Here is a 70,530-nt window from a genome sequence, read left to right as displayed (position 1 = left end):
TCAAAGAATGTCCTACATTATCATCTTTTAAACGTAGATATAGAATGTTTTTAATCCAAAGTGCAGCTGAATAATTATTGGGATATTTGCCTTCTTGCTTTGTTTTGTTTTGTCTTTTGTGTGTATTTTGTCCTTTTTGCAATTTTGTGTATAATTTCTAATGGTATAGATTCATTCTAAAAATGTATATCTTTGATTGCAATTTGTAGCCTCATTTGTTAGGGAATCGGCCTTGATAAGTCCTATATGGTCTTTTCTGATTCCCACGCATGCTGATTATAGCTGTTTGCATCATTCCTTTTGTTTTTTATTGTAAACCTAATATGCAATATATGTTATGTCCATGTACATGTACTTGTGTTTTTTGTATACTTTTTAGCATGTGGAATAAAATTGAATTGAATTGAATTGAATTGAATTTCAAAGATGATGTTATATGCATAATTTCTATATAATCAGTTGGCTTTAATAAAAGTGAATGATTACACGAAGTATAAAGATATCGACGAAAATTGGTTCCATGGCTATCAACTTTCTTAGCTTGATTGGGACCAATTTTTACAAAATACTCATTAAAAGCATAACTATATTTTGTGGAGATTTAACACAATGATCATTAACATTGAATATTTTGGGAGTAATTTTCTGCTTATTATTTCCTAATATTTCTTTCACAATTTTCCATGTTAAAGACATTTTTCCTTGTGCATTCTCAAATTGATTTTTGTAATACAATCTACGCGACGTTCGTATTATTGTTGTCAGTTTATTTCTGTACCGTTTATATTCATATACATTTCCATCAGAGTGATCATAGTAATTGCAACTTATATAATTCATTTCTCTTTAATATCGATTGAAAAATACCTCTTGTAATCAATGGATTTCTTATTTTTTTACTTCCTGTTTGTTTGTTTCGCAATGGGATATTCTTATCAAAAATGATAATAAGACTTATTCCAAAATAATTCATATGCTTTATCCACATCATCACAAGCAAGTACGTCGTCACAGTTTTCTGATGATAAAGCATCATTCAGGCGGTTGATATTTTCCGTTGTAAACCTACGTAATTTTCCCTTATTTGTTTTCTTGGAATATCTTTGTACATCAAATAAGATACAAAAAATGAGGAGATGATCCGAGATCTCACTAGGATTGACTTTGCGCTACATTTGTATTTATGAATATATTATCAATTAAAGATAATGATTGCGCACTAATCCTTAATTGTCGGTTTATCGATAGCACAGTGAAAAAAAACCAGACTGAAGTATTGTGCAAAATCTTTGTGCGTTGTTATTTTCAGATAATAAATCAATATCAAAATCACCCATTACACATGCTTTCTTATTATAAATAGCTGGTACTGATTTTAGATAATATAATCTTAAAATCATCAAAAAATGTGTCCACACTTGCATCTGGCGGTCGGTAAATAACTACAACAATTATATTCTTTCCATTTGGAATTTCAATTTCAACAGATAAAATCTCAGCATTTGAGTTTACAAAGAATAAATTATATCGTACAGTAAATGAGTATTTATTTGCAACGTACAGTGCTACGCCGCCTCCACGACGGTTTGCTCTGTCACAGCGAATCAAAGAGTAGTCGTCAATATCAAATATCGGTGGAGATTTGTTATTCAACCAGGTTTCACTTACACCAATAGATGAGAAATTAAAGTTGAGAGATAATAACAAGTTGGTTACATTATCATGATTTTTGGGCAAGCTGCGAGCGTTGATATGTAGAAAACTTAAAACGGAGTTAGATTGGGCATGTAGGCACTGTGAAGCAGTGTACATACGGGTGTTTAATTCTTCGGACAAGAAATATTTACAGTCTATTACATGTGATAATAATTATATCAGTTTCTTCTTCAAAATTCATTCAAAGTCATTGGTATACATGTAATATCCAAACATGACGCAGTGTGAGATACACAAGGCTGAGCGACTGGCATGATTGGCGAGGCAAGTGACATGGAAGCAGAGGAAAGAGAGGGGACGAGCATCATGAGGAAACTTACGAACTACGATTACTACAAATACAAAAACAGTGAACATAAACAGAGAGTTCGATAAACCGATCCTCTCCGATCAGCATTTCATTAGTTCATATTTACAGGGAGAGACAGATAGAGAGAGAGGGGGAGAAAAAGAGAGAATAATAGTGAGATGGGGAGAAGGAAGAACATGTGAGAGAAGAATGGCACAATTCAGAGTATGTCAATCTGTCACTTACGAATACTGTGCACTTGCAACTCTCCATTATCATTGTTGAGAGAACGTGTTATGTAACGGACAGCTCCCTCCATGGATGCACAAGCAAAAGAAAAAGAACGTGGTCGATATAGACGTTGTAGACTGCACTGACGAATGAAGCAAAATGACGTTCTTAAAGGTACAATAAGCAAATCAGAACACATGCGGAAGACCACCAAAATTACGCCATTTTCCTGCGAAGAAACGGAGTTTTGTCCCCTGGGCGTAGAGATGCTGGACTTGTTTCGACCACCTGCTTTTCTCATCTAGGTCAGCCCAGGTGAGGTCGTCCGTGATGTAGAAGTTCTCCTTGTCAAGCTTTTTTTTTTCGCGCATTTTTCATGATGTCCACCTTCTCTCTGTAGGACAATACTTTCACTAAAATGTGCCTTGGCTTCTCTCCTCTCTTTCCGTCTCGATGGGCTCGCTCTACCTTGACATCCATCTTGAAGTGCTGCTTGATGACATTCTCGACAATGTCGACGCAGTCTTCGCGCTCATCTTTTGCAGCCTCCTCTATCCCGACGATTCTGAAGTTGTTACGACGTGAAAATCGCTCGACCTTGTTTGCTTCAGCGCTGTGGCGTGCAATTTCTCCTCTCATTTTTTCCATGTCACACTCCATTTTTTCCAATTTCTTTTCCAGAGCAACGTTTTTCTTTTCCAGGTCGTCCACACGCTGGCCTTCAAATTCGATGGCTCGCTCTACCCTCTTGATGCTTTCGAGAAGCGAGTCCACTGCCTTTTGGATCATATGTTCAAATTTGCGTGATGCCTCTTTAAAGTACGCAGCAAGCGTTGCCGTGGTGAGCGTCAGGGGCAGTGGGTTCCGTCCCGGCAGCTGGGGGTGTAGAGGTGGCGCCAATGGGTAGGCCGAAGTTGGTGTCTTCCATGTCGCTGTCAGTGTCGTCTTTTTTACTCCTTTTACCAAGTTGTCTCTTGGGTCTGCAGCTCATATTCCTCGTAGGTTGTATGCTGCAAGTTCAGATGTAGAAATTGTCTAGGAGCTCGTCAAGGATAGAGTCTCATTGCTTGATTTCTGAACTCTATCACAAGAACGTCAGCACTTTGAAGAGTTCATTGTATTGCACTGCATGTATGCAATAATGAATACATTTCTGTAAAAAGAAAGAAGTACAAGTTGATGAAAAAAAAGTAATGAATTTTGTACATGTACCTTTTGGAAAGGAACTCTTCAAATACGGATTCCACACGTTGTAACCACTTACTCCTTAACTCTTGCTTTTGATTGTGCAGTAATTAAACGACAATAAACGTGGTGTTATAATTCTCATTGTTCACATAGCTTTGGCAACACCTGGTTCATATTCAGATGGCTCATATACGATTTGATGGATTCTATCAACACTCAAGCGGAATTCGACCTGGTAAGGGAGTGTCGTTCCTTAAATCAGAAACGCGAACTTGTTTTGTTTTGCTCATACATTGATGTTATACTGTCTATGTACCAGCATATTTTTCTGTATGGAAACATTATCTCCAGATAAAGATGTCATTATGAGGCCTCCTATACCCCTTCCATCTACACTTTCTTAATTTCTCTCTTTTTTCCTCTCTCTTATATAGACATGTATATATATACATATGTATTATATATATATATATATATATATATATATATATATACATAATTATAATGTAATATCGCAAACTGCATCGGTCAAACAACATAGCGTCTTATATCCAAGTTAAACGTGACATAAATTTGGTTTACCCCTCAATGATATAGGGCAGGCTTTCAACCCACAATTCACAGTATTTGGCCCATCCTTAAATTTGTGCGTCAGCTTAGATTTTCATATATCACGAAGAATTTTTGAGAAAAGTGAGTTCAGGTATGCATGTTACAAGAATATTGCGTTATGAAAAAAAGAAGTATTACGCGGATCAGATATCCTTTTTTAAGCATGACGTGAGTAAAACTTGGAAAATAATAAACAGTGCTATAAATAAAGAAAATGATAAGTTTTGTATTACAAGAGTTGTTTCTGGTGACAAGGAAATAACAGACCCTGTGATGATTGCAGATACATTTAACCTTTACTTTTCGCAGATTGGACATGATCTTGCCAATAAAATTCCTTCTTGTCAAAAGATATTCTATGAATTTCTTAAATTACCCAACTCAAATTCATTCTTCTTTGATCCGATTATTAGTTATGAAGTAAAAGATATCATTATGAGTTTGGAAAGTAAAAGAAGCTCGGGACCTGATTGTATTGATAACGTTATTTTGAAAAATATAGCTGAGAATATTGTTGAACCTTTAACTTACATTTTTAATTTGTCATTAAGCAGTGGTGTTGTTCCGCTACGAATGAAAATTGCTAAAGTAATCCCAATTTATAAGAAAGGTAACAAGGAAGATATTAGTAATTATCGACCAATTTCATTGTTGTCATCGTTTTCAAAATTGTTAGAAAAAGTTGTTTATTCTAGACTCCTTAAATTTCTTGATTTTTATGATATCATTTCTGATTCACAATTCGGTTTCCGCAAAGGACATAGCACTTCTCAAGCAATTCTCTCCTTTATTGAAAAAGTAGCCAAAGCAGTAGATAGGGCTCATCACACAGTGGGTGTCTTCCTGGACCTCTCCAAGGCCTTCGATACCATTGATCATAGAATATTACTTCATAAATTATGTCACTATGGTATACGTGGCAAGGCCTTGGAGTGGTTCAGAAGTTACCTCTCTGATCGTGAATAGTACGTTTTTTTATCTGGTCAAAACTCCTGCAATCAATCTGTCACCTGTGGTGTTCCTCAGGATAGTTTACTGGGACCTCTTTTATTCATTTTGTATATAAATGATATAACAAATGCTTCTAATATTTTATCGTTTATACTTTTTGCTGATGACTCTAATGTTTTTCTTTCTCATTCAGATCCTCATATTTTGGTGGATTTGTTAAATTCTGAATTAAAGAAATTGTTATGTTGGATAAGGTCAAATAAATAGGGCGGTGAGTTGGCTCAGTCGGTAGCGCGTCTGCCTCACGATCACGCGGCCCGGGTTCGAACCCGAGTCTGGACTGAGCAATGTTGTGTGTAAACATACCGTCCCCTCTAGCAAGAGGCAAAACACTCTGTCCCTCGGATAGGACATAAAATGGAGGTCCCGTGTATGAGAGAGTCACAGCTCATGCACGTAAAAGATCCCGCTTCATTCATTCATCGCAAAGAGCAGGGTGTCTAACCCGGTGAAGTGGTCCCACCCCACATCCAACTGGACCCCATGGAAGACCAGCTTAGTGTAGCTGAATATGGGCTATCCAGCCATCTTCACAGATGGAAAATGGACAACAACAATAAGTTGTCTATAAATCTCCTTAAAAATAAATGTATATTATTTAGTAATACTTTAAATAATCTTCCTAATAATATCAAAATAGATGATAGAGTTACAGATGAAGTTGCATCAATGAAGTTTTTAGGTTTGGTTATTGACAATAAACTTTCATGGAAGTCACATATTGATAGTATTTGTCACACAATATCTCGAAATATTGGTGTTATTAATATAGAGTTAAATATTATTTTCCTAGGGCCTTTTAATGTTATATTCAGCTTTGATTTTACCTTATTTGAATTATGGCATCATAGCTTGGGGGAACACACATCCAACATATCTCGACAGACTGTCCCGTCTCCAGAAAAAAGCTCTTCGAATAATTTGTCATGTTTCTTGGAGAGCCCACACCGATGTTTTATTTTCTGAAAACAAAATTTTAAAGATAACTGATATTTATTATCATTGTCTTGGTCAATTTATGTATAAACTTTCTAATAATTTGTTGCCGCCTGTCTTCACAAGCATGTTTGCGAGAAACCGCTCGTTCCATAAATATCCGACTCGTCACTCAGATGAATTCCATCTGCCTTTAACTAGAACTATGTTTACACAATCTATATTTATATTTGCTGGACCTAAATATTGGAACAACCTTTCTAACAGTTTAAGGACATCTCCAGTTTAAGTTCTTTTAAGAGTAATCTGAAGAAAAATATATTGAATAGTTATAAGAATGGTTGATTCTTTATTGGTTGCGAAGAAGTGTAAAATCCAACCTTATATTCTGTTGAAATTACAGCTAAGCGGCTCCATCCATCCACTACCTCTCGTGTCCTCCTATTTTTTTTTTGTCTTTTATCTTCACTCCACGCATTAAGCTGCTTTCTCCCCCCCCCCTCTCTCTCTCTCTCATACACACACACACACACACACACACACACTCACACACACACACACACATACTACTTTGTTTCTCTCCTCTCTTTTCCGGCATGACAGCGACTTAGTGTAGGGATTTGTTCAGGGTTTTGTTTCGGATAAGTTAGGTTATAGGTCTTTTTGTCTTAGTTTCTTTGTTTCATCCATTTTCAATGTTTATCAGTCAATCGATCATATAATTTATTGTATTACGTGTGGGGGGGGGGGATGCAGCCTACAAGCTCAGCTTTTTAGCATTCCTCCCCATTTCCAACATTTTCCTATACCTACAAGTTTTCTGTAAATTTATCCTTTACTTTGTATGATGAAATTTATGCACTGTATTCAATTTTTGTAATATATTTATATGTTTTTGTTGGAAATGAAAATAAATGAATGAAAAAATGAATAAAATGAATGTTCATGTAATGTTTGCTTTTTTCCGTAAGGTACTGTCTATCAAAAGCCCCCACAAAGGTTCTTTTGCTTTTAGCTAACTTTGCAGTCATCTGCACGTGCAATGTAATAAATAATCTGTACCTCTAGATGACGTATGTTTTTATTGTTTGGAAACAGATCCAGCAGTTTGGCCAAGGAAGGGACTTTGGTTCAGCTGCAGGCGCCTTTCTCTCAGGACTCGAGAAAATACAGAGTAATATTCATTGGATGGATGCTAATGCAGCAGTCATTGAGCAGTGGCTCAATGACCACTTATCGTCAGTCTCAGCAGGGGGCAAGTGAATGGTCGAGTATTCAAGGATGGTGATGCAGAGACAGCTTTAACATAATGGCAAACATGAAACGGACTGTTTTGCCTGACTGTGTTTCCGGTGATAATGTTTTGAGGAGACAAAAGTTTGTAAATATGAAATATACATCGACAGTCATCAATTGCACTTGCCATTAATTTCATACTTAGAGTCATTATTACCTCCCAAATGAACGGTCTGTATAATTCACCTTTATTCGGAAGCTCAATTTTTTCATGTCTGCTTTAACGATAAATAAAAAAAATGTACAAAATATGTACCTTCTCATGTGAAATGTGACTTCAAATAGGGTACAATACATCAGTAATTCTATTTATCTATGCATTGTTCTGAACGTCGTATTCGAAATATTGCGAGTATTCAGATACAATATCGATTGTAAAGACATTTTCATGAGATTGTCTGCATTTTGTATACGCATTCCAAGTATTTCATGATTTAGGGATTGCGATGTAATCATGTAAAGTGTTCAAGTTGCTGCGGAGATATCGGTTCATTAACCAATGAGAGTACCCAACTCTCAAAACTCCCCTATGCAAAAATTCCTTCTGTGCTTGGAACATGGTCTGCAAATCACAAATGTATTAGAAAATACTCAATATATCTGTTCAGTAGCGCTAGTAATGCGAATCCTCGATTTTCAGATTATTCATCAATTTTCTAGTTTGATGATTTTCTTTTATTGCAACTGGCTGTACTTAAGGAAATTGACTTTTTTTCTTCATGACGTTTGACATTTACATAAGTTTCGGTCCGAGATCACAATGTAATGGTTCAATTACCTATAATTATGTTAATCATTATAGTATCCAGGATTGTGTGATGACACACCGATTTGATGTAGTCCGCCCTCTATTTTTGGTTACTGTGTACGTGAATCCTGATAATTTTACTTTTATAAAACAAAGGATTAGAATATAAGTAAAAGTCACTGTTGAATATGATAGAGGTCCTTTTTTTTGGCCGCATACAAGTTTTATATAAAGTCTTTTCAATGTTTTGATGTAATTCCTCGAGAAACAATGCAGAAAATCCAGTGAAAATAAATGTAGAGTGCACCATGAGCGTTGATTATCAAGGGACTCTATATAGATAATATATCCATAGAGGTATTATTTGATTTATAATATCATGTAGTTTGAAGCATGTTTTCCCCATCAATGATGAATTGTAAATAGTAATTCCATCAAGACCAAGGTCATCGAACGAAATTATATTAGGAAGTGTCGGTATCATGAATGATAATTATTTAGATATAATGTGTGTCTGCGTGTGGGGGGGGGGGGGGGGTGGGCATTTTTTTTTTTGGGGGGGGGGAGTTCACATTTAGAAATAAAGTATTAGCCTTTAACCAGGGAAAAACATAATTCATGACTGATTATCTGAAAGATGAAATGAAAGCACATTATATATTTATGGGATTTATGAGCATTACATTGTAAAAGAAAAATCGAGGAATATTATAATCATGAAACAATATAGCGAGTGTTGCATTATACTTTTCAAAAAGTCAAATCAGGAAAGTATCATAACTGTTCTTGTAATACCTCTTTCTAAGCACATGCTAAGGGTGTTGATATAAACGAATGGATAAATACGGGCCTGAAAGCGCTGATTTGCTGCGCATCCCTTTATATAGGTCACAAGCTTGGACATTTTCATGGTTGCTAGACACTAAAATGAGGTTGGAAATTGCCTGTACATTAACTCTCCATGCCCAATTTTGTGTGGACATTTCCTTCCATATCTCTTTAATCTGAAGTATATGAAAGAAAAGAATAAAAATTATTTGTGTCTTGCAACTTCAATCATTGCAAACATTCAATATTATACGAAAGTAAAAGCTATTCTTTTTCTCATCTTTCTTTGTATGGCAAACTCACCAGCAGGATTTTTGTTTTTAACCACACTACTCAACATTTTCTGTGATTAAAAGGTCCCTGCAAACTAAATAAAATGTGTGTTGACCTTTATATTGATGCCTCTTGGTCTGTACATAACCAAGTCAATAAGTACTTCATGAAAATATTCATCACATATCAGTTAACATTTTTCTCATTTTTTCTGCACCCTATTTAGCCCCAAATCTAAAAAAAAAAAAAAAAATGAAATAAAATAAAATCCTCCTGATCATTTCCATTTATATCAAAGCTGTGATATCATCCTCCCATAACAATAATGATCTCAACAATAGACACAGTTAATACCATTTTTGTATGTGCCTCTCCATTCATTGCTACATCAAAAATTTGTCAGAAACGTTTGCATAAAAAAGATAATGTTCTGAGCGAGTGCAGGTAATATAGTTAATAAATCAATTCAAAGCCATAATTATTTGCCAACACTTTATAGAAAATTATTTCTTGCACCACTTTGATAAACTTTGATCTGATCATGCTGCTGATATTACACAGTAATCATGAAACCATCTTGAATATCAAATCTTGAATTGTTGTGGTACATTAGGTTGAAGATTGTTTTCAGAATGAAATACATGTAACTTTTTAAAAGTATTTTTCTTTACTGTAACTATTTGTCCGCCTTACCCCCTCCCATTGTCGCTTCCCTCCTCAGCTCTCCTCTTTCTAGGGTCTTCTTTCAGTTTGCACATGGTGCTCCCGCATATACGTCTTCCTCATTAACACATGCTTTTCTGAAATTTCTAATACAACGAATTCTGGCAGGTTATTGAATACTGGCAAAAATTTGTAATCGTTCAACGCCGCGGCATTCTTGCTTATTGTGAGAAGTAGCCCGAGCATGCATGAGCACCATCATTTTGTCCCGTTCTGCAATTTAATTGCAGCCACAAACAAATCAGGCAGTTCGCCTCAACAGGATCAACGTGTAGGCGTTAGGCATGGTTAGTGTTTTCTGTGTTCTCACGATGCATAGTGCATGGAGCTGATAGAGTGTCGATCTCATGCCTGATTTGTTTGTGGCTGCAATTAAATTGCAGAACGGGACAAAATGATGGTGCTCATGCATGCTCGGGCTACTTCTCACAATATGCAAGAATGCCGCGGCGTTGAACGATTACAAATTTTGTAACAGTACCAAAGGATCTTCCTGTGGCATTTTGGGACACATACCACAGGAATATCACAGGATATAGTTCCTGTGGTACTGTCCTGTGGTAATGTCCCAAAATACCACAGGACAGATCCTATGGTAATGCCATGTGGTACTCTCCTGTGGTACTCTCCTGTGGTACGTCCCAAAATACCACAGGACAATTCGTGTGGTACTGTCCTGTGGTACTGTCCTGTGGTACTTTCCTATGTAATGTCCTGTGCTGTGGTACTTTCCTATGGTAATGTCCTAAGGCACTGCCCTGCGGTGCGTCCCAAAATACCACAGGACAATTCCTGTGGTACTGTCCTGTGGTACTGTCCTGTGGTACGTCCCAAAATACCACAGGACAATTCGTGTGGTACTGTCCTTTGGTACTTTCCTGTGGTAATGTCCTGTGGTATACTGCCCTGTGGTACGTCCCAAATTACTACAGGACAATTCCTGTGGTACTGTCCTGTGGTACATCCCAAATTACCACAGGAATTTCTGTGGTACTGTCCTGTGGTACGTCCCAAATTACCACAGGACAATTCGTGTGGTACTGTTCTGTGGTACTTTCCTGTGGTACTCTCCTGTGGTACTGTCCTGTGGTACTCTCCTGTGGTATACGTCCAAAATTACCGCAGGGATTCCTGTGGTACTGTCCTATGGTACGTCCCAAAATACCACATGACAATTTGTGTGGTACTGTCCTGTGGTAATGCCTTGTGGTACTGCCCTGTGATACGTCCCAAATTACCACAGGACAATTCCTGTGGTACTGTCCTGTGGTACGTCCCAAATTACCACAGGACAATTAATGTGGTACAACAGTTACTGTCCTGTGGTACTGTCCTGTGATACTTTCCTGTGGTACTCTCCTGTAGTACTGCCCAGTGGTAGGACCCACATCCCAAAATACCACAGGACAATTTCTGTGGTACTGTCCTGTGGTACGTCCCAAATTACCACAGGACAATTCGTGTGGTACTGTCCTGTGGTACTTTCCTGTGGTACTGTCCTAAGGTACTGCCCTGTGGTACGTCCCAAAACACCACAGGACAATTCATGTGGTACTGTCCTGTGGTACTGTCCTGAGGTATACGTCCCAATTTACCACAGGGATTCCTGTGGTACATCCCAAAATACCACAGGGCAATTCGTGTGGTAATGTCCTGTGGTACTGCCTTGTGGTACGTCCCGAAGTACCACAGGACATTAGATCTGTTGTACTGTCCTGTGGTACCGTTCTACGGTACTATCCTGTACCACACATCAGTGCCTGTGCTGACATATGCTTGTGTTGTATATGTGTGGTACTGACAAGTACAACAGAGAAGTACCACAGAGAGTACCACACGAGCCTGTGACACAATACCACACAGTTCCTGTGTTAACATATATTTGTGTGGTATATTGTGTGGTACCGACCAGTACCACAGGGAGTACCACATGAGCCTGTAATACAGTACCACGCAGTTCCTGTGGTAACATATATTTATGTGGTACATTGTGTGGAACTGACAAGTACTACTACAGGGAATACCCTACAAGCCTGTGGTACAGTACCACACATTTCCTGTGGTAACAAGTGTGTGGTACATTGTGTGGTACCGACAAGTACCACAGGGAGTTCCTTAGGACTTTTTTGTTAGGGATAGTTCAAACAACAAGCCTCCTTCAAGCATAAGCACTTTTTAATGCCCATCATATCCCAGAACCTATCCCCTGGTTTTGAAGCATGGTATGAGGCAGCTTATATGGGTGAGTTTTTAATATTTTTTTTTCCTTGAGGAAAAAAAAATACTATTTTCAGTCATTAACTTCGTATTATATTTTGCAGCTTCCATTCCTTCTTGCACGTATCTGCACTTATGAACACGGGTCGTTGTGCCATTTCCCTGTCTCCCCATGCTACACTGTCGACATAGCAGAAATGGACCGAGTAGGGTCTATTTCTGGCCTTAAGAGTTCAGTCTTTCTAAAGAAGACATGCAAAATAGGTCATGTGATGTAGATTTGTTACATAGTCATGTCTTCGTCGAGCGTGGCTGTATGAATTCTAATGAGTGTTAGACTGAGCCATTGTTTATACAACCGGCGGTCGAGGTGAAACTTTTGATTTTGACATGTCTCTATTGTGCTATCTATCAAGGATCGTGTTTTACTTGTTTTCAGCATTTATAATGAACCATTAAAAGCCACGTTCTCGAAATGAGGTACTTCTCTCTCTTTTCTTTTTTGTCATTTTGAAAAAAAAACGAATAACAAAAGAAAAGATCAAGTTTAACCTATGACAGGGGATATCTAGCGTAATTCCAGGAGAAAAATAATGTCTTGTTGAATATTATTATGCAGAAATACTTCTCGGAATGGAAACCGCGAAAATCACGTAGGCCCCTACAATAAACTATGGACGTACACATGGCATTGCAGTGCCGCAGAAATGACCTCTTATCACCTCTTGGGCCCCATTAAACATTTATTAACCGTAGAATCTCAACTAAAAAAAAAAGGGGGGGGGGAAGCTAACAGCAACAATTTATATCGTTTCCAATACGTGACGTTGTTTCTTCTTCTATAATGCAGGGCAACACTTACTTTGGAAACAATTTGCCGTCACGCACAGGTTCGTCTCCCACTGCCACACTCTATCAACGTGTAGGCCTACATGCAGACGTGGTTTCAGACGCAGTAGCTGAATTTTCCTGTTTTTGTTTGTTTATGCTTGTTTGGTTGTTTGTTTCCTTCTCTCTTCTCTCTCTCTCTCTCTCTCTCTCTCTCTTTTTTTTTTTTTGGGGGGGGGGGGGGGGGGGCTATGATAACCAAGAGTACATTTCGACCGTAAAGATATCAAACACGTCTACATGTGATTTTCGTGATTTGTGCTGCGTAAATGGTGCATAAAAAATGAATGAATAATGAATGAATGATAAATGGCGACATACCTGTAATTGGAAAATGATAAGATCTAATTAACTAGGTGAAATATTCGGGCGTGGATAGCACATGAATATCATTGCAACACACTTCAGGCCAACAGCAGAGGATACGGAATTAATGGGATTTGTATGTTCATCCCCTTTCATCATTTGCATATGACGAGAAATTAATGTCTGCCTGTAGAAGATCAGCATCGATGCACTTATAGTCCAGTCAAAATATTAAAAAAGGGAGTCAACCCAAAACAAATTGCAACAGAAACCATTCCACTTGCATTTAACCTGGAAGAGCTATCAAGCATATTAAAAGTTCCCTAAAATTCGAGTGGTGGATCAATGCCTAATTTGCATAAATTCAAAATGGCCGCCATTAAACCTATTTATGCTTATATCTTGGGATGTAGAACCCATAGAAAGTCAGTTCTTGTGTCTGAACCTATGTTTTTTAGGTCAAGGAGTACAATTATGACATCAGTAATAACTTAAAAGTATTTATTTGTACATAATTTGCATGAATTCTTTTTCTGCTTTAACCAGTGTATTCTATTATATTTGTATACTTGTCATTCTCTTGTTAATTGACACATTCAATGTATATTATATTGTAAGGAAGAAAGAAAGATGAATAAACTTGAAACTTGAATTTGAACGCTAGTATACACTTGCCCATTACATCTCAACATGCATATTCATTATCTAACATACATAAACATCGCACGTGGATTTCATCGCAATAAATTCACTGTTACAGTCCACACCTGACAAAGCACATCAGAGAAAATAAAAGACCTGACTATACGTCTTGAAAAGATACAGTATCACAGCCCTTTTACTGGAACATTAAGTAGGCCTATTTGGCACGGAAATAAAATTTGTTATACAGTACTGTACCTAGGTCTGAATCATGATATACTGACCATTGCAGGGGCGGATCCAGGAGTTCCGTAAAGGGGAGCCGCTCTTACAAAATTAAAGGGACTGTACAATACTGGTTGAGGTGAGGATTCAGGTTTATATCTTTTTGGTGAGATAATGAAAAACCTTTTTATGAAATATGAAAGAACATGTAATTTCAAGAAGGATTCAACGTTTATTTGATAGAAATTGACCTTGAAATGGCTGAGATAATAAAATTGACAGGCCACGACTTTTATTAGGATCTCTTTGTTTTTCCTTGTTTTTAGATATCTCAGTCATTTCAAAACCAATTTTCATCAAGCAAACTGTTGATTCCCCTTAGAATTGTATGCTTTTTAACATTCCATAGAGTGGTTTCTAAATATCTGGCAAAACGTTAACATGCTGAATCCTCACCTCAACCAGAACTGTACAGTCCCTTTAAAGGGGGCGGGCGCACCTCCCTCCATTTTTTCGTTTTATTTCTTTTGTTTTAACAAAAAATAAAAAGGGGGCGCACGCTTGGTGCTTAAACGAGAATAGAGATACTCATAATGGGTAAAGAGATCAATGGACTCACAGCTATTTAAACAGAAAAAAAGAAGAAAAAGGAGTACACAATCATTTTTGTATTAATGTGTACATGTATTATGTTACATATTATAGGCCTATATATATATATATATATATATATATATATATATATATATATGTGTGTGTGTGTGTGTGTGTGTGTGTGTGTGTGTGTGTGTGTATGTGTGTGATAGCTGATGTCATGCTCCCCCTTGAGGAAAAAAAATCACATGCAAATTAATTGGATAGCACTGCTTCTGATTTTGAAGAGCCACAGTGATTTAATTTTGGATACATGGGTATTGTGGCAGTACACTGAGAAGTCAATAGTCTGTGGTACACATGTTCACATGTATTGCTCTTTGTGATAACGTCATGTACTTTGAAGTAAATTATACATTCTGTATTGGTGAACATTGTCAGATATGATGCTGCAAAAAGAACAAATGAATCATAACTTAAAACATTGGTCGTGAAATCTATCATGATATCATGTATTTCCTTGAAGCTCAAAACACGATCAAAGAATTCCTCGTGACCAACAACCAATACGTGTGTAGCACCGAACTCTTCAAGGGTGGGGAGGATCTTTTACGAAAACAGACTAAAGCCCGCCGGACACTACACGATTTTGCCCCGATTCACCGGTCTTAAGACCTTAAGACTAGAAGTGTGATGTCACAGTCTTGCCAGTTTCCAGTCGTACAACTGGGTCTTAGCGCCAGTCGTAGAGATTTGACATGTTGAATCTCTACGACCAGTCGTGAGCTTTCAGCCATTCACAATGCAGCAAAATGCAAACGCACGCAGTGCGCACGTCTGCACGCGCTTTACAGTCGGGTCGTATAGTGTGCGGTGTCCGGTCGTACGACTGGTCTTAAGACCCAGCTTGGCTTAAGACTTTAAGACCAGTCGGATCGTGTAGTGTGCGGTGGCCTTAACACGCAGCGGAAGGATTTGTTGGTTAACTTGTTGCGCGTGTAAAATATGTTTAACATGCACCAACACTCAGATAAAGTATCCCCACCTTTCGGTCTACTAGAAGGAGGTTTCCTAAATTATCTACTAGTATATCACCCAAAAGCAGTTACACCTGCACACCAATACCTTCACACATACACACCAGACACAGTTACATTGTATACATTACATTGTAGACAAAGGTGATTTCAACATAATGAAACTATAGTCTATCAATTTGAAGGAAATAATAGTATCCTTTAATTGTTGATTATGTAACACATTACATGTATATACAATATATACAATTTAAGCTAATAGGCAAAGGGTAGATCTAATTTCCTGGTCACATACTTGTGTGTATAGCCATACACAATTACACAATAATTAAATCCTAATCTGTCATATTCTACATTGAGGGTTTCATCTGACTTGGTGTTTTAGTCATTAGGGTTTAAGAGGGCCATCCTCCTCATAGTTCAATGGACTGAAAGAGATGAAAATGTAGAAACTTTTCTAAATAGGTTGAAGAAGCATCCTCTTCCTTCACGAGAAAAAAGCAGAAAGAAGTTATTACCAATTAATGTAATAAAAATATACATGTAATTAATCGTATTTCTAAAAAGGTATAAATATCAGAACATTAATTCTCTTCATTGCAGCCAGTTGGTACTAGTAACCATTTTGTAACATGGAACGCATGCTAAAGTAAATATGGTAAATGCACGATCTGTTAAGCAGAGCTTTCAAGAAATACATTAAGAGCTTGATGTAGTATTGCTGCCACAGATAGCTAGCCAAATCTATCAGGCCAACCTGACGATTATCACTTGATTTGGCTTATCCAAAAAGCTGTGTGACTTTCATTTCAAAGTCATGCTATTCCAGCATAAATTATTGCATCACATTCAGCATAATCAAGCTGAACAGATGTACAAATGACCATGTCTGTGTCTTGAAGTGTTAGTATATGTACAGTGGACTCCCATTTTAACGAAGTCGTCGGGACCGGCAGATTTCTTCCGTTATATCGAAATTTTGTTATAACCGATCAAATACACAATAATGCTGCGGCCTGAATTTTTACTTCGTTGTAACCAGAATTTCGTTATAACCGTGTTCATTGTAACAGGAGTGCACTACATAACATACCAGAGACAGTATACATGTACTCATTGGCATTACATGTATGTCACTCAATGAATCCATATGCATGGATATGTGGCAATGAAGTTGTGATGGTTTACATCACCAAACTCCATCTAAATTTCTTATATCTTATGCAACATAATCTAATATGGCACATTAATAGCCATTGTTCATTCTGAAAAATCACAAAATACTGTTTTGGTATGATTCGCACACCTGAAATAGATGTAAGTGGAGAAACTTTTCTAAATGGGTTGGAGTAGCATCCTCTTCCTCCAAGAGATAAAAGCAGAAAGTGGAAGAGGAATGGCTTTGCTGAAGCAAGATGGGGATGGCTGTACCATCTTGCCAGATTGATAGGGGTAAATACTGTAACCGAGGCATTATTGGGTGTTCACGTAAAGCATATCAGTACCTTAAGTCAAACTCACATTTGGATATATAATTCTCCACCGACTACAAATCACGGCAGAACAAATTTCCTAAGAGGGTCTTCATCCGCTAAAAGCACTCATTAAAATTGTTCTTTAAAACTTTTACTAAAAATGAAATATTCCAACTTCAGAGTAAGAGAAAAGCTTTGTTCTCTCATCTTGTTCCCACGAAATTGACAAAAAAGTACTTGGGATGAAGAGAGAAAAGGGAAAGGGACAAAGAGAGAGAGAAAGGGGGAGAGAGAGGGGGAGTGGTGTGATGACTAACCATCCCATGGTCCAGTCCGGCATATATCAAGTGTGTGTTGCCATGGGAACCACATAGAGCATGGTCCACCGTAGACTGACCATAAAATGAGTGACTAAAATGGAATGTCCATTTACTGTACAGTAGCTGGCTTTCACTTTGAAGTTGGCACATAAGTACACAAGGCTTCGATACACTTAAAGTTACAAATAACTCTTTTATGTCGCACTTGACAGGTGCATTACAGTAGTATCCAGCAATCTCCCAGAAAGGGAAACAGGACGGGGTTTGTGTTGAAAAAGCCTTTTTCCACAATGCACAGCATCATTTGGACTTAACGACTGGATGAAACTATCTCAGTCATTTTCTTAAGTAAACAATCAGAGCATAAAATACATTCGTAAAAAAAAAAAAAAACACCTTTAATTGCTATTTCTTGGCTTTACCTCGGCAGAGTGAATACAAAATACATTTAAAAAAAATCAGATGGCTGATGGCTGATTAACCTTGCTGCAGCTTTATTTTGATATCTTTAACTTCAAAAACTCTCCCTCATTTTTGTTTTCTGAACCCATGGCTAATGAGAAGAAATTTACAATACAATAAAATACAATCGCATTGATATTTATATAACGCTTTTACACAGCCAATGACTGGTTTCACAGCACTTTACAACAAAATTCAGTTACAGATTGGCATTAAAAAGAAAAGTCTTCGATTCTTTTTGAAAACATCAAGGGATGAGGGAATGCAGACGAACCATGCTGCATACTGCTGGGATCTTGTTCAGTAGTGAACAATGATTTTCATCATTAACATTAGGAGTGAAAATAACCCTTTGTCACAAGAAGAATGATTGTAGATAAGTCTACTGCTGAGCTTCGTGAAGTACAAACAATCATTTCCCCCCCCCCCCCAAAGCCATAGGATTAAATCGCAACAGTCAAAATCTTCAGAAATCATTTCCCTTTTTTTCAGCACCTTAAAAGTCTTCATTTTAAGCCCAACTTCAGTGCTTTCACTAAAAACTGCATACTCCTTTAAGCTGAGGCAGACTGTGAGCAGATATTCACTCTCTCATTTTTGTCAATATTGTAAATTGCAGGGTAAAATAAGAAAATCATGCATTACACAAAGAATATCGATAGTACGTGTACAGCTTTTTTCCCATTACTTTAAGATCACATTCTTTGAGATCCAATATAGCTTACATGCAACATCATATATTTTTTTTTCTCCCATTTATAGGAAAAAGGCACAAAATATAAGTGGACAAGATACACTAGCAACTTAGGCATACATGTACATGTATATACAAGGGAATGATATGCAATTACACATGCTGCATGAAGACTACACTAGATACATGAACCTCACATTGTAGAAAGATAAAAATCTCCCTGCCTACCACTGCTCCAGAAAAGAAATCACTGTATTTCATCTTTCTGCAAATCTTGTAGATTTACCATCTGACAGGCAGGAAATTATTTCTTTGCAGAATTCTTGGTATTGTCAATACCTAGGTGCCATGCACAGAGCAGCATTTTAGATGCATTATGGGATAGCCCAGGAGACAAACGTTCCCCTTTTTTGGCTGCTATATGCACTCAGATCACGTTCCGTCTTCATCCAGGGGTATTTTTTTTTAAAGATTTCTTCGCTTTCCATCATGTGACCAGCACATTGAAGCCTTGCAGTAGTGAACCTTTACTCTAGTGACGACTGCAAATCAGTAAAATTTGAAATTTTAAACTATTTTTTTTTTAAGTTGAATTCTAAGCAAAGAAAAAAGTAGTAACGAAAGAAAAGCAGCCAAAAATTGCATTGACCTGTGAAAGGTTACAGACATGCGCAAGACAATCGGAAGTGGCAATGCACCAATGAATCCCACAGTGCATCTGTGACGGGGCTTTTTAGCATGTGCAGAAGTTTTCTGCTCATTGGCGATACCAAGAATTGTCCCAAGAGTGCACTTCTCATGTGGATTACCAGCTTTAAACAACTACACCACAATCCTCCAGCCCAAGTCACCTTTGACACTGTATATAATCATTTACTATGATTGAAGTTCACTGAATGCTTCGAAAACTTGGTGATTTTTCAGATCTCATATCTCAGACATAATGTGATCTGATTGTCTCTATCTGCATGGTAAAAACAAACAATGAGACAAAGTTCATTAAGCTACCTCATCCTAGTAAAGATGGAATAAGTGCCACATGGAAATCAGAAAACAACATACAACTTGTATGTTCATTGCAACTAAATGGAAGGGCATGCAATCCCAAACATACTCTAATAGTTAAAATTGAATACAGTTTACCTTAGCTTGCAGTATTACTAGTAAACTTTGACAAAAAGTTGTGGCTAATGGGGTAAAAAAAGGACTTGCACAGAGGTTTCAGAGGAATTCTGTGTTGATGGCAATTCTTTGTCAATGTAGAAGAGGGCATGTTACACCTTTTTCAATGGAGATGGCATGTCATGTGGCAAAATCTACATCATTCAATACATGATCATGATGGAACCTTACATGTTTCACATCTGTTCATTTATCACCAAAACAAAAGGAAAACAGGAAAACCAGTTGTTAAAAGAGGGAGGTAAAATTTCAGGGTGACCAGGAAAAGACATGCAGCATGATGACACTCTAATGGTCATACTTTTCCTCTTTAAAAAAAAATAATAACTTTGCAAAATTACCACTGTTCTTTTGTTCCATGCTTTCTGTTGGGATAGCTTTCCATTTATACGGAAAAGAGACTGACTCGGCTCTAAAACCAAACTTGCACAGGGGTGTTATGCACTTAATTTTGTGAAACACAAACACACAACAAGGTGTTAAGGATTCAAAAGAGCTTTGTTAGTTAAACACTATTCAAACAAACGTCCTGGATAATTTTTGTGGGAGGTTTTGACCTGTGAGCTCTGTTGTTCAATCCTCAATGTCTACAGCATGAGAAAGTGACCACATGATCACAGCAGAATAAAACATGACATGACAAAAACAATAGAATACAGTCTGTACATAGTTTTATCACAGATAAAGATGCTTTGTGATATCAACTTTTACAAAAATTCAATGACTATGAAATACTTAGTGGTGCAAAGTGTCATTTCCACAATAAATTCTTTTCTCATATTCTCAACAAATTACAACACCACAGCAGATTAACATCCCTTTACGCTACCTATGTCAAACAATTGTGCATGCCTGTGGAAGCATATCACTTCTCATGACCATCAAAAATGTTTCAAAATTATCTGTGTACAGTCAGACCAACCACCATGGAAGAGGAAAGGCAAGACACTGGGTGTAGCTATCAACAAGGGCAGTTTGTAGTATCCATCAGCCTTTGACAGTCTGCCGCTACAGCGGAAGCCGAGCGGGAATGGGCTGCGGCTGGGAAGTGACCAATTGCTGGTGGTGGTGATGTCCAATCAGAGTATGATTGACGTGGCTCCCATCATTCATGTTAAAACCCATGGTCTGCTGCCGATACTCCCCTAAAGCCTGGGCAACTCGAAACCCTTCATCCATAAGGAGATGTTGCATCATTTGCCGCTGGGCTTTAAAGGCTGTCCTCTTTGGGAGCCCAGTGTGTGGGGATATCTCCTCACCATTGACTGGATTTGGGGATTCCCGCATGGGATGGGCGTAATGCTGTCCATTGCTGATAGCACTCTGATCAGTAGGTGAGTTGTATTGGTTGCCACTCAATGCCTGACTATGGTGCCGTGGTGAGTCTCTCGAGTGACTACTTCCACCACTGTGTTGGTGACTTCTCACATGACTGGGCGGGTGACTAATCTGCTGACTAAGTTCAAGCTTTTCCAAGACAGACAGACCAACCTGGGGTACAACTGGGTGCCGTACAGTCAGTGGGCTACTGTGATGATCAGATCGAAGGTTGCCTGTCTGCAGTGAGTTGTGATTTGTGTGATTATACTGATGGTGTTGTGGGCTCTGGGGCTCATGTGAGTTGTTGGAGTGGGTATACCGGTCCTCAGGATTTGGGTTGGGTGGTGAGGAACACTTGGCTCTCCGATCTGTCAGAGACAGTGGGTCAGAGACAAAGACCTGTTTTTGCTGTGAATTACAGGCCTTGCAAATTGTGAAGAATGATTTGTTTTTCTTCCCACCTTGACTTAACTGAAACTCACAAATTAAACCTCATGACTTAAATTTTTCCTCATTTTAAAAGGAAGGCAGAAACTGTAGGGATTCTGAACTCACAGTTTCCATTTGAAATGGAATGATAAGCTTTTTGGCATCCAACTAATGGAATGTACAATGTAGGTAGTGTACTTAATCTTATGCAAGGAAAAAAAAAAAGAAAGCCAAGCACTACATTTTGCAGTAGGAATACTCTGATGCAAAGAGAATAATGGGCCATACTGTATGCATAAAAAGTAGCAATTGCTTGCGCTAGCCTTTTACTTGAATCTGTATGCATTAAAATAGGCCATTGCTAGCAAGAAAAAGCTTTTGCTAGCAAGCACAAGCAATCGCTTGCTGCCAAAAAGCAGTTGCTTAGAGACCAAGCATTTACTTAAAAATGTACGCATGAAATGGACGTTTTGCTTGTTCTTGCTAGCAATTGTTTACATTTTTCCAAGCTCTGTAAAACGACCTTGAGCTTTTGCTTAACTTGGACATTCACTTTTAAGCATTTCCAGATTCATTAAAAACAAGAGACCCGCGGGGTCTAGCGCTCACCTGAGTATCGCAAGTTCACCTTTCACGCAGTCACTCATCTAAATTATTCACAGCTCTACCAAAATTTGACCAGGCATTCTCAAGTAGAAGATGAAAATGTACAATAAGGGCCCAAATTTTTTTAAGATTGCTTAATTTGGGGAGATTGGGGCCTCCTGGGCCCCTCTGGGTGGGGCATGGTGTTGCCCATTGTGATAAATTGAGATCCTGACCCCCTAGGGATGCTACCTGCCAAGTTTGATGAAAATCCATCATGATGTTTTCAGGAAGAAGATGAAAATGTACAATTAAGGCCCCCATTTGGACCTTCCCAACCAACCCCCCCCCCTGCCCCCAAGAGGGGCACCCCTGGATCTCCTATGAACAAACTTGAAACTACAGTCATTAATGTACTCACTCATAGTATTATCTTAGCCTTATAACTTCTGATTCTAGAGAAGATTTTTAAAGATTCCTTCATTGTGGGGGTTTGGGCCCCCCTGGGGGCCCCCTAGGTGGGGCATGGTGCCCATTTTAACAAATTGAGATCCTAACCCCCAAGGGATGCTACCTGCCAAGTTTGGTGAAAATGGGTCATGGGGTTCTCAAGAAGAAGATAAAAATGTACAATTTAGGCCCCATTAGGACCCCTCCTCACCCCCCTCCCCTGGGTCCTAAGGGGGGCACCCCTGATTCTGCCATGTGCAAACTTAAAACTACAGTCATCAATATATTAACTCATAGTATTAACTTAGCTCTATCACTTCTGGTTCTAGAGAAGAAGATTTTTACAGATTCCTTAACTTTTTTTTTTTTTTTTGGGGGGGGGGGGGGTTGGGGCCCCCTGGGGGCCCCCTGGGTGGGGTATGGTGCCCATTTTAACAAATTGAGTTCCTAACCCCCTAGGGATGCTACCTGCCAAGTTTGGTGAAAATGGGTCATGGGGTTCTCAAGAAGAAGATAAAAATGTACAATTTAGGCCCCATTAGAACCCCTCTTCATCCCCCCCCCCCCTCCCCTGGGTCCCAAGGGGGGCACCCCTGATTCTGCCATGAACAAACTTGAAACTACAGTCATCAATGTACTAACTCATAGTATTAACTTAGCTCTATCACTTCTGGTTCTAGAGAAGAAGATCTTTACAGATTCCTTAATTTTTGGGGGGTTTGGGCCCCCCTGGGGGCCCCCTGGGTGGGGCATGGTGCCCATTTTAACAAATTGAGTTCCTAACCCCCTCGGGATGCTACCTGCCAAGTTTAATGAAAATCGGTCTTGGGGTTTTCAAGAAGAAGATGAAAATGTAAAAAGTTTACGCATGACGCATGACGCACGACGCACAACGCACGACGGGCACCGGAAGAAGGGCGATCGCAATAGCTCACTGAGCTAAAAGGCCAAAGTTGTGCAGGAGTGGTAGAACTCTACTAGAATGTTCTCGTAAACTGTATGGGAAACTTTTTAGTTTCAAGAAGGCCACATGCAGCAAATGCCAACAAACAGTATGTGACATACTCACCAGGATGTGGCTGTGATTGCTGCTGCGGTGCAAGATGTTGCGGGAGTTGCTGCTGCTGGTTTGGCTGTTGGTGTTGTGGCTGTTGTTGTTGTTGGGGTGGAGGAGGTGGTGGTGGCTGCTGTGCCTGTTGTTGTGGTTGTTGAGGTTGTTGCTGCTGCTGGTCATCATGCAAGAGACTGTTGGCACCATCAGAGAGTAAGTCTTCTTCATCAATGTCATCTTCATCACGACCTTCTGCTTTTGCCTTGGCCACATAATATCTATTAGGCAGATATATTGTACTTGGAATCTTAACACACATGTAGCTAGATATATTTGTAAAGCCAGACATCTTTGGTCTACATCTGTTTTGCTTCATACCCTTTCATGCAGACACATTAAATGCAAACAAACAAAATTTTGAAAACCAGGAGCACAACAACAATCACCATTCTTCAAGTTGCTAAATGATATAGCCAGCTCATTACGCTATACTGTATATGTAGTATGGACAAATACACATTAGAGGTGTATGACTGTGTGACCTTGCATTTCAATTCACGTCTGGAAACAAACCAAAACATCATCACAAAACTCTCAGTCCTAGTCATTTGTAATACTATCATTTATCACTCTCATAATTCAAAGATATCAATATCTTTCAAATGTTTTTGCCAAATTTAAAAACCTTAATACATGATTGTGCCAAATTAAATGTACCGAATACTATTATCCTACAAAGGGCAGCCTACGTAGTAGGTTGCCTACACAAGTGGCATATTCCAATTAATTGTGCCTTGGTCGAATCACGCTAGGGCCATTCTCACTGGGAAAATTTGCGAGGTGAAACTTTGCGAAATTACAAAACGTGTCCATTCACACTACAACGAAACTTGCAAAATTATGCACCCAGTGAGTAACTAGAACTATCACTCATTGTGATTAATATACCCCCACCCACAACTGAGGAAATTAGCTCAACCAGGATTTTTTAAAACTTTTTAATGAAAAAAAAAATTACCAAGGCAATGCACTGTCCAACAGTAAATAAATGTATTGCTCACTGTTAGTCAAATGTCCCACATCTCAAGTCTAGTGCTCAAAAACTGAGTGAGCAAGATAAATAAACTGACGATTTCTATGGTTTTTATTAAAAATTGTATAACCACGGCGCAACACAATGTTGGATATTAAGAAAAAAATGAAGTTTTGCACAACTATATATGTATCATAGCCATCACATGTGCCAAATTTCAAGCCAAATGCTAACAGGATGAGGGGCTTAGTTGAATTCAAAATATTAGTGTATCATTTTCATTCAAAATATACTGTTACCATGGCAACACATTTTCAACACTGACGAAAGAGTTTTTGCACATCTAGGTAATGTAGAGGTAACATGTGCCAAATATGAAGCCAAAACGCTCTAAACATAGAGAGTAAGAATCTAATTGAAATGTTTGTATGATTTTCATTCAAAATGCACTGTTACCATGGCAACACACTGTTCGAAAATGATGAAATACAAAGTTTGCATATCTCTGTACTACAATGGTTGCATATCTCTGTACTACAATGGTTGCATGTGCCAAATTTCAAGCCAAATGCTCAAAGACTGAGGGAGTTACCTGAATCCACAATATTTTTATATTGATTTTCATTCAAACTATGCTGTTACCATGGCAACACAATGATTAACAATGACGAAAGGTTAAGTTTGCACATCTACATACCATAGTGGTCAGGTGTGCCAAATTTCAAGCTAAATGCTCAAAGACTGAGGGAGTTGGCGGAATCCACATGCTTTTTGGTGAAAAATTGTTGTTACCATGGCAACGCATTGTTCAAAAATAATGACAGATTAAGTTTGAACATCTATATGCTATAGTGGTCACCTGTGCCAAATTTCAAGCCAAATGCTCAAAGACTGAGGGAGTTAACTGAATCCAAACTATTTTTGCATGATTTTCATTCAAAACATACTGTTACCATGGCAACACATTGATCAACAATGACCAAAGACTATGTATGCTCATCTACGTACTACAGTGGTCACATGTGCCAAATTTCAAGCTTAATGCTCAAAGACTGAGGTAGTTACCTGAATTCACAATATTTTTGTATGCATTTTAGTGAAAAGCTGCTGTTACCATGGCAACCCATTGTTCACCACTGAAGACAGATTAAGTTTGCACATCTATATGCTATAGTGGTTGCATGTGCCAAATTTCAAGCCAAATGCTCAAATAGTGAGGGATTTAACTGAATCCACGATATTTTTGTATGATTTTCATTCAAAATATGCCGTTACCATGGCAACGCATTGATCACCACTGACGAAAGATTACCTTTGCACATCTACGTACCACAGTGGTAATGTGTACCAAATTTCTAGCTAAACGCTTGAAGACTAAAGAAAGTTAGCTGAATCCACAATATTTTTGTATGTTTTTTTGTTAAAAAAAGCTGTTACCATGGCAACGCATTGTTCATCACTGACGAAAGATTAAGTTTGCACATCTATATACTATAGTGGTCATGTGTGCCAAATTTCAAGTCAAATGCTCTAAGACTGAGGGAGTTAACTTCATCCACAATATTTTCGTATGACTTTCATTCAAACTATGCTGTTACCATGGCAACACATTGATAAAAAATGACGAAGTAGTAAGTATCCACATCTACATACAATAGTGGTCACATGTGCCAAATTTTAAGCCAAATGCTTGAAAACTGAAGGAGTTAGGCTAATCCACACATTTTTGTATGATTGGTAAAACAAAATTCTGTTGCCATGGCAACAGATTCATCACCACACACATCAAATGTGTTTTGCACAAATATACATTACATTGATCGCATATACCAAATTAAAACAGAATTGCTACAAAACTAAGAGATTAGAGCAATCCACAACATTTTGTAAGATTTATATGAAAATCTTCCGTTGCCATGGCAACGCATTATGAAATAATCACGAAAAAGGTCTCTTGCACATCTGCCTGTGCTAGCGGTCACACATGCCAAATTTGAAGTTGATTGCTCCAAAAATGAGAAAGTTGTTCGATCCACAAGTTTTTATGAAAATATGCCGTTGCCATGGCAACGCATTATGCGATACTAATAAAAAAGGTGTCTTGCACATCTACCTTTGATAGCAGTCACACAAGCCAAATTTGGGGTCAATTGCTCAAAAAATGAGAGAGGAGTTCGATCCACTACATTTTGCTAGATTTTTAAAAAATTTGCCGTTTCCATGGCAACGCATTATGTGATACTAACGAAAAAGGTGTCTTGCACATCTACCTTTGATAGTGGTCACACATGCCAAATTTGGGGTCAATTGCTCAAAAAATGAGAGAGGAGTTCGACCCACAAGATTTTGCAACGGACCGACCGCCTGACCGCCCGACCGCCCGCCCGACCGCCCGCCCGACCGCCCGCCCGACCGACCGCCCGACCGACCGACCGACCGACCGACCGGCCACCCGACCTCAGGATGATTCCTATATACCCCCCCTACACACTATGTGTGGGTGGGGGTATAACTAGCAAAATTTTTCAACGAACTTCACATGCGCGAAGATGATCCCAGCATGCCATTTAGTTTGGCACAGGTTTAATACTCTTCTGTCGTACAGCTGCACGTATTGTAAACCACAACCATACAATGGGTGATTTCAAGTTCGGTGCTAGTGCTAGTGCTAGTGCTGAGATAGCACTAGCACCGGCGATAAAACCGAACTTGAAATCACGTCGGTGTTGGGAGTTGACCTCAAAATTATGACGTATTTCCGGTTGCTGGTGTTTGGCTCGGTGTTGAATGTCGTCTGCTGAACCGAGCTCCGCCGTTTGTGTTAGCGATTTACGTGCTTTTTCGCCATTGACTAACACTAGCCCCTAGGGATTAACATTTTCGTCATTTCAAGTTCGGTGCTGGTGTTAGCGTTGCCGTGCGAGACTCTTATTCACGTCCATAATAGATGCACGTTTTACGTGCAAAGTCTATGCTAATACAGTGGTCGCCCACGAAACGTACACGAACACTCTCGACATGGCTTCATAAATCTGAGCCTGGGAGCAAAATTAAGATAGTTGTATTTTTGGGAGTGGATGAAATTTGTGGCATTTTAATATGACTTCCTCACTACATGTATGTCTCTAAAACTACGCAATTTTGGCTACATCTTTTAATATTTGACTGTAATCACGCGCAATAACTTTTTTCGTCGCGCAATTACCGCGGAGCTCGCGGTGCTGTGATTCCAACACCTAGTGCTGGTGATCGATAATTTTGATCGGTATCGCCTCGTTAATCTGACCGTCGGTGTTGGAGCTCGATTTAACGCTATTATTCGTGGGCTAGCACTAGTACTAACACTAGCACCGAACTTGAAATCACCCAATCACTATATCCCATGCATTTGTTTCAGGGTGTATTTCAATATACATCTGACTTCTAGGCCCCCTACTCTAGTTTCTTCCTCAAATATGTTGTTACTTTGTTGGTCGTACACATGGTTACAGGAAAGTTACTCAAATGTTCATAGTTCCATAATACATGATCATCAGATTCCACCATATCCAAGAAGAGAATGAACGTTGAAATAGATTGTTTTTTTTTAGGTATTTGAGTCAACAGCAAGAAGAGATTTATACGAAATTTGTATTGATGCTGCTGTTGTTCTTCCCACATCGTACGCAGCTGTATCAGGCTTGCCATCATCAGTGTGGTCAATATGCCGATGTCATTCATGTACAAAGAGGTTCTATTAACCCTAACTTACCTAGGCTATTTAGCAAGCTTGAATTCCCGGGGGGGGGGGGGGGGGGGGGCATTATGGCCCCTCCTTAAGATCTCGGCCGTTGATCGCGCGATCGCCGCAAAATTTTGCATGAACATTAAGCCGGATGTAATCTACAAGACTGTTAAGTTAAATTTTCAAAAAAATTGTATTTTCTATTTTATATTAATTAATTATGCAAATATATGCAAAAAACCTCATTTTCGTCTGTAATTGGCTTATAAAAGCTTATGGAATGCTGATTTTTGCTGTAAATATTCCTAGTGACATTCCGAACATTTGTGCGTCAAAAAAATTTCAGTATCAAAATTAATTTCTCATGTTTTTTATTGTTTTATCATTGTTTTATTTATTTCTTTGTTTTTTTGAACTTTTGTTTTTGTTGTTTTTTTTCAGCAGAATTTGTCATACACATCTTTAAAAGCATAATTATACTGTAATAAAATCATTTCAGCCATTAAAATTAAAAATATGAATCTTTATATGAATCAATTGAAAAAACACAATTTGTATTGACTTTGTACACAAAATCACGTTTTTGAGCAATTTTGGGGTTGACGAAAATTTTTTGAAGGGGCGTGGCTTCGGAACGGTATGCCCGGGCGCGACAAATTTGGTCTCAAAAGTTGCGCGAGACTTGAAAGTAAAAAGTCAGCGAGCGGCACGGTCAAAAAATTTTGCGCCGCGGAATGGTCGCGCAATTCGTCGAGGGAGGGGCCATTATGGCCCCCCCCGGTAAGTTAGGGTTAAAGGATCTATAGAACCTGTTCATGTTCTTGCAGATTTTCTCCTCCCTCCACCCCACTGTCCTTACGAACTCTCTCTTGATTTCGTCATACCCTCAAAATTTAATCTTGCCTCCACATGTAACCAGAGACATCTCATATCATTTGTCGTTCAAGTTGCTGATATTCCTTTCTGTTAGCACTATAGGATGACAAATACTACAACTACAGTAACCAAGACGATTGACTCTTGAGAACGATGTAAACAAAATTTAATCATTAGCATTTACAAGAGAGTGTCAATAATGTACTGGCTATTTGAGATGTATCCCTTTCTTCTAATAAAGTAGTAGGCCCAAATGCTATGGTATCAGCAGCACTGCGAAAACCCCCCACCTTCATAACACCCCTATCGGACATACACATTCACAATTCGTGCTGAGTTTTGAGCAGTGAACAGGAAGAGTGCAGAAGTCACGTGACAAACTTCATGATTTTTCTGCAGTGAGCATTCACATCACAAATCACGGACACAAACTTCGCACTCCAGATTGCCAATTTTCTGTCATAGTTTCAGGGGGCGTGTCGTAAAACTGCCTAGCAACTTTCACCAAAACTAAACAAAATTTTTCGCTTCGCAAATTTTCACTTGCAATGTGAACAGCCCTATTGTCACAAAAAGTCCTCCTCTTATCTAGCTATTGTTTATGCCATACATTTAGCGATGCTAATTTTTGGCAAATCAGGACTTCCCAATTATCTTGTAAGTAGTTGAATTCGCGATCGTGGAGTATAGTAATGAAGGACAACACGTAAACGTGCATGTCACAGTCATGTCAAGATCAGAGTTTATAGTTCTGGATGTTGTTATATTGGTGAATAGCACAAGACTCGTGAAATTCGCTAAAACACAAACCTTATGAAATATACAGGGCATACAGTATAAGAACAAAAGCCTACAGCATTCACTGCAAACCAAAGGAAATTCAATATTGCAGGATGAGAGGGGGCTTCACCTGTCTGAGCGTTTCTGCTTCTTAATAACGTCTGTCTGCTCTGTCATGTAGGCTAGCTGCTGAGTGGTCAACTTCTCCAGCTCCAGTTGGAGGTCGTAAACTTTCTGGAGGTCGCTCTCTGACTTGGCGATAGAGATCTTCGCTTTCAGGTCGTACTGCTGGTTCTTGATGCTGGCTAGGAGTGTGGAAATCTCGTTCATCCTTTCCTATGCCAGACATAAATGTATTAGAGTAAGGACATTCTAACATAATTGTCACTGCAGGCTTTATTGCCTTAAAAAAAAAGAAAGATGTAGCACGGGTAAATATGACACTTGTATTCCTATCATGCTACATGAGACACAGTTGCAGCATATAATGCAATGATGACCTTAAAACTGGAGGAAGCTAGGAAATTTGTGGCATCAAACAAAATTTATCTTATATAAATCTACTAACTTTCATAAATATACATATATTTTTACCTCTCGTCTAATCTTCATGATTTCAGCTTGTACTGTTCTTGGGTTTGGATTGAGTTCTGCTTCGTTGCTCAACTTAGCTCTCTTGCTCTTGGACCGTCCCTTGGAAGATCCTTTCACCTTGGTCGATCTGCCAAAATTATCATTTCAAATAGTGGCTAAAGGTGAATACCTGCAATACATCTTCTGTGTACTGTAAAAGTGGAAATTTTCACAGTGTTGAAATTTTTGCGCATTTCGCACAACCACAAACTAGCGCGAAAATAAAAGCACACGAATATTTTTGCTTGCCAATGACCAATGTTCCTGTACTTGGTGTCTTGATTCCGCGGAATTAAAAACACGCGAAACTCTTCTTTCCCGGCCAAGCACGAAAAATTAGTCACACGAAAATATCCACTTTTACAGTATTACTGTCTCACTTTTAATGTACATATTATTGTTTGAATTTCATTTTTGAATTATTTCGTTTCAGGTTTAAACTGATCATTAGTTTCTCTGAGTACTCCAGGGCCCCGTTTTATCAAAACACAAAATCGATTCTATATGTCCTTACCACACAGGCTGCCATAGACTTACAGTTGAAATCGACTATATAATCAATTTTAACTCTTCATAAAACAAGGCCCTGGTTGGGCTGAATGTTGAGTAACTCATCATAAAACAATCAACATTTATCTAGCGAAAGGTGTATGGTAACCACATACTACAGGTTTCTCCCATATTGTAGAATTGACCTTCCTGTGTTGATATTATACAAATAACGCACAGGTCTGAGTGCGTCCGTTGGAATTGTGTGCATAAGGTAACTATGGAATGCTTAACCCACGAGGTGAAGCCGAGTGGGTTAAGGCTAAATTCCATAGTTACCTCATGCACACTATGTTCCAACTGACGCATGAAAAGACATGTGCATCATCTGATTTATAGAATGGGTAATTTTCTTGCCAAAAACCCATTTTTCTATTGTGTTACCCGATGACAAAATTACTGGATGCATTTCCTTTTGGCTTGGCATAGACGAAAGCTCGAAAGCCATGCATCAGTTTTTACTGGACGCATGGCCAGCAATGCATCAGTAAATACTGATGCATGGTTGTTTTAGCCAATAGGCGTCTCATATTGAGTGCGCGAACGCTTGCTTAGTGCGCGAACCTTTGTTACAAGTACGCGTACTCTTGCTACAAGTGCGCGATAACATGTATACCACTGTGACTCAGCGTGCGGTAAAGTAAAAATCAACACATAGCTCTCGACCAATGAGATCGCAGGATTCTCGCTACCCATTCTATAATGAGAAATTATAAACATGCGTTTTCAAAAAGTGTGTTTTTTCCTTCCATGAAGCTGACAAAATAGCATGATGCACACAGCAAATGCTATTTGCTTTTGTAACCTTCGTGTAACAGGAATCAGTGGTCTAGTGTGCAGCATAAAGAAAACTAGAAATGTCGCTAAGGCGACTGGTATGCCTCCGCCATAATGCATGATTCTCCTAATAGGTCTATAGTACATGTGGACAATGTGTGATTACATTTTCACAAAATTGGCAAAATATTAAAATGACAAGTTTGTCACAAACGTGTTGAGTGTTCACCTTCCTTGACCTAGGTTTAATTGGATGAATAGGAGAGCATGTATTTGGGGACTTAAGGACTTTAACTTGACTTTGACCCATTCATAAGTTTATGCATTGACTAATTTTCAAGGTATGGAGAAAAAGTGCAATTTCTGTATTGAAAAGTCCATTGTTACCATTTTCATCTGGCCTTTGACCCTAAAATTCATAAGATAATCACTGTCAGGCAGAACATGCATAAATATGTAGAAAGTTTCAAGATAACTTGAGCCACTTCCGGGATATGGAGGAAAAAGTTAGTTCAGCACTTTCCCTTGATCTTTGACCTTTTGACCTTTGAGGCAAAAAAAAGAGAGAAAGTTTCCAGAGAATCTCTATTAGGTTATACATGCATACACCAAGTGTAAAAAAAAAATAATCCTGCTGGCATTGCATAAATATGAGGGAAATAGTAAAATTTTGAAGTGTTGCCCTTGACCTTTGACCCCTGACCTTTGACCCCATGAACCCTAAATTCTCTAGATAATCACTGCCAGTCAGTACACGTATATATACTATGTTCCATGAAGATACCTTGAACAATTTCCAAGTTAAGGAGAAAAAAGTGAAGTTTTAATATTTTTACTTGACCTTTTGATCTTTGACCTCATGACCCCAAACTTTCACCAGAGAATCTGAATTGGGTAACACATGTATACAATAAGTTTCAAGAAAATATCTTCAGGCATTGCAAAGATATGGTGGAAATAGTGAAATTTTACATATTTGACCTTGACCTTTTGACCTTGAGTATGTGCACCCTAAAGTTGATAGGCACAACTTCACCCCCTAATACACATACATGCCAAGTTTCATTAGGATACCTCAAAAGGTTTTTTAGTTACGCTGTCCACAAAATTCATTACAGACGGACGGACAACCCGAAAACATAATGCCTCCGGCACCACTTCGTGGCGGAGGCATAAAAAGGTGTTGATATATTGCACTTGCAGGCTGTCAAGCATTACATGCCTACGTACAAACATCCTCCTGTGAACTATGCAACATGCAGTAACTCTGTATTGCATATTTTGTTCAAGTGTGCATTTCTAATATTTCTGTGTTGCTTTTGCTGCTGTTGAACATTCTTGTTGTTTTGGGTGAACACCTGTGTGTCTTCTGTTTGGTCACCATATTTTCCTGGTACACACAGCCCAATAAATAGTGTCTGTGTCGTAACATTGTCATGTTACCTCGAGTTTGTTTTTTTAAGTGAAGTACTGTTAATAGTATGCTCTGTATTATATCAGCATCATCATATCAAAGGACAAGTTCACCTTCATAGACATGTGGATTGAGTGAATGCAGCAATATTAATAGAGCACATCAGCAAGACTTTGAGGAAAATCAGACAATTGAATTTTTGAAGTTTCTGCTGAGTCACTGCTGGATGAGAAGACTACTACAGCTTGTGATGTCTCATGAGTACAACGATATAAAGAAAATATAAGGACAATTCAAGATATTTTCACTTTTCTCGCATAATAAACGAACATTTGACTTCCCTCTTTCAGAAGGCAAGGGGAATAATATTACCCTTAACATACGTCAGTTACGAGTCAAGGAAATGTGCACTTTTTTCAAAAAGTAAAATTTTGTGAAATTCTCTTTATATTTTCCTTATATCGTTGTACGCAAGTGACATCATACACTCTAGCTAACTCCTCTCAGGAGGAGTTAGCTAATGCTTTAGCCCTACTTAGGAGTGGAAAGGCCCAAGGTCCGGACAACATCCCACCGGAATTCCTTATTCATTGCGGGGTCAAATGTCAGAAGTGGTTAACAGATTTCTATTCTTGCTGTTTCACCAACCAAGTCATCCCTAAGATATGGAGAAAAGCCACTGTAATTGCTCTCCCAAAACCAAACAAACCAGTTGATGACCCCAAGAGCTACAGACCAATCTCCCTTCTCTGTGTCCCTTACAAGCTTCTGGAACGTCTCCTTCTGGCGAGGATAGAACCTGTGGTTGACCCACAATTACCAGATGAACAAGAGGGCTTCCGCCATGGTCGGAGTACAGTCCACCAAATTGTCAAGCTGACCAATGACATCGAAGACAGCTTTGAGAAGAATCACAAAGCCGGCGCCATCTTTGTCGACCTCACTGCAGCCTATGACACTGTGTGGCACCAGGGTCTGACTCTGAAATTATTAAAGACAATCCCTGATCACCACATGGTGAGGTTCCTCTGCAACATTCTAGCCAATAGGAGGTTCGTTCTGAAGACTAGTGATGGACAGTCCAGCAGACCACGCCAACTGCGGAATGGAGTTCCTCAAGGCTCTGTACTATCCCCCTTGCTCTTCAACATACACATCAGTGACATCCCCTTCACAACCTCACGACAGTATGGCTATGCAGATGACCTTGCCCTTCTTCACTCTGACAGAGCCTGGTCAAATGTAGAGAATACCCTCACTGCAGATATGTCGCAAATCGCGAAGTACTTCAGGATCTGGAGACTCAAGATTAGCATGTCCAAGACAACGGTAACAGCCTTCCACCTGAACACCAAGGAGGCTAATCGGCAACTCAGTGTCATTCTTGATGGAACACCTCTTCCATACAATGCTACACCAACCTACCTTGGTGTGAAGTTGGATAGGCAGCTGACTTACAAGGAACAACTCAAGGCCATAAGTGGAAAAGTGTCTTCACGTAACAACCTCCTTCGCCGACTTGCAGGCTCAAAATGGGGTGCCAGTGCAACCATTCTCTGCACTAGTGCACTAGCACTGGTATACAGTGCCGCGGAATACGCCTCCCCTGCGTGGTGTAGGAGCTCTCACACCAGGAAACTTGACTCAGTTCTGAATGACACCATGAGATTAATTACAGGATGTCTCCGGCCTACACCAACAGAATTCCTACCTGTTCTCTCAGGCATCGCTCCCGCCCCCATGTGCCGAGAACATCACACACATACTGTAGGCTGGTCACCAAGGCCTCCAGCAACCCGGACGACCTCCTCCACGACGTAGTTGAGGGCTCTTTAACTCTGGGTCAGCGGCATCAGCGACTGAAGTCTCGCCACCCTTTCTCCCGCCATGCAGCAACGCTGAGAGGATCAGACTTCAACATCTGCCAGACATGGAGAACAAGCTGGGAAGACACCCAACGACCTGCCCAACTTGTTGTCACGCCCAATATATCTGTCCCCCCAGGAGCAAACCTCCCAAGGAGTGAGTGGGTGTCTCTAAATCGGATTCGAACCGGAGTTGGGCGTTTCAATGCAGCCATGCATCGTTGGGGGCTACGCCCGTCAGCAGCTTGCCAGTGTGGTGCACCACAACAGACTGCTCAACACATCTTGAGTGAGTGCCCTGATCTCCGCCCTCCTGACAACATGGACCCGACACACCCTACTCCACAGACTGTAACTTGGCTACAACAACTGAGGGACATTATTTAGCTGCTGCTGCCTCATAAGCAAGAAGAAGATACACTCTAGTAGTCTTCTCATCCAGAAGTGACTGTGCAGATACTTTAAAAATTCATAACTTTTGAACTGATTGTCCGATTTTCCCTAAACTTTCACTGATGTGTTCCAATAACATTGCTGCATCCACTCAATCCACATGTATATGAAGGTGGACTTGTCCTTGATCAAATGATCAAATGATCCAATGATACATAGACCACTTTAGCATAAACATGTTATATTGTTTGTAATTGTTTGTTTTTTTTCTTTGAGTAATCCACGTCCTACAAGCATGCTTTTTTTTGTGAAACACTCTTTCCATCATCATATTCCCTTTATTTTGTTTCAATGACAAAGTGTGCACTGTTCTTTTTTATTGCTACAATACCATTCATATATATTTTGCATTATATCCCACTATTTGTCATTCCGAATGGCTAAAAATGATGGAAAAATAAATTGAACTGAATAGAACTGAATTGAACTTTTCAGTTGTCCAACCCATAGTGGCCACCAACCAATGTGAGATTCTTACCTTGATTGTCCATGTCTGTACTGGTAGCCACTGTCTCTCACAACTTGTCTGGCAAGAGGAAAGAGTTTGTCCCTTTGCAAGATGAGATGCGGGTCTAGATTACACAGCTGGGTTGCAGCTTCATTCACTGTCACCTTAGGGCAAAATGATAACACAAATTCATTGATATTTATAAACTCTGATAGAAATTTGAAAGCTCTTAGTGTTCAAACTTGCCTGCTTCTGTTGCTCAGGGCCTTCAAATGACATCTTTGGAAAGACCCTTTTTGCTCTTTGTCATAGAATCAAATAAAGCTACTGTTCCATGCCATGATGTTTATAGATTCATATTCAGGTGGAATTATCTCAGAGCTGATATATGCAGCAGTGCTAAGAACATATGAAGCCTTTGCCATTCATTTGTGATGTTACACAAATCATAGTTCTTGCACTTACCTCATGCAGAGTGAGTGGTTTCTCCAACTTCCGCTTAGAGTCAAAACGCCCATAGATGCTGGCCCACTTTTGGATCTCCTCCATCCTGTTTGGGTGGTCTGGACTCATGCTGAGAATGTACTCTACTTCCCTGGTGATCTTCTTGGTTGGTGGAAGGTGGGATGGCCCTTCAGCACGAATCACCTGCTCTGCAGTAGCCCGCAAATTGTTAATCATCTCCCGGTTCAGGGTAGGGTTATCAAGACGACCAATAGGTGCTGAATTGAAAGCCGCTGGGGAGGGGGAGGACAAAGTACCAGCTGGCCTATAACCTGGAGGCGTGGAGGAGATTTGCTGAGATGAGCCAGGTGAGGATCGATTGTTAGAAGCTGATGATGTTGAAGGAGGGTGACCAGGAGATGATGATGAAGAGACAGGTGTGTTGGTCTGTGGCCACCTGTTAGAAGGATGATGCACTCCAAGACTGCCATGAGGCTGTAAGTTCACAGCCAAAGAAATGTCCATGTTTGTCAGTGAAGGATGATGAGTTTGCTGTGCAGCCAGAGGTTCCTGGAAAAAGACAACAACAGAATACAAGACTAGAAATGTCGCTATGGCGACTAGTATGCCTCCATCATAATGCACGGTTCTCCTTATAGGTCTATAGTACATGTACATGTACTGGACAATGTGTGATGACAGTTTCATACAACTGGCGATGTTTGTCGCAAATTTGTTCAATGGTCACTTTCCTTGAGCTACAGGTTTCATTAAATGGATGGCTACAATTGTATACTGAGAACAGGTATTTAGGGGTTTCAGGATTGTACTTGACCTTTGACCCTTTCATAAGTTAATGAAGTGAGTAATCTCCATGGAATGGAGAAAAAGTGTAATATCTACTTTAAATAGTAAAATTTTAGCATTTTAATCTGACCCCTGACCTTTGAGCCCAAGACCCTAAAATTCCCAAGAGAATCACCGTCAGGCAGTACATGCACAGATATATATAAGTTTCATGCTGATACCTTGGGTTACTTCGTAGATACACAAGTATGGAAGAATTTAAGCATTTTCATTTGACCTGTGATCTTTTGACCTTTGACCATTTGGCCAAAAACATTCCAAGAGATTCTCTATTGGGTAATACATGTATACACTAAGTTTCAAGAAAATAACTTCAGGCATTGCATAGATATGAGGGAAATCATGAAATTTGAGCATTTTGACCTTTGACCTTGAGTATGTGCACCCGAAAGTTGAAAAACACAACTTTGTCCACTCTCGCATACTTGTATAAATGCCAAATTTCATTAGGATACCAAAATGTTTTTTGAGGTTACCCTGTCCACAAAATTGATTACGGACGGAAGAACAGACAGATGGGTGGATGGACATCCTGAAAACATAATGCCTCTTCCGACACTTCATGGCAGAGGCATAATGATGATAAAAACAAGAATGAGATCCAGTCGGACATGTGCTCACTGGAGCATGAAAGTACTACCATTTGGGCATTGCCAGAGACAGTTACTTACTTCAGACATTTATGGACAAATTTGCAATGATCTGATATGTCTGGGCAAAAGACTGCATTTCATATGGAAAAATATGAGCATACAGGTACTGTGCACATGATGCACAGGCTTGTGTGGGTTAGTAAAGACTGATGCATTGAGTTAACTTCAGAGAGGCCCAACTAAGTGTGGCTTTAGACCGATTTCAAAGTACATGTAAATGAGCGCATCCCATTCCACCAATCACATTGTGCATCATGTTCTACACAATAAACGCAGAAACAGAAGAAGTGGTAAAAAAAAAATTTCCCAGTCCTGTGTCTGGTAATAGCGAGTCATGTCTCCAGAGCTAGTGTTTGCCTACCACAAATTTACCGGAGGAATGAACTGACGCATGGCTTAAAGACATACAAGTGCTAATGTGGCCGCATGTTTAGTTAGCACAAACGGTTATATAGTGACAATCAGTCAATGAGACTGCAGAGATTCTGAGACTCATCTTATAACTGTCTATTCTGCCCTTCTCTTCACAAAGCCAACATTTGCCAAAGGGCAACAAGTTCCGGGACTGTGCATTGGGCCCCAACACCTAACCTTCTCTCTTCATCCACCAAGGTACAATGACTTGGCTAACTCAGTTTCGGCTCATGACCAGTGATTTTCAATTATGTATCTACAATGTGTGACCTACTTGTATGTTCTCTCGTGTTACACATTAGAGCCCCACTGTCGAGGCTCAGCTTGGTACCCACTTTAAAACAACAAAAACAACAAAAAATCTCATGCCTGTCAGATTCAGCAACATCTTTAGATGCGCTCCTCATACAGCAAAGAAGTTGTTCAATTTCTCAAGAAGAAGAAGAAGAAGAAAAAAAAAGATTCAAGATCAAATGCGACCATCCTGGGACCACCAAGAGCTCTTTTCTACACCCACAAAGGCACTATGAATGCATCCTATACAATTGAAAGCTGTTAGTATTGGATCAATTCATTACAGAGAATAACAATAAAGAGAAATAGCTAACTGTTTACAGCATGCATGCAATAGGTCCCACATGGACAGAATAGGCCACCTCAGGCCTTTCATGCACATCTTTCATTTCTTAGTGCAACGCACTTGTACTACACAGGCGCTACTTTTCAAATTCCGAGGTAGAATCATTTGTGACTTTGAATCACAAAAAAAATGTAACCCTGAATTTACAAAAGGACTAAAAATAGGTGAAATGGGTGATCTTCATTTTTTCAAATCATTTTCTGAAAGGGCAGTTGGGAAATTGTGTTTCTGCAGTTTTTCCAGAAAACCTTTTTTTTTCCAAAATTTAGAATAAGTGTGATTAGGCGAGTCTTTAGTCCGCTTCTCATATCTTATGGACTCTTTACACACTCCTCAATTTCAATTCTGATAACTTTTCAAATGATGGTGCTACTGCATTTACAGTTGGCATTAGTCATGGATAGCTGTGTTTCATGAGTGTTGAAAAGTTCAGCTTGATAGAATAATCCCTTCATTGTTGCTGCTACAGAAATTTACTTCCTGCTTCTTCTTTTTTTGTCTCATTCACTGCAAAGAACACAGCACCATGAGATTAAGCACTTGAATAGACCCTGAACTTGAAAGACTCATTTTGCAGTTTACAATATTCCACAAAGAGTACACTAGTTTCTTTCCATTATTTAGATAGGTCTAGGAAAATCCATTTTAATGAGTTATCTGCTCATTCAGATACTTCCCTTCACAAAAACAATCCATGTCTGGTGACTTTAAGTTTTTAGTGGTTTTGCAATGCAGGGGTGACATTTGAAACCCCCACACCATGATTTACAAACTCCGTACCAAGTTTGGTTGAAAACAACTATACTTGTATCATAGATGAAAATTACAGTATGAAAGCTCTTGTAAGCCAAATATGGCTATGGGCTGCCTTGCACCTCTTTACCAGGTCTAAAATCTTAATTCCAGATATAGTGATATCCATAAGGGTTGTGATCAGATTTCAGTGTACATGTATATCTCAAAGTTGACAAATTTTTCACATGCCAGGTACAGTGTAACTTGAGTTAAATTTTGTTTGCAGTTTGATAATCACTTACAAGAACTGCAAAAAGAAATAAATTCTTGAGGAGGTGTGCAAATTTTGCTGCTTTAGATGTTGATCTATTTGTTATTTGCAGTGTTGTGAAAAGAAAAAAAAATGGGACTGAACTATGGCTTTATACCTGAAAAGCTCCTGGGTTTGCCACCCACTCCTGAAGGGCCTTTTGCAGACGTCTCACATGGAGTGGCTTGTTTCCCATGCCCACAAGAGACATGATCTCTAGAAACTCGTCTTCCCCTGCCTCGCACAATTGCTGAACGTCGTCACCGCCCTGGTGGATGAAGTTAGAGTAATATGGGAGAAGGTTGGCCCGCTCTAAGACCCGGTACAGCTGAAGCTCGCTCAGGGTCTGTGGTGCATGCGAGCGTCTGCTCTCTGCCATTCCGTGGACAGGCTGAGTGTGAAAGTATGGTTTAGGAGACCTGTTTAATATGTGTCATGAATTTCTTGGTCAACTATATCACTGAAAACATTTTGAAATTGTGTACAGTACATCAGACCAGTTTATAAAAATTTTGAGTTGACTTTGTGCCCTAATCCAGTAATACATACAGTGTACAAATGACACACAAGTCTGAGTGCGTCAATAGGAATAGTGTGCATAAGGTTCCTATGGAAGGCTGAACCCATGACACGAAGCCTGCGGATGTAGGCTAAATTTCAGAGTTACTTGCATGCATGTGGTACCATTCCAACTGATGCATGAAAAGGCATGTGCGTCATCTGTTTTACAGAATGGGGGACCATTTTCTTGCTAGAAATCCAGCTTTTGATCATGTTACCTGATTGTAAATTTACTGGCTGCATTTCTTTTTGGCTTGCCATATATTGTATCATACAAAAACCATGCACCCAGTACTTCCAACCATGCATCCACTAATTACTGGATGCATGGTTAGGCCAAGTAAAAAAAGAAAGTAGTTTCTCGTCCGGGTTTTTTGAGCAAGGCGATGAGGGAGGTCCTTACTATTTGATATCTTACTATTTTTTCGAGGATTGTCAAAATGAAAGTAATATGTGTTTCTCGTCCAGTAATTCTGAGAATGGTAACGAGAGATGGCTTTACTATTTTCTATATCCAATTTATGAAATGAAATATCACTCTGGTAGCTGTGTTATGAGAGACCAGATCCCAAGTCACCAGTGTATGTCTTGCCTGCACTCTGTGCATTTTCAAACAAATAGATATACATGTAATATGTACCATACTTGAAATGAAACTTCATGCATGCAGATACATTTTGCTTTTTCTTTCCACTACAGATGTCAAGGGAAAATGACCATCTTAATACTGGTATTTAGTGTTGTAATGGCATTTCTGATACCAGTGTACTTGCAATTCTGATGTATTGTGCTATTAATTGAAACAGGTATAAAACATTCTATCAACAAATGTACGACTGAAATAAATTCCATGATATTCAAAACACTGCTTTATCATTGGTGTTTGTGACTTTTTGTGTCCACACAACTGGTATATTGTATCTGCATCTCTTCACAGTACAATTGTAGCACATTCAACTGGAAACTGGCTGGTACAATTGCAGATGGATGTCAAAATGATACTGATATGGCATTATAGCATTAAACATTTAAAGATGTTTCTTCATATTCTAAAAAGACATTTGATAATCACTCATCATTTGGATGATGAATTGATTGTATCACACTACAGGTGATACGACTCACGGCCGTGTCCGTGAATTTACATCGTAAAGAAAAGTATCCCGCAGAAATACGACAAACCAGAATCCGTGGAAAAGTTATTTATTTTGTAGATACACCCATTTAATAATTCTACATTTGCTGGAAAAGCGCATTCATTTTCTCTTCAAAATAGAACAATACATCGCCGTCAGATGCAACGTTAACAGAGCAGTGTTTGGGCCTCTACACATTCGAATGTGTTCATGCGTGCGTGCAGACAGCTGACAGACCAGGGGGATGGGGACCCTAGCAGCTAGCTACAGACACGCATATAATTATACGTAATACGCGGCCGGCACGGCCACTGCACTGGCACCGTACCTTCCGACACTGCACACACGTGCACATAGTCACAATGACATGAAAATGTAAACTCGATACAATCCTCACAAGCATTTGTACAGTACAATTCATCCCTTTAAAATATGAGAAACGGGGAAAAATACGAACAATGTGCGAAATATAAGTGGAATACTATAGTATCAGCGATCGTTCGCAAAAGATGTTGCCGCTATCGCGTTCACGACGTACCGAGTGCGCTGTACATCACAGCCCAGGCCCGCGCCCGCGCGCCCATCCAACTACAGTTCGACTGCTTTGTGGGTCATTCCTTCTTGCCGAGCTCGCAGTGTGATAAATGCATGCATTATTACATACGCACTACGGAAGCTACAGCTGCACTCCAGCTAAGATAGAGGACGCGTACACATCACGATTGGTAGGTGAATTGTCGATTTTGTGTTTTCGGCGGCCGAAAAAAATAGTAAATATCAAAAAAGTCGATGCGGCAACTGAAAATCGATGCGGGCGGAGAGCGGGCTGGGACGAGAATTATGAATTTCTTGGTATTTTCAGCGCCATTTTGAAAATAGTAAATAGTAAAAAAATCGATGCGGCGGCCAAAATCGATGCGCGCGAGGACGAGAAACTGGTTTCTTTTTTTACTTGGCCTTAGCTAGTCAGTAGGCTACAATGTATATTGTATAGGAGTCTCTTACTGAGTGAGTGAACGCTAGCTTAGTGCCCAGATGCTTAATTAGTGTGCAAACTCTTGTTACAAATGTGCAATAACAAAATCAACACACAGCTTTGGACCAATGAGATCACAGGATTTTTGTTACCCGTTCTATAATACTAACTAATATTATTTTTCGATGTGCTGTACATGTGTACATGTACAATGTATGTACCTAGACCTTTGATAAAGCAGCATTGAAGCATTGAATCCCATACAAACGTGTAGAATTCATGTTGGAAAGACTTACGGGTAATCATTATCTACTTATTTTTTTTCTCCTGATGTGCAATGCTTTGATTAAATCTCAAAGTTGAGATTTGGACCAATGAGATCACAGGATTTTTGTTACCCGTTCTCCAATACTAACTAATATTACCGTACTTTTCGATGTATTGTACATGTGTACATTTACAATGTACAACTGTATGTACTTGGTACCTAGACCTTTGATAAAGCAGCATTGAAGCATTGAATCCCATAGAATCCATGTTGGAGAGACTTACAGGTAATCATTATCTTTTTTCTTTTTTTTTTTCTCCTGATGTGCCACGCTTTGATTAAATCTGATGTGTACATTTTTTTTCCCTTTTAATCAATCTGATACTTCTTTCTCCTCTTTCTGAGATTACAATGTACAATTGTACATTATTCAGATACAAATGCTGTCCATGTACACAATGTGCAATCTGTGTGTACATCGTAGCAAGGGTGGATTGTCCAGACCGTTTTCCACCAGAGTAGGTTTTCACTTACTGTAAAACCAGACATTTCTGTGGCATGAAATTTCCTGAATTAGAGCTGGTAGCCTTTTTCGATGCATGAAATTTTCATGAATTGCCACTGGCATTCAATGTATACAACTTTTAGTGTAGATGAGAATTTTTCAGTGTATTTTAATTTTGCAAATCATGGCTCTCACAAAATTTGCACAATTAAAATGCATGTGAAAATGTCTGGTTTTACAGAATGGTACCATATACTGTAAAACGAGAAATTTTCGCGTGCATTTTAATTTCGCGAGCGCCAAAATTCGCGAAATTAAAATGCACGCGAAAGTTTTTGTCTACACTACATGCATTGAACACCAGTGGCAATTCGCGAAAATTTCATGCCACGAAAAGGGCTGTCAGCTCCAATTCGCGAAAATTTCATGCCGCGAATATATCATGTTTTACAGTACAATATTGCACAATTAATATTAAGTGTAGTTACCTGATCATGTACTTGTGTTGTAGCCCCATGAAAATGCGAATACATGTGTACAATAGATGTGTAAAATACATGTACATGTACTGTAAGTTACATAATCAGTGTACAGTATGCACTGTATCTTTCAAAGCAGTGAAATCATTTGACAATGTCCTGATTGGTAAAGCAACATTTTTCTGCATATATAGGCATTTGTTTGTCCATGTAATTGTGTAACGGTACTGAGGTTCAATAATAACAATAATAATGATATATAATGAAAGAAAGATATTATTCAGAGGGGTGAAGGATCAGGTGTGAGTTTCTTCAAATCGTCTCCCTCTATCAATGAAATTTGTTAAGATCACAACTGCTGATCTGTAAATTACCAAACATATCAGAAAAAAGGAACCAGTGGGACTCGAACCTGTCATCTGACTACTGCTTTCCGGGCAGCAACACTACCACCAGGCTGTCCCTGGTTGCCGGCAGTGACACGATGAACATAGAACAAATACCCAAGCTCCGAAATTCCGACATTGTTACCTCTGCCAAGGAAGGAGGAGGTTAGGTGACCATTGGCATTGGTTTGTCTGTTTGCAAAATAACTCAAAAAGTTGTGTACAGATTACTAGAGGTTAATGCACACTAAGGCATGTGTTCTGCTCGGGCAAGGCGCCGTGTACATGTAACGACGTAAACAAAAGGCTTCTAATACAAATTGGGAAATGAGTTGCTGGCTTGGCGGAGGTCTGTGCTCTCTGAGTGCTTCTCTAGTTATGTTCAGAAGTCGAAGGCGGACAAGACATATAAAATATGATGATGTATAACATGAAATATATAAATGATATATATAACATTTAACAATGTCGGAATTTCGAAGCTTGGGCATTTGTTCCATGTTCATTGTGTCACTGCCGGCAACCCGGGACAGCCTGGTGGTAGTGTCGCTGCCTGGAAAGCAGTACAATGTAGATTCATGACAGCTTCGAGTCCCACTGGTTCCTTTTTTCTGACATGTTTGCTAATATACAGATCAGCACTTGGGATCTTTACAAATTTCATTCGTAGAGGGAGACAAATTGAAGAAACTTACACCTGAATAATGATATGGTTTAAGTTACACGCGAGTATATTGTCTGACTGTATCTTTATAGCGCGTTTTAACCAAGTGCTGGTTCCATACAAAGTGCTTTGAGATGTCATCCCTGGTCGCCAATAGAGATTGATACTTGGAAAATGCCAGGCAGTGACAGTATGAGTCCAGTGCATACCGGTACATAGGAGTTCAGAATACTGTATACGCCAATATTTTCGCGTACAGATATTTTCGCGAATCACGGTATCAGTGGCATTTTCGCGTGTTGTTAAATTCGCGATTGATAGTAGTAGTAGGGTGCTACTGCCAAGCCCGAGAAACACGTTCAAACACTTGCCAACGTACTCGTAACGTTTTTCCATTTGCATTGTAATCGTTCTCCCAAACATGAAAATAGAAACGACACAAGATTTATAAAATGAAACAATTACGGCGTTCACAAGTACTCAGTACCTACCAAATGTTGCAACAATAGACGACAAAGTTTCAGAGCTGCGCTAGAGCTAGCGAAAGTTTTACATGCATCCTACATACACAGCCCTGTCGCTGTACACAAGTTTCGCGCTAGCTAGCTACACCTAGCTGCGCATTGGCGTCTGCATGGCCCTGCGCACACGGCGTCTGGTCGGGCTACCATGTGCATCCCTAGGCCACACCCGTGTACCCAACCACGTCGAGCCGGTGTTCGTTCGCATAGGGTAACGTTGCATGGAGATTGCACATTTTAATTCACGTTTAGCATCGTACTGCACTTCCACAATCGGTCGCACCGTAGCGTACGTACTAGTAATATAGTATGTGTACATACACAATTTGTACTGGCCGATGTAACAGCCGCGTTCTGGTACGGCCAGCGTTGGATGCATTTTGTCATGTCATTTTGCACATAAGGTATGACGGGGTAATATTTTCGCGTCTCTTTAATTTCGCGATCAGCCCGAAGCTCGCGAAATTCGCGAAAATAAAACCCTCGCGAAAATAACGGCGTATACAGTAACTAGGTCTTCAAATGTTGTCAAAAGCAGGCATCATCCACCACACCATCTGTATGTACACAGCTGCAGCTCTTGCTGTTGTTGAGATGCCTCCTCCCCAATGATGGCAATTAATGACAGATGGCAACGAAACTCGCTCAAAGAAAATTCATGACAGAATACTGTACACTCTCTCTGTATTCTGAAACATATCATTTTATGCTCACTCAGTACAGTGGAGTCCCGTTATTACGAGATTGTCGGTTGTGGGTGATTTTTCTCATTACGATCCGGATTCTCATTGTTTCGAACACTTGCGAAAAGTACACAGTATTTACAGAACACGCTCTGGTAAAATTAGGCTACATGCATTGCATAATATGACAACGCCATGATGATGAACAGGAAAACAGGAAATGCGACGGTATAAAAAGTGGGAGAGCATTCTCGTGATAGTAATAACAGACGGGTCTAAAGAGATTGGGATGCTTGTTGTCAAATGTTTTAGATTTGACAACAACGATTTGACGTTACGCTTTACGTGTGAATTGCTACCCCCGTCCGAGCTACGAATGCGGCGCTTTTAATGCGCTCGTGAGGTGATTGTGATAGGCTATAAAATAAAACCATGGCGAGCTCGCTATGGAAATTTTGGACATGTTCAAAACTTGGTGGCGACCGTGGCGATAGTGGCAACCCTCTGCGCTTCTGAACCGCTCAAGATACGATGGAGAAGATTTAAAGTGATCATTAACAAGCCACGATCCGCCACGCTTTGTCGATTTTTTTTTTGTAGCAGAATCACCGTCGAGTGAGATGGGGGGTATAGAACCAGTAAAAGAGTCTAATGACTATGTTGTAACTTAGAAGTCAGAGGTCTGCTTTTTATACTCTCCTTTTTAATATTGAAACAGAATCAAACAAGACATCGGTGTCAGCACTAGTCTGTAGAACACCTAATCCTGTGTAGGCTGTATAGTGGTACTGTAGCCATGTAGAGTATACATGTAGGCTATGCCTAGATTTAAAGACAGAAAGATCCGTATGTCTGAAGGAGTCTTTTATTTTTTTGACGTTATCGCTCTCCTCCGGCGACAGTTGTATAGGAGGGGATCCGTGAAGCCAGACGCAGTCTCCGCGGAACATATCAGTTCGGGAAACCCACTCACAAGGGGGGCCCCTCCTTATAAGTAACCCGTCCCCCTTATAAGTAACCCCGTCCCCCTTATAAGTAACCCCCGGGGCACCCCTTATAAGGAGTCTCCACGCTTTTTTGCAATGCAACGCGAAAATGAAAGGACTGCGGCAATTCGCTTGATTATGTCCATAAAGCTTCACAAGTTTCCTAGTTACTCACAAAATTTGAGCAAAATCGGTTCGAGGCATCATATCTAAAATCATGGATTTAAATGCGATGTCAAACGACCCATGCGAATGCTGAAATGCGAGCGATTACTGGCGTGAGTGTCGCCAGGCGCGGCGGCGCGGCAATGCTTGAGTGCAGACGTGGCGACTGAGTACGGAGACTTTCGTTCATTCAGGTGGCTTTCATAGAAAGTCTCCGTACTCAGTCGCCACGTCTGCACTCAAGCATTGCCGCGCCGCCGCGCCTGGCGACACTCACGGCAGTAATCGCTCGCATTTCAGCATTCGCATGGGTCGTTTGACATCGCATTTAAATCCATGATTTTAGATATGATGCCTCAAACCGATTTTGCTCAAATTTCGTGAGTAACTAGGAAACTTGTGAAGCTTTATGGACATAATCAAGCGAATTGCCGCAGTCCTTTCATTTTCGCGTTGCATTGCAAAAAAGTGTGGAGACCCCTTATAAGGGGTGCCCCGGGGGTTACTTATAAGGGGGACGGGGTTACTTATAAGGGGGACGGGTTACTTATAAGGAGGGGCCCCCCTTGTGAGTGGGTTTCCCGAACTGATATCCCTGACAACCAGATAAATTAATAGTGATACAGACTGATCTTTCGGTCAGGTCAATGCCTAAACACAACAGTTGTCAACAGTTTTTATTCTACTTAGATCTAGAGTTAGACATCTACGTTAGTCTACTACAAAGATTAAACTTTAGTCATTAAAAGATTAAAAGATTAAACTTTAGTCATTAAAAGATTAAACTTTAGCCATAGGTAGGTATAGGTAGACTAGGTATTATTCTTAGCATTCTAGAACACACCAGTTACTACACTAGAACCTGATATGAAATTGCACATTTGATATAGATATAGGGCCTACTAATTAGTTAAGTCATCCACTGAGTCAATTAAAAGGGTAAAATGTGTAATATCAAAGAACCGGCTTGCGAGCAAACTACAAATATATCCTACAATGAGACAATTTTACCAAGATATTTGAAAAGATTAGGGTCCTACAACTTAATTTACTTTTATTGACTTGCAATGGTATTATGACAAACAAACAATTTAATTAACAGAGTAGAAACAGATTCGTAATGAGTGTACGTGGAAAAAGGGGTAATCATGTAGAAATGCACACCTACCGTTCGCTTCGCCGTTTGTCAATAAAATTTTGTGCAGCTATTGGAGATGCTAAGTTGAACCATATCAGAGAGTTTTCATGGAATTAGAAAGCCGAAAAGGTAAGAAAAATGAGAAATTGGAGTTGAAAAGTACGTCGGTCGCGAACATAGTCTCCGATGTAAGCAGTGCACTGATTTCGCTGAGAACGATGTCAACGATTATAATCGATTCTGGTAGTCTCTAATTAGCCGCTTACTAACAATATCGAACTTGACTTGTGCAATACGTGTAGCCCCTATTTTCTTTCTCGTATTTTTTTTTAGTTAGCTCACCTGAGTCGAAGGTCCAAGTGAGCTATTGTGATGGTTCTTTGTTTTCATTGCCACTATCATAATCATCACTTTTCAAATTATTGATACAGATTATTCATACCAGGATTTAGACATCGATCCTTTCTCTAAATATTTTGGCAAGTATTGATTTTATCATGACAAAAGTTGATAATAATAACTTAATTTGAATAGTGTTGAAGGGAATAGAATGAGGTTGAAGGAAAAGTGGAAGAAAAAGGTTAGGCTATTTATTACGGTATTAGGAGGGAGAGAGAAAGAGAAAAGAAGATGAGAAGGAAGTTGAATTCAAAGGGGATTTGTTTCTAGATATCTACATAATTTATAGGCCTAATTTAAATAATAAATTAATGAGAATAGTATTACAAAAAGTGCATGTTATGTTATACAATCATGTATTAACGTTAATATGTATTGTGGACTTCTCATAAAGTGCTCATTTTACCTAAAAAGAAACAGAATATTGAAATTGAAATAGTAATTTGTTTTTAATTGATAGGTTCAACTTATAGTACAGTAGTAGAAAGTAATTGTCTTTATGATAGTATTTACTTTTCCCATTTCATTTTTTTTAAAATTATGTATACCAAAACTGCAACCCCAGTATTTGCTTTTGTTTTGTAGTAAAGATCTATTTTATTGTGCAATATTCATGATGGATAATTCCCATTTTTTCATATATCTTTTACTGACATTTTGTACACATATTATCTATCCATCATTTAGTCAGCAAAAATGTTGACAGATATACAGTCACACGCAGGAGAAAATTAACTAAAACGATAAAAAACAGACGCATCAAGATCACTTTCTTTCTTCCACATTTTACTGTCGAGCCGACGTAATTATTGTGGTTAAACACCAAACAAGCGGCTGTATCACAGACTACTACGATCGATTATCATCGTTATATCGCTCTTCCACATAATCGATCATCCATCATGCTACGCTGACACAGCCGTCGATCGGCGTACTTTTGAGTCAAAATTAGCTACTTTTCTTCTGTAATTGACTATGAAATTTCATGAAACCGTCAGATATGGTCCATCTTGACATTTCTGATAGCTACAAGAAGTTTTCATTAACAAATTAAGGAAGGAAATGGTAGATGTGCATGGTGTGCATTTCTACATGATTACCGAAAAAGGAATGTACAAGTTGTACACATATGTTTTACAATTGTAAAAATAAAATAAAATTTAAGTTTGACGCCACGCCACCTGGTCACTACCCAGCTCATCTGAAGGACTGAACCTGGATCTGAATACAGAGGCTCAGCCTGCGTTCAGAATCTTCCATAGCTAGGTACATGTACATTGTACACACACAGTAGGTATCCAAAGGTACATGTAGTCATTTTCTTTATCTGTTTATCTAATGGCAGTAATGCTCCTAACATGTTACAGCACTGATGTTTCAGATAATGACGGTCAATTATGTAAAGATGAAATAGATCTAACGTTAGGCCTTCTCCCGAATATCGTTTATTATATTATATAATGTACATAGTGTTCTAACGTGAGATCTCTTCAATACATTTCACCTTTGCTTCGTGACTGTGCAGCAGCTGCAACCTAGCAGGCAGAAGCTTACGGAAGCTTACCTTTTTGCTCCTCGCGCCCTGACGAGCCCGCTAGACACTGCTCACTGGCCGCGGCTAGCTAGAGATCCATGCCCCCTGAGTGCAATTAACACCTACAGCCACTTTTCTAGATACCGACGAGATCAATCATATACCTTTACAGCCCACTGTGTTCATATTTTCATATTTACCACTCGGATTGACGTAAGGCAGCCAGAAATTCACCCATGTATACGACCATTTTCTCGCGTGCGACGATTCCTGGTATACAGTCCCACATACCTATTTATTGTGCAGATAGAGCATAGAGGCGCACGCAGTGCGCACTTTTACGCTCTGTCTCTAGCTTTGGCCAGCTTTGCATACTGGGCGCACTTTAGTCTGGTTTCCAGACCCTTTACCAACTGGACTCCGCGTAAACTATACTAGTTTTCGACGTTGAGGGCGTCAATATCATGGATAGCGAAATAGTATGGGCAGAGGGTCTGGAAGCCAGACTAGGCGCACTTCTACGTACGAAGCTTTCTAAGGGCCATTTTTGACAACCTAAAAAAAAAAAAAAAGATACTACGTGCGTACGTAATAATACTGCGTACGTACGCAGTAAGTATTATTCATAGAGATGTATTTAGTGTATATCTCTATGGTATTATTGCGTACGTACGCAGTATTATTACGTACGCACGTATTATTATTATTATAGTGAGGTTCACACCTAAGTCCCTTTTTTCTAAACCTCGAGGTTTTGTAAACCACGAGGCACTAAACTACAAGTTAGCGTAGATGTAGACGCATGTAGTTTAGAAAACCACGACAACCACGACAACACCACAAGATCTCTTAGGGTGTTGTCGTGGTTTAAGCGCGTAGTTTAAGCGCGCTGTGGCAGCGCGCTTAAGCTATGACAGATGTGAACGGAGTTTTGTTAACCACGACGCTCAGTTTTTTCCACAATAGTGCGCAACCCTATGGGCAAACTAGGCGCCCTTTATTTTCTATCGTAGTTATGTTTACCTCGAGGTTTTGCCTAACTGCATGTAGGTGTGAACGGCATCGAAGTTTTGTCGTGGTTAGGGGAACGCATTTTTGCGCTCGTAGTTAGTATAGACCGATTCAAGCGACTGTTCATGGAAGTGCGCCCTCTTAGGGCGACGCCATAACTGGGGGCCAAACAGGCTGGGTCGGCAAGCGCCGTGCGTGCATGGCAAGGGTGCCAGCGGCAGCCAGTGCTTTTACCGCCCGGCGCCAGCCGGCCAGCTAGCTATCTCTGGCGCTGGCAGCGATCGATGCATCTGGATTTGTGACTACTAGAGTCTTAGATATTTTTTTTTTTTGCTAGCTAATTAAGAATGAATAAAATCAAACAACTTATACCGACTATGAGCGAATGGGTAGATGACTGACATATGGCTGTAGCCAAAACTTGAATTTCAAGGTCAATATCGGTACGATCAGTGAATGTTTGTAGACTCTATTTCTTTGGCGATGACTTGGGTACTCGCGTGTAAGCCCTGTATATTCACATTTGTGTAAGACTTGCAATAGAATAAAAACCGCTTGGGAGAATTATTGCTAGGCGCAAGCAGACGTCTTGCTAATAAGCCTAGGCTGTTGACAAGTTAACTGATATAATTAAATACAAATAATGAAAAAGAATCTTGAGCTAGATATGGCGCAATAAATTGCAAGCTATCAGTTAACTTAACCTTTTTAGGGCAGGCTTTTGCCTTTACTCGGGAGTGTCGGGCCAGCAGGGGAGAATCTGTCTAACGTTAGATCTTGTCTAGAAATCTAGGCAAGAGTCCAGACTAGATCTAGACATATTGACTTCTAGAACCCTACATCCTATATCATTTTCGGTTGCCAATAACTTCAGGCAAGCCTAAGTGAGTAAACCAAACGGAATATAAATCTAACGTTAGGCGTTTCTAGGCCGTATCATGCCTAAACTTAAGTTACGACTACGTCTCCTGATGTCTACAACCAAAACTTCTACTGTTTTAGGTCTAAATAACCTTGCATAACATCACGCAAACGCCTAATATTGTAATCTACAAAAGTGATTTTTAAATCCTACTTTCTTAGTATGATTATGAAACGGATGTTTGCCACCATCCATGGTTTAATAATTATTCCTAAGTATCACTTTATCAAAAGTCAAATTCAGAGTTCCAGGCCAAAATTGAATAGGCCTATGGTCAATTCAGTGCTGAACATTGAAGAAGTGAAAACAATATAAGAATTTAACGCATCTTGAAACATTTATTTAGCTGTAGTGTAGGCTGTAAAATGTTTGTCGTAATAATAAAGTCTAGCCAGGAAAAGTAGTCTAACTTTGTAGGACACCAAGGATAAAAAAGAAGAAAAAATCAATGAATTATCAAATTCTTTGATCTAAACTTGTCTTCTAAGATGAACAACATATTTTACGAATACTAGTATGCAGTGATAACCTAATTAAATAGAGAATCTAGTAGACATAGCTTGTTTCAAAATCTGTGCATTTTCATACCGTTGTATTTCACTTAATTGTTTTTAATTTTGCCTTAATTTAGCATGCGTCAGCGGTGTCTGAATTTCACACACTGCCGTGCAGCTTCCATTTCCATTTTTTCTGTTATTTGTGCACCCAACAACTGCACAATGTGTTTTTTTTTTTATCCTTCCTTTGAAGCTTTCATTGTAGATCACTATGTCTGAATCACTCAATTTGTCCAAAAGAAAGGCATTAAAAGCCGCTGAATGACTTTTCCACACAGTGAGTAAACAATCACAATATTAGCGCGGCGCCAGCGGGCGCCGGCCGCGGCGCAGCGGCCGCGCCCGGCTAACTATGCGCGATGGGTACGCTAGGCTGCTGAGCTGCAATGCAACTCGCTGGGTAGCTAGCTCGCTGGAAGCCCCCTTTGGCCCCCAGTTATGGCGACCGTTATAGCGCCGCTAGCGGCGGTAGGTGAATAGGTCATCAAAATTGAGTCGGTCTATAACTACAAGTTTTTGGATAGGTGTAGACATGGCTTATAACGTACGTACGTAGTATTTATTGCGTACGTACGCAGTATTATTACGTACGTACGTATTATTATTATTGTTATTACGTACGTACCTAGTATTTATTGCGTACGTGCCCAGTATTATTACGTACGTACGTAGTATTTATTAGGTACGTACGCAGTATTTATTACGTACGTAGGTATTGTTCATTGCGTACGTACGTAGGCCTATTGTTTATTACGTACGTACGCAGTATTTGAGTAAGGCGGCAGACAGGGCAGACGTATGTTTGTACTTCGATATTAGTAGGGCAGATATGTAAAAAAAAAAATTGGTCGAAATGCTCACATCCGGCGGAAAGTATGAAATTTTGCAGATAGGGGTATTTTGGGGCACTGATTTCAAATATTGCCGGATCCAAGAGATCTGATCACATGAGCGTTTTGACACATTGAATTTGATGACAGATTGATTTTGAGTGTATGACAAACATCGAATGGCCGCCATTTTGAATTCCAATATGGCCGCCTCGACGAAATATTCAAAATCCCTATCTCGATTTCTCAGTGGTGAGTGACCATGAAATTAGGGGTAAACAAGTATTTCAACATACTGAGTTAAAATATTAACTGATGTGATGTGTCTGACAAACGAGGTCGTAATTAAGTCTGTAATTAACTTCGTGATTAAGTCGTGAAGTTAATAGGCCCTTAATCATGGGCAAAATCGGTATTCTGAGGACGTAATTAAGGTATGATTAAGTCCCCTGTAATTATCTTAGGTCCCTCCCATCTAATTGTTATTCCATCCAATCAGACGAGTTGTTAGAAGCCAAAATAATTATTACACGCGCAAATATGCCCTCAATGCGCGCTCCTCCACGCCCCCGTAACTACAGCCCAAGAGCTCCGTGCGCACACTCCGGAATTTTATTACAACCCCTCACCTACGCACGCGAAGGTCTAAACCTCTTTGCTCTTGAAAATAAAATGACAAAATTCCTCGAAGATCGGCTATATTTCTTTTTTTCTCTGAATTCTACGGATACCATGATAACAAGATTCAACCGCTCCTCGGTTACCGAAGACGGTAAGCATCGCTGTGGCAGAGAAAACACGATGTAATGCGTGATATCGGAGTAGTTAATGACACTCTTTGGTATCATTAAGTTTTTCATTAACTTTCATACTTAAAGTGAAAACTAAGTTTCGGTAAGTGCTGGAGAACCCGTCTAGCACCATTTCATTTTTACTTGCAATATATCGAAAGAGTCCACTAAGAAACTTACCTGGCTGACGCGGTTTGTCGGAATGATGAGTCGATTTGGAGTATTTTGAGAAAAATAATGTAACGCGAGAAGGGGGGGGAAATAAATAGAGACTGAGCATCTGAGAATATCCACATCTCCTAATCCTGTAGTATGCTGCCACCAGGTAATTTTTGGGTGTACCACTCCCTGCTGAGAAGTCGAGAACTAACTTCCTCAGCTAACGTGTTTGGAGAGAGAGATCTGTAACTTGAGTGAGTCCCTATATGTAAACAATGTTTATGCTAAAGAATGTTGTGGCTGCATGTACATATGTGTACATTACATACTGGTATTCCTCTTGCGTATAACCTTGACGCCTATAATTAATCATCACCAGTGTCAGTACAGAATGCGCACGCACACACTGCATCTCACATGCGCGCGCGCATACCTCATGTTCGCGCCACTCGAGCATGTGCACCACTCTCAGTTGAGTACTCCAGTCTAACACAGCCCACACAAACTAGCATCGGCAATCATTCGCTCATCTTATTCATCTAATATACGAGGAAATACCTCAAAGAATCGACCAAGCATTTAGGGTAAGCTAAGTCAGAATTCTTCTAACCTTCTCTGTATCCAAATTAACATTGATCATGTGTAGGTAAGCATTTAAAGTAGAGCCTCAATCTCTGTCACAGCTAGACTTCTACATGCGTGTACACACACAGATACCAAACATCTCAGGCACTCACTCTCCCTCCAATCACCAAGGCTATCCAATGAGTTCTAGGACCTCGCGTTTGTTGGTAACGTGTTTAAAAGGCTTCGATGTGCGGTTCGTTTGTTCAAAGTATATGAACGTGGTGCAAAGATTTGTCCAGTGTCTTTATTAATCTACAATACTTAATTAAATCTCATATCCACAACCTCAATCACTGATCACTGTTCACGTATCGTCTACAGGCATTCATTCCAGCATCCAGGCAGTACAACTACAAACTTGATGTCCGAACGTTTGAATTTAACTTGTAACTTTTAGACTTTAATAAGTCTAAATTCTGTTTATACAGGTATATACAAATCATTTCATTTACAACATTTCAAACGTCTTCTCTTAGAGACAAAAACCAACTTGAATATTTTCCCAGCTTAATCTGACCAAGGTTCACTAAAGCTGTAGACCGAGTACGATATCCCAGCTCAGAACGTACCACATATGACGTGGTACTGTAGTTAGACCACTCGTTACATTCAAAGTCACATGGAGTATTGTAAATATAATTCTCCATAATTAAGTATAATGACTGCCTCTTTATCATGGAGACTACTATGTAAGAAATACTACTCCACTACAATGTTATTTAAAGACATCTCATTTTGAGACCCAATTTGTTGTCAGAAAGTGAAATTTCTTCCGTGCTTTTGTTCCTGCTAACCTGTGCGAACCTCATCCTACTAGCGAACTCCTGTAGACAGTAGACCCACTTAGACTCCAAGTCTTCCTACCCGTCTCTTTCCGAATAACATCTCTAAGTAAGTGCACATTACTCTCTCCAATAGAATAAAGAATAAAGCAATAAAGAATAAATTCCTTTCATAACCACTCCGGTCACCCCTCTGGGATTTCAATCCTTAACATAAAACTGCTGCACCACACAAAAGAGCATTATGCGCCCCACACACGATGTCGGTGGCCACGCGTCGCTGTCTGTCTTCACCGGCAGAATTTGGCCTCAAGTCTCTAACGACTCCCAAATTACCCCTGCCACCAAAAAGCCTACAAAATTCTACAGTGTTTCCATTAAGCCTCTAAGCACGTCGACTTGCTCATGACTCGTCCCGCGACTTTCTTGAAACAAAAAGAAGAAATTTTGCTATCTCAACAAATTAGCTTACTTTCTTATATATTGACTATTATAAGTCTTTAATTACTAACAGGCCAAGTTGAAAGATAACCTTTACTCAAGTGTTTAGGAATGGAGCTTGCTACTAACTGAGGGTGGGGAAATTGAAAGAGATGGAAAGGGGGGGGGGGGGGAATGGTAAAGGATCTGGGCTCAGTCTGGTAAACAGCTTCTTGTCGTTCCCCAGTAGACATCAGTGTCACCAGCTCAGTCCAGCAGCAAGTAGGCCTGCTAGTCTGTCACCATGAACCCTCAGATACAGATAAGTAAACACAGCTCCGGCACTGTTGCCCTCAGTGGGTGGTGTCAGCACTCCAAAGGGAAGGGGGGGGGGGGGGGGGGAAGGGAAAGGGAAGGGGTAGGGGTAGGGGAAGGGAAGGAGTGGGAAAGGTAGTGGACACCAGCCCTCAGACACTGGCACAGTAGCACCCATCTGTTGACTTCGCGGCTTTCCCCAGGTTTAGACTGCATTACCAGACCAGAGAGACCCTCTCTATTGGCTGCAAACCCTGACATTGTCACTCTCTCCTAGGCCTCGCCTGGTCCGCCAGCTAGTCCATTCAGTTCCCTGCTCATCCACGTAGTGGCCACGGTTGCAGGGGATGAGGGGAGTGGGGAAGGGTGGGGAAGCAATTCCTATTCCCTCACTCGAGTATTACTTAATATTTTCCTCATATTAGATAATCAAACCAGTTATTGATAATTAAAATCTTATACACGTACTTCTTATTAGAACCTTGGTCATGTTTACTACCTATTACACAATAACTGTCACTTCGACATCAAGCTGGTATGATGCATTAAGCATCCATCTTGATATTTACACAAAAGGGTATACACATCATAAAAAGAACACGATGAGCATCTCTGTGCTCAATTAGTAGCGATCAATAACCACAACAGTGCACATATTTACAAAATTATATAATGATTACCCTATAAATACATTGTATACCTATCGAGGGTACGCTTGGCTTATTTCAAAGACATACTATGTAATAGGTGGAGGGTACTCCCTCCACTCCACCTCCATGTTGTCAATTATCTGGTTCGACTGGCAAATAAACATAAGAAAGACTAGAATAATTCTATTTGTTGTTATACTTCCATATTGCATATTTGAGTATAAAATCAACTAATAAGGTCACGGGAATACATCAAATATTTCTTCTCTAAAACATCCATCAAAAGGCATTTATATCTACCAAAGATCATAATTCTAGAAAAACATGGAAAAGAGCTCCAAAAATCCCTAACTGGAGTATACAAAGAAGATTCTAGACAAAATATACATCATAAAATTCAGCAAAGCCAGCTGTATCTTCCTATATATGAATTATAACTCTGTTTGAAATATTCTTGGAATTTGTATAGGACCTTGAAAGGTCACCCATCAAATCACCAATTAATTCTCAAAACCTGGTAAAGAGCTTCAAAAATCAATAAATCCACTTCTACTCAGAGATATGAGACACACAATGTACTACTACAATGAGCATACTGTGTAGAACAATTTAAGCTCCAGTTCTACCCCCAATTTATACTAATTAAAATTTTTATTCTTCAACTCCAAAAGCCACTGTGTATTACAACTTCCCAAAACATGGTAAAGAGAGCCAAAAATCATAATTTCTGCAATTTCATATAAAATTCCCCCAAACAACATATCATCTTAACCGGAATATTATTTCCTATCATAATAACCACAAATTATCTAACAATTCTATATTTTACCATTTATTTTTGTTCTCTAACCCCCTTTTTCAAATCTTCCCTCACTCTTCCTATGCAACCCACATTATAACATACAGCAATTATACAACAACAGCAAACCCAAAAGATGTTCACCCCAATAAATATTCCCGTTCTGCGTGAACTAAAATCCCTTACCATTCAGATATATTATTTTAACACCTAAAGGGCCTTTAATTATCTCTTAGCTATCAGCACCAACTATAAATCCTAACATCTTCTTACTCACTTTGCTGGGATTCAAGAGGGAAAACAAATCTGTAACTTCTGAATTATAACAGATCAGCTGTGTCGAGTAAACAGTCGTCTGCATATGCGCGTTTTTATACCCGTCGGCCCCTTTACTCTAGCGCGTACTCTACACTATTTACGCGTATTGTTTACTTCTTCATTGGTAGTGTAACGCGAATGCGCTACCACAGCGCTACTTCAGCGCAACTTCCTTCTCACAGCTGCATATGGACTGATTCATTACACACATAGGGGTTCTTGCAACTATGAAGAAGAATTATCGTAAGTTACGTTGACAATACAAAAAGGGACTGCAAATTATGACAACTATCACCAGAAAAGATGCCAAGAAAAGCAGGTAAGTACCTACAAATATAAATCTCTAATTCGTCCCTCCGTATATTAACTGTTATTACCACCCTACTTGTTAATAGACAAGGCAACCTAGATTCATGTGCTGTACGAGTGACAGCAGTGTATACAGTGTATCTGGACTCGCAGTGTAAGGGTTCGTATACACAGTACACACGTAAGTTCTATGTACCGTACACAATCTAACGAGTAGGCATAGGTCAGTATAAATGAACTCATACATAGTCTTTATCCATGTCTCGTTGTAGTGGCATGTACACATACAAGTTCAAAAAAAAATGAATTTCAGGGTGTTCTCGCCACATTACCCCCCTCTTACCAAGTCGCTGTCCCAGCGACCAATAGGTTTAAATGTGCACTGTCGTGAAAATACTCATTCATAGTAGAATTACAACATATATACATGTACATGTTCAATTTGCTTCTGCTAATTATCAAAAACCATTGTCTGCACTATCACAGAAGTGCTCCCACATATATACAATGCAATCAGAATTGTCCAAATCCAAACTGTTCGTCAATTGTCTGCACTAGCACAGAAGTGCTTCCACATATATACAATGCAATCAGAATTGTCCAAATCCAAACTGTTCGTCGATACGATAACATTGTCCACAATAACGTCATTCCTCACTATATGCAGGCATGGTCTCCGGAAAGGTGGTCTCCACTACTCGCTTCATCAAATGAACCTGGCCATACACTTCTGTGTACCATTCGGACTCAACCGTGACTTTCTTTACTACGCGAAACCCAATCCTCGGGCGCTTAACACTGATCACAAGTTCATCCTCCTCATCGTCGGCATTGTCAGAAAGGTAAGCCACTAACTTTCTCTTTCTTGGATTGTCCGACTCTCTCTCCTCTATCTCTACTCCTGTTGCTAGCTTGGCTTCCTCTCTTGCCTGTACTTCCCTTTCTTTCTTCTCCTTTTCATCCTGTAGTCTGGCTTCCTCCCTCGCCTTTTCTTCCCTTTCTTTCTTCTCCTTTTCATCCTGTAGTCTGGCTTCCTCCCTTGCCTTTTCTTCCCTTTCTTTCTTCTCCTTTTCATCCTGTAGTCTGGCTTCCTCCCTCGCCTTTTCTTCCCTTTCTTTCTTCTCCTTTTCAGCCTGGCGTATGGCCTCCTTCCATACCTCCTCTTCCATTTCTTTCTTCTCTTTCTCTGCCTTCTGCTTGGCCTCGTCCTTTCTCTTCTTTTCTTTCTCCTCCCTGTCTTTCTTCTCTTTCTCTGCCTTCTGCTTGGCCTCGTCCTTTCTCTTCTTTTCTTTCTCCTCCCTGTCTTTCTTCTCCTTCTCTGCCTTCTGCTTGGCCTCGTCCTTTCTCTTCTTTTCTTTCTCCTCCCTGTCTTTCTTCTCCTTCTCTGCCTTCTGCTTGGCCTCGTCCTTTCTCTTCTTTTCTTTCTCCTCCCTGTCTTTCTTCTCCTTCTCTGCCTTCTGCTTGGCCTCGTCCTTTCTCTTCTTTTCTTTCTCCTCCCTGTCTTTCTTCTCCTTCTCTGCCTTCTGCTTGGCCTCGTCCTTTCTCTTCTTTTCTTTCTCCTCCCTGTCTTTCTTCTCCTTCTCTGCCTTCTGCTTGGCCTCGTCCTTTCTCTTCTTTTCTTTCTCCTCCCTGTCTTTCTTCTCCTTCTCTGCCTTCTGCTTGGCCTCGTCCTTTCTCTTCTTTTCTTTCTCCTCCCTGTCTTTCTTCTCCTTCTCTGCCTTCTGCTTGGCCTCGTCCTTTCTCTTCTTTTCTTTCTCCTCCCTGTCTTTCTTCTCCTTCTCTGCCTTCTGCTTGGCCTCGTCCTTTCTCTTCTTTTCTTTCTCCTCCCTGTCTTTCTTCTCCTTCTCTGCCTTCTGCTCGTCTTCGTCCTTCCTCTTCTTTTCTTTCTCCTTTTGTTCCTTCAGATCTCTCTCCATTTCGTCAATTAGTGCTGCTAGTCCCCCTCCCTTGGAACTCCACCGTCTGTCCTCTGCAGTGTGCCGGTCCCTCTCCCAACGAAGCTGGTATGCCCTCGTTGCCAATTGAAACCTCAAGTAGTTTCCCTCATCCCGTCTGTCAGGATGAGTGCGATTATAGTGGCGATTCATGTTCCAACGATCCTGCAACTCTGTATTACAGACCTCACACCTTATTGTCAGCGTCGTACTGTGAATAGCTTCCAGATGACGGACGTAGCCTACATGGCTTACCATGTCAAGATCACATATTTCGCACCTCATCTACAAAAGATTGAAGTTAATGTGGAAAGGACAAAGCTAAAAAGAAAATCGAAGAAGCGGCAATTTTGTAATCAACTGCTTGTCAAAACATTGTTATCGTACTAGAATCTAAATTCTACTGCTTCGACTAAAGTTTTGCTTTTGTTTTGTTGTTGTTACTGTTTTGTTCTTGTTGTAAACCAGAGATGATGACTGAGGCTGGGAAGCCCTCTTTTACAACTCGTCTCTGAACCGCCTGGGTGGTAATCTAACTCTAACAGGATTTCGCCGAACATTCTGACGCCAATCACGAAGTGGTGGTCCAGTGTAGCGCTTCAAACGATCTGAATGTACAACTCTAGGCTTGGTACGCAGTGAAGCTTGGATGCGATACACCACATCTGATAGTCTGTGTGTTACCATGAATGGACCATCCCACTTCACTTGAAGTTTAGGACACACACCTCTCCGTCTAGTTGGGTTGTGTAGCCAGACCCAGTCTCCAATTTCATATTTCACAAGTGTAGAATTGCGATCATATTGCTTGGCCTGGTGATTCTGAGCTAGGTGTAATTTATGTCTTGCTGCTTCATGTACGTCTTGCAATCTATCCCTCAGTTGTTGAACATAATCTCCAGTCTCTTCATTTTCTTCTTGCACTTCAGGTTGACTGATTGTGACATCTACTGGAAGCGTGATCTCTCTTCCGAGCATCATCATAACAGGAGACTCACCAGTTGATTCCTGAACGGAAGAACGATACGCCAGCATAGCATACGGAACCCGCTCATCCCAGTCTGCCTGATTTCTGTCAGCATCTAGTATAGACGCTACCATCGACAGCAGTGTGCGATTGAACCTCTCTATGAATCCGTCACTTTGGGGATGTAAGGGACATGTCCTTGTCTTCTTAATATGCAGAAGTTCACATACTTCTTGCATCAACTTTGACTCAAAATTTCTGCCCTGATCACTATGCAGTTCCTTAGGTAGCCCATATCTGCAAATGAATTCTTCCACTAAAGCTCGAGCGACAGTGTTTGCCTCTTGGTTTGGTAAGGGGTATGCTTCAATCCACTTCGTGAAATAGTCCCCCACTACTAGGATGTAACGATTTCCACTGTCAGTCTCTGGTAAGGGACCCAAAATATCCATGGCCACTCTCTCAAGTGGTGCACCTACTTGATATCTCTGTAGAGGGGCCTTTGCTCTCTTAGGTGGGTTCTTTAAACGTGCACAGACTGTACACTCTCGCACTGTTGATCTAACATCCGCAGCTAGTCCAACCCAGTAGTATCTCTGTTGAACTTTGTGAAGTAACTTGTTTATCCCCAGGTGGCATGCTGTATTCGCAGCATGGAGCTCAGCCAACACAATTTTTCGCAGAGAGCGTGGTAGCACAGTTTTCCACCTAACTTCTTTACCGTCATTTGACTCCCACCTTCTCATGAGAACACCGTCCTTTACCTCTAGAAGACCCCAATTTATCCAATACGACTTCACAGCAGATGACAGGTTTGACACAGCACCCCATAATGGCCTTTCCCCACTTTCTTCCTTCCACTTCAATATGTGCTTGATATCTGCATCTTGCAGTTGAGCTCTCCTTATCTCCATAGGAGTAGTATTAGGTGAAACAGTGACTGCATTCAGTCTTCTTACGAGCTCAGCTTCGTCATCCATCTTTAGCCTGACACTTCTATTCTTCCTTCCGTCAGCTTACTACATAAAACAGTATAAAATTATGTACACATATAATTAAAATCAACATTCACACCATGCTTCCTAATGTCTTACACTTAAATCTACTAATTGTCTTCGCAGATATCCTCCAGTCTGCCGCACTGTGAGCAGGGCCTGCGAGACAGTCCATCAGCATTTGAGTGGATCCGTCCAGCTCTATGCTCGAGGGTGAGTTCATATTGACTTATCACTTCAATCCATCTTGCAATCTGTCCTTCCGGATTCTTGAAATTAAGCAGCCACCTCAGTGAACTGTGATCCGTTCTCACCCTGACTCGCTGACCATACAAGTAATGCCGGAAGTGTTTCAAGAAGTTCACCACGGCGAGTAGTTCACGTCTCGTGACACAGTAGTTTTGTTCAGCCCTGTTCAATGTCCTACTAGCATAAGCTATAACTCGTTCAAGCCCATCGCGTTCTTGACTCAATACTGCCCCAATAGCGAATTGACTTGCATCTGTGTCAAGTATATACTCGTCTCCTAGTCTTGGGTAGGCAAGGATAGGTGCAGAGGTCAACTTTTCCTTTAAGACTTCGAAAGCTTGCTCACACTCTGTGGTCCACAAGAAAATGGCATGCTTCTCAGTCAGAGCCGTCAGTGGCTTAGCAATACGCGAAAAGTCCTTGATGTATCGCCTGTAGTACGACGCTAATCCTAAAAAGCTTCGCACATCAGTGGGATTGGTAGGTCGTGGCCATTTCTGCACAGCTTCAATCTTGGCAGGATCAGTACTCACGCCTTTTGCCGATACCTTATGTCCCAGATACAAGACCTCCTTCTGAAACAGAAAGCACTTCTTTGGCTTGAGTTTGAGTTTTGCTGCTTGCAGCCTCCGCAGCACAATCTCTAGTCTTCTCAGTACTTCTTCCACTGTGGGGCCAAAAACAATGATGTCATCCAAGTAGATTAATAAGATCTTCCATTGCAGGCCAGCCATTATAGTCTCCATTAAGCGCTCAAATGTAGATGGAGCGTTGCACAATCCAAACGGCATAACTTCAAACTGAAAGAGCCCCCCAGTCACTACAAATGCTGACTTTAGTTTCGCATCCTCATCAAGTGGAATCTGCCAATAGCCTGAGGCAAGGTCGAGTGTACAGAAGTATACAGCTCCGTCGAGTGCATCAATGGATTCGTCGATACGGGGAAGGGGAAAAGAATCCTTAATAGTGTGCTCATTCAGGAGACGATAGTCGACACAAAATCGCATAGTCCCATCCTTCTTTTTAACTAGTACAACTGGTGCTGACCATGGGCTGTTAGATGGTTTGATGATACCACGTTGAAGCATGTCATTCACGTGACGTTCTATTTCCTCTCGCTGCCCCATGGGAGGTCTACGAGGACGTTGTCTAATGGGTGCAGGGCAAGTAGTGTGAATAGAGTGGTGGGTAACATCCGTTCTGCCAATATCGTGGTCACCCCGTGAGAAAACATCTTGATAGTCTACCAGCAAAGCTGATATCTCTTCCTCATGACCTTGTACATTCTCCAATGTTCTGTTATAGATGTCTTGTAGATGATCAGGAACCATTTTCAGAGATGGTTGGATATTTGCTAGCTCATGCGCACCATATATGTCTGTACAGTAGATCCTCTCACCATTGATGTCAATAGTTCCCAACTCACAGTTGATTGATGCATTAGTACGCTGAAGAAAATCCATCCCCAGGATACCATCATGGTCGATGTCAGCTATCACAGCGTTGATGTCATATGATTTCACCCCAATTTGAATGCTCACATTAGACTCGCCATACACTTGAATTGGTGTACCGTCAGCTTGTAGCAGTCTGATATCACACTCCTCCATCGAGTCAGCTAATTTACATGTCATTCTACACAAAGCTTGATGTGATATGATAGTAATTGAAGATCCAGTATCGATTAGCAGGTCCAGTCTCTCATCATCAATTATCCCTTTTATGAAGAGTCCTTGTTTGATTTCCTTTACTGTACAAATTTGTGCTCTCCTCTTAGGTTGATGGTCCAGCGGCACGGGCCCTACTTGTACTGAGGCCTTGCCCTCGCCCACTGGGAAGACCTGTTCTCGTTTCCCACCTTCTCTCTGTAGGGACACTGCTTAGCGATGTGACCATTCCTATTACAGCAGTAGCAGACAACCGAATTTGACTGTGATGCCATGTTCTCTATCTTGGATGTGAGTTGTCGCAACGCCATTCTCAGCTCAGCAATTTCTTTCTTTGTTTCACCATCTGCAGGTTCTGGCTTGGGTGACGGCATATTATCAACGGCACGAACAAGTCGAGATGGCCTGATTCTCTCTCGAGCCCTCTCTGCTTTGAGGAACGATTCTGTCGCCAATCCAGCACTTATGGCATCGTCTAGCGTCATGGGATGAGCTCGAAAAATTCCAGCCCTTATCTCAGCCTCATCTATCGCCTCAGAAAAATGAGTTTTTGCAAGGCGCTCACGAGCAGAGGCACTCATCTCCGGGTACGCCAGACCGGTTAAGTCACGAATAGCTTGCCCAAGCTGCTGTAGTGATTCGTCCTTATGTCTACGCCGTGTACGGAGCTCCATCAGAAAGTTCTCCGCCTGTTCCCCAGGTCCGAATCTTCTCTCCAACTGTGACACTAACTCAGCATAAGAGATGCAGGTAGTAGATGAAAGATTATTCAACACCTTCAGTGCTGGACCATGTAGTCGTGTAGCCAAGTATTGACCAGCTTCCAAATCAGACCATCCATTAAGTTGCAAACAGGCTTCAAAGTGTCGCTTATAATCAGCCCAGGGCATCTTCCCTCCATATTTCTCTGGCACGACATCGCGACAGCTTCCAACTCTCATCACGCCACTGCCGGATTGAGTAGCTTGCCTGTTTGGAGTATATCGCAGTGATTGCCTGTAGCCTTGTGATGTGTACGTCTGACGTCGCTCAGCTGGAATCGCGTCTCCAAATTCTCCTCTAACTGCAATCTCCGGGTCGGATGAGTCAACAGCCCACCGAGTCTGTATTTTGTCGTCATGATGACCATCACCCGCGGCCATTTGCTCAGAAACTTTAGGACTCACTGCATCAATTTCTTCCATCTCTGGTCTACCATATTATGTGTATAATGATAGACAATAATGTCTTTCATCTCGTTTTGTTTTGTACCAAGCGTACCCTTTACAATGTTGTAAGAAGTACGACTTCATATAGATAGCTAAATATTAACTGCATATTACGTACAACATATGGATACTTCTCCATGGAAACTAAATCCATGATGATAGCAATTTGCTAACACTTCTTTTGTACGTCTTACTATCTATTTTCGTTGAAATACTCATATTCAATAGAAAAATTCCTTATAGTACCTGCCTGGTTGCATAGAATACCATTTCAACAACATATGCTCATACAGTGTAAAAAAAAAATGTGAAACACCATCCCACCGGACAAAACACCATCCCACCGGACAAAACACCATCCCACCGCTTGCCACCAAAAATGTAACGCGAGAAGGGGGGGGGGGAAATAAATAGAGACTGAGCATCTGAGAATATCCACATCTCCTAATCCTGTAGTATGCTGCCACCAGGTAATTTTTGGGTGTACCACTCCCTGCTGAGAAGTCGAGAACTAACTTCCTCAGCTAACGTGTTTGGAGAGAGAGATCTGTAACTTGAGTGAGTCCCTATATGTAAACAATGTCTATGCTAAAGAATGTTGTGGCTGCATGTGTACATTACATACTGGTATTCCTCTTGCGTATAACCTTGACGCCTATAATTAATCATCACCAGTGTCAGTACAGAATGCGCACGCACACACTGCATCTCACATGCGCGCATACCTCATGTTCGCGCCACTCGAGCATGTGCACCACTCTCAGTTGAGTACTCCAGTCTAACACAGCCCACACAAACTAGCATCGGCAATCATTCGCTCATCTTATTCATCTAATATACGAGGAAATACCTCAAAGAATCGACCAAGCATTTAGGGTAAGCTAAGTCAGAATTCTTCTAACCTTCTCTGTATCCAAATTAACATTGATCATGTGTAGGTAAGCATTTAAAGTAGAGCCTCAATCTCTAACTGTCACAGCTAGACTTCTACATGCGTGTACACACACAGATACCAAACATCTCAGGCACTCACTCTCCCTCCAATCACCAAGGCTATCCAATGAGTTCTAGGACCTCGCGTTTGTTGGTAACGTGTTTAAAAGGCTTCGATGTGCGGTTCGTTTGTTCAAAGTATATGAACGTGGTGCAAAGATTTGTCCAGTGTCTTTATTAATCTACAATACTTAATTAAATCTCATATCCACAACCTCAATCACTGATCACTGTTCACGTATCGTCTACAGGCATTCATTCCAGCATCCAGGCAGTACAACTACAAACTTGATGTCCGAACGTTTGAATTTAACTTGTAACTTTTAGACTTTAATAAGTCTAAATTCTGTTTGTACAGGTATATACAAATCATTTCATTTACAACATTTCAAACGTCTTCTCTTAGAGACAAAAACCAACTTGAATATTTTCCCAGCTTAATCTGACCAAGGTTCACTAAAGCTGTAGACCGAGTACGATATCCCAGCTCAGAACGTACCACATATGACGTGGTACTGTAGTTAGACCACTCGTTACATTCAAAGTCACATGAAGTATTGTAAATATAATTCTCCATAATTAAGTATAATGACTGCCTCTTTATCATGGAGACTACTATGTAAGAAATACTACTCCACTACAATGTTATTTAAAGACATCTCATTTTGAGACCCAATTTGTTGTCAGAAAGTGAAATTTCTTCCGTGCTTTTGTTCCTGCTAACCTGTGCGAACCTCATCCTACTAGCGAACTCCTGTAGACAGTAGACCCACTTAGACTCCAAGTCTTCCTACCCGTCTCTTTCCGAATAACATCTCTAAGTAAGTGCACATTACTCTCTCCAATAGAATAAAGAATAAAGCAATAAAGAATAAATTCCTTTCATAACCACTCCGGTCACCCCTCTGGGATTTCAATCCTTAACATAAAACTGCTGCACCACACAAAAGAGCATTATGCGCCCCACACACGATGTCGGTGGCCACGCGTCGCTGTCTGTCTTCACCGGCAGAATTTGGCCTCAAGTCTCTAACGACTCCCAAATTACCCCTGCCACCAAAAAGCCTACAAAATTCTACAGTGTTTCCATTAAGCCTCTAAGCACGTCGACTTGCTCATGACTCGTCCCGCGACTTTCTTGAAACAAAAAGAAGAAATTTTGCTATCTCAACAAATTAGCTTACTTTCTTATATATTGACTATTATAAGTCTTTAATTACTAACAGGCCAAGTTGAAAGATAACCTTTACTCAAGTGTTTAGGAATGGAGCTTGCTACTAACTGAGGGTGGGGAAATTGAAAGAGATGGAAGGGGGGGGGGGAATGGTAAAGGATCTGGACTCAGTCTGGTAAACAGCTTCTTGTCGTTCCCCAGTAGACATCAGTGTCACCAGCTCAGTCCAGCAGCAAGTAGGCCTGCTAGTCTGTCACCATGAACCCTCAGATACAGATAAGTAAACACAGCTCCGGCACTGTTGCCCTCAGTGGGTGGTGTCAGCACTCCAAAGGGAAGGGGGGGGGGGGGGGGGAAGGGAAAGGGAAGGGGTAGGGGTAGGGGAAGGGAAGGAGTGGGAAAGGTAGTGGACACCAGCCCTCAGACACTGGCACAGTAGCACCCATCTGTTGACTTCGCGGCTTTCCCCAGGTTTAGACTGCATTACCAGACCAGAGAGACCCTCTCTATTGGCTGCAAACCCTGACATTGTCACTCTCTCCTAGGCCTCGCCTGGTCCGCCAGCTAGTCCATTCAGTTCCCTGCTCATCCACGTAGTGGCCACGGTTGCAGGGGATGAGGGGAGTGGGGAAGGGTGGGGAAGCAATTCCTATTCCCTCACTCGAGTATTACTTAATATTTTCCTCATATTAAATAATCAAACCAGTTATTGATAATTAAAATCTTATACATGTACTTCTTATTAGAACCTTGGTCATGTTTACTACCTATTACACAATAACTGTCACTTCGACATCAAGCTGGTATGATGCATTAAGCATCCATCTTGATATTTACACAAAAGGGTATACACATCATAAAAAGAACACGATGAGCATCTCTGTGCTCAATTAGTAGCGATCAATAACCACAACAGTGCACATATTTACAAAATTATATAATGATTACCCTATAAATACATTGTATACCTATCGAGGGTACGCTTGGCTTATTTCAAAGACATACTATGTAATAGGTGGAGGGTACTCCCTCCACTCCACCTCCATGTTGTCAATTATCTGGTTCGACTGGCAAATAAACATAAGAAAGACTAGAATAATTCTATTTGTTGTTATACTTCCATATTGCATATTTGAGTATAAAATCAACTAATAAGGTCACGGGAATACATCAAATATTTCTTCTCTAAAACATCCATCAAAAGGCATTTATATCTACCAAAGATCATAATTCTAGAAAAACATGGAAAAGAGCTCCAAAAATCCCTAACTGGAGTATACAAAGAAGATTCTAGACAAAATATACATCATAAAATTCAGCAAAGCCAGCTGTATCTTCCTATATATGAATTATAACTCTGTTTGAAATATTCTTGGAATTTGTATAGGACCTTGAAAGGTCACCCATCAAATCACCAATTAATTCTCAAAACCTGGTAAAGAGCTTCAAAAATCAATAAATCCACTTCTACTCAGAGATATGAGACACACAATGTACTACTACAATGAGCATACTGTGTAGAACAATTTAAGCTCCAGTTCTACCCCCAATTTATACTAATTAAAATTTTTATTCTTCAACTCCAAAAGCCACTGTGTATTACAACTTCCCAAAACATGGTAAAGAGAGCCAAAAATCATAATTTCTGCAATTTCATATAAAATTCCCCCAAACAACATATCATCTTAACCGGAATATTATTTCCTATCATAATAACCACAAATTATCTAACAATTCTATATTTTACCATTTATTTTTGTTCTCTAACCCCCTTTTTCAAATCTTCCCTCACTCTTCCTATGCAACCCACATTATAACATACAGCAATTATACAACAACAGCAAACCCAAAAGATGTTCACCCCAATAAATATTCCCGTTCTGCGTGAACTAAAATCCCTTACCATTCAAATATATTGTTTTAACACCTAAAGGGCCTTTAATTATCTCTTAGCTATCAGCACCAACTATAAATCCTAACATCTTCTTACTCACGTTGCTTGGATTCACCAAGTACTTGTATCAAAAGGGAAAACAAATCTGTAACTTCTGAATTATAACAGAACAGCTGTGTCGAGTAAACAGTCGTCTGCATATGCGCGTTTTTATA

At 40.1% G+C, this 70,530-nt stretch overlaps 1 protein-coding gene across 3 annotated transcripts; it reads right to left on the bottom strand.

Annotated features, from left to right (window-relative positions):
* Nucleotides 1–19,387: 19,387 nt before the first annotated feature.
* Nucleotides 19,388–51,031, bottom strand: LOC139741847 (NGFI-A-binding protein 1-like). 3 transcript variants are annotated; one of them, XM_071652424.1, is made up of 8 exons: nt 50,945–51,031; nt 40,462–40,734; nt 36,746–37,294; nt 36,311–36,444; nt 30,736–30,862; nt 30,272–30,477; nt 23,747–24,006; nt 19,388–21,581 (listed from the first exon to the last, which is right to left on the bottom strand). In XM_071652424.1, the coding sequence occupies exons 2-8, from the start codon at nt 40,720–40,722 to the stop codon at nt 20,902–20,904; spliced, it is 2,217 nt and encodes a 738-aa protein (XP_071508525.1). In that variant the 5' UTR covers nt 40,723–40,734; nt 50,945–51,031; the 3' UTR covers nt 19,388–20,901. The 3 variants fall into 3 exon arrangements, with proteins under 3 accessions (XP_071508525.1, XP_071508524.1, XP_071508526.1); XM_071652423.1 differs by having other exon boundaries at nt 50,775–51,007; XM_071652425.1 differs by having other exon boundaries at nt 21,451–21,612; nt 50,775–51,007.
* Nucleotides 51,032–70,530: the final 19,499 nt, after the last annotated feature.

Source organism: Diadema antillarum, unplaced genomic scaffold (genome assembly GCF_040938485.1).
Source record: "Diadema antillarum isolate AM-2024a unplaced genomic scaffold, OU_Dant_1.0 seq00000957_RagTag, whole genome shotgun sequence".
Lineage (NCBI taxonomy): Eukaryota > Metazoa > Echinodermata > Echinoidea > Diadematoida > Diadematidae > Diadema > Diadema antillarum.
Note: the sequence above shows the minus strand (reverse complement) of the source record. Positions and strands in the feature narration are given on the sequence as shown.

What these genes read in the sequence shown, in the direction of transcription:
- LOC139741847 (XM_071652424.1), bottom strand. Translation starts at nt 40,722, where the DNA reads ATGGCAGAGAGCAGACGCTCGCATGCACCACAGACCCTGAGCGAGCTT. An exon ending in TACAGACATGGACAATCAAG is followed by an intron (nt 30,863 to 36,310) that starts GTAAGAATCTCA and finishes TAATTTTGGCAG; the next exon opens with ATCGACCAAGGTGAAAGGAT. An exon ending in GCAATCACAGCCACATCCTG is followed by an intron (nt 21,582 to 23,746) that starts GTGAGTATGTCA and finishes TGTCTCTGACAG; the next exon opens with ATCGGAGAGCCAAGTGTTCC.